The sequence below is a fragment of the Rosa rugosa genome, chromosome 2 (assembly GCF_958449725.1).
Source record: "Rosa rugosa chromosome 2, drRosRugo1.1, whole genome shotgun sequence".
Taxonomy (NCBI): domain Eukaryota; kingdom Viridiplantae; phylum Streptophyta; class Magnoliopsida; order Rosales; family Rosaceae; genus Rosa; species Rosa rugosa.
In genome coordinates, this window is record NC_084821.1 from 19,732,219 (window position 1) to 19,786,048 (window position 53,830).

General features: G+C 39.6%; 5 protein-coding genes and 1 long non-coding RNA gene across 9 annotated transcripts in view; 1 reads left to right on the top strand and 5 right to left on the bottom strand.

Moving 5' to 3' along the window:
- LOC133731877 (4-hydroxy-3-methylbut-2-en-1-yl diphosphate synthase (ferredoxin), chloroplastic) overlaps positions 1–1,168 on the top strand; it is a 6,686-nt gene extending 5,518 nt beyond the window's left edge. For all 4 annotated transcript variants that reach the window (XM_062159317.1, XM_062159318.1, XM_062159315.1 and 1 more), the window contains exons 16-20: positions 1–9; positions 91–250; positions 342–440; positions 547–651; positions 839–1,168. The exon at positions 1–9 is cut by the window's left edge and continues 69 nt beyond it. In XM_062159317.1, the coding sequence (XP_062015301.1) occupies positions 1–9; positions 91–250; positions 342–440; positions 547–651; positions 839–940 (475 nt within the window). In that variant the 3' untranslated portion in view covers positions 941–1,168. The remainder of the gene's footprint in view (positions 10–90; positions 251–341; positions 441–546; positions 652–838) is intronic.
- A 10,719-nt stretch (positions 1,169–11,887) lies between these two features.
- Positions 11,888–12,767, bottom strand: LOC133732257 (proline-rich receptor-like protein kinase PERK1). The gene has a single exon (XM_062159757.1). It carries the CDS (start codon positions 12,666–12,668, stop codon positions 12,171–12,173), a length of 498 nt encoding a protein of 165 aa, XP_062015741.1. The 5' UTR covers positions 12,669–12,767; the 3' UTR covers positions 11,888–12,170.
- A 10,944-nt stretch (positions 12,768–23,711) lies between these two features.
- On the bottom strand, positions 23,712–29,352 carry LOC133731771 (protein disulfide isomerase-like 1-4). The gene is made up of 12 exons (XM_062159178.1): positions 28,749–29,352; positions 28,538–28,667; positions 26,961–27,126; positions 26,732–26,850; positions 26,510–26,590; positions 25,416–25,502; positions 25,222–25,296; positions 24,994–25,062; positions 24,831–24,911; positions 24,612–24,746; positions 24,272–24,328; positions 23,712–24,158 (listed from the first exon to the last, which is right to left on the bottom strand). The coding sequence occupies exons 1-12, from the start codon at positions 29,300–29,302 to the stop codon at positions 23,991–23,993; spliced, it is 1,722 nt and encodes a 573-aa protein (XP_062015162.1). The 5' UTR covers positions 29,303–29,352; the 3' UTR covers positions 23,712–23,990.
- A 2,568-nt stretch (positions 29,353–31,920) lies between these two features.
- LOC133734278 (TATA-box-binding protein 2-like) lies at positions 31,921–32,587 on the bottom strand. Its single transcript, XM_062161903.1, has one exon. The coding sequence runs from the start codon at positions 32,488–32,490 to the stop codon at positions 31,921–31,923; it is 570 nt and encodes a 189-aa protein (XP_062017887.1). The 5' UTR covers positions 32,491–32,587.
- Positions 32,588–36,053: 3,466 nt separating this feature from the next.
- LOC133729173 (uncharacterized) lies at positions 36,054–36,841 on the bottom strand. The gene is made up of 2 exons (XR_009856272.1): positions 36,748–36,841; positions 36,054–36,443 (listed from the first exon to the last, which is right to left on the bottom strand). It is a non-coding gene; the product is annotated as an uncharacterized LOC133729173 (long non-coding RNA).
- A 2,293-nt stretch (positions 36,842–39,134) lies between these two features.
- LOC133730508 (serine carboxypeptidase 3-like) lies at positions 39,135–39,949 on the bottom strand. The gene is made up of 3 exons (XM_062158086.1): positions 39,939–39,949; positions 39,637–39,805; positions 39,135–39,311 (listed from the first exon to the last, which is right to left on the bottom strand). The coding sequence occupies exons 1-3, from the start codon at positions 39,947–39,949 to the stop codon at positions 39,135–39,137; spliced, it is 357 nt and encodes a 118-aa protein (XP_062014070.1).
- Positions 39,950–53,830: the final 13,881 nt, after the last annotated feature.

Sequence of the window (53,830 nt, forward strand, 5' to 3'; positions counted from 1 at the left end):
AATTCATAGGTAATTACAAGGTTCACTCGTTTCCTCTTTTGTCAGATATCTATGGTATTAGTACTTCTATCTTAATTGCAATTAATGCAGGGATGACTTGGTTATTGGTGCTGGTACCAATGCGGGAGCCCTTTTAGTAGATGGGCTTGGAGATGGTCTCCTATTAGAAGCCCCTGACAAGGATTTCGAGTTCATTAGAAACACATCTTTCAATTTACTACAAGGTTGTAGAATGCGGAACACAAAGACGGTAGGAGTTCACTTTATGAATACGATAGAATTGGATGTATCATGAAAAGATGATGGTTTTGAATAATTGTTGTACATGCATGTCATTTCAGGAGTATGTCTCATGCCCATCATGTGGAAGAACTTTGTTTGATCTGCAAGAAATAAGCGCACAAATACGGGAGAAGACATCGCACTTGCCTGGTGTTTCAGTAATTACCTAATTCCTTTCTCTGTAACTTGATAATCCTTACTGCAGACCTTATAATTTTAATAATACAGATGGATTTGTAATTTATTCTCTATTTCCTTTGTTAGATTGCAATCATGGGTTGCATTGTAAATGGACCTGGGGAGATGGCAGATGCAGACTTTGGGTATGTTGGTGGTGCTCCTGGAAAGATTGATCTTTATGTTGGGAAGGTATTTTCTCTTTCCAGCTTGAAATACTTCCTAAGACTTTGCTTGAATCATATTTTGTTACAATTAGCATACAGTAGGCATTATCCATCACATATTCAGCAAAATACCTTATATTAGTCATAATCATTATCATTTGTTGAAATCTTCAAAAGAGGTGAACTTGTTATGAGATTGAATTTTGTTTCAGACCGTGGTGAAGCGTGGAATAGAGATGGAGCATGCAACTGATGCCTTGATCCAGCTAATAAAAGATCATGATCGCTGGGTTGACCCTCCAGCAGAAGAGTGAGTGTGCACAGGGGAATAAGAGGAGGGTTGTCCTCATTATGTTGTATACTAAAGTTCCCATAGTTGAAATCAATACATGGTGATTGGAGCATAGAAAGATTCATGTAAAATGTTCCTCATCTAGTATACAAAACAACAGTGTAATCCTCCCATTAATAATCGAAAAGATTAGGGTTTAGACTGTTTGGTGGATGGTGCAAAATAAAACTCTTAAAGAACAGGCTGTTGACATATCAGTTAAATCCTCACTTTTTTTTTTTTTTTTTATACTTTAATGTTTGTAGTGTTAAATTTTCAAGTTTGGTTGAGATTTAGAAAAAATATAGCAGACCTCTTTGGTGAGACGATTAATCGTTTGAAGTCACAGAAAGTTTTGGTGTCCTAAACGATTGATCACAAGCCCATACCTTAAAAAGAAAAAAAGAAGAAAAAAAATTTGTCTTAAAAAAAATTGTTTTAGTTAAAAAAACATGATCGATCTCTTTTTGTTGGAGATCGATTGTTTGAAGAGGCAAAGAGTTTTAAGAACTAAAAGATGGATCTCTTCATGTAGACCATCGATCGGCTAGAAAAAGAAAAACAGAAAAAAAAAAAAAAAAAGATTTTGGGCCCAGCTTTTTAGAATCCCTCTCTGTTATGATCCCTAGGGTCGTAGCCGTGAAACGACCTAGGTTGCAACAGGAAGGAAAGGAAAACAAAGAGAAATTAAGCAAATGTAAATTTCAATGTTCTTCAATGATGTCTTAGAGCAAGTTCACCCGTAGTCAAGAAAAGTCGAGGTCGAAAAGTCGAGGCGTCGACCAGTCAAATTACTGTTCACTGCCACTGGACATGGGTTTCCACTCGTTTTCTTTCTTGACCAGTCAAGACTGTTCACTTTTTACTGTTCATCCAATTTCACTGGAAATTTTCACAAGGTGTAATCCTCAACTGAAGGATTGGATAATAAAGTACACGACACGACGAGTTTGTAGGAATTTTCAGGGAATTTTTCGGACACCTGAGCTATATGTTATGATTTTCGGAAGTTTTGGACTAAAGAAATTATTGATGGAAAATAGAAAATTACGTGGAGCGATTTGAGCCATCCAATCCTCCACCGCTAAATCCCAGCCCTTGAAGCAAATTAAGCTTTGTGTATAAATAGCCCTTGATCTGATCAAGGCTCCAGATCACTCCAGAAGCAACCTGAAGCCTCGACCTGTGAATGGGGAGACTGCGACCCGACGTCGCGATCCGGCCGGTGCTCCACCGTCAGGCCACCTCCGGCTGGCGCACGGCCACCGATCTTTTCCTATGGTCGTCGCCATCACGTTTCCGATCACTGTTCGCTCAATCGTCGGCTGTGGAGGGAGAATAGACGATGAGAATATTGAAACTTTGCCGGCGGGTTCAGCGAATTCCGGCGACTCTGGCCATCGTTTGGGCTGCATGTGCTATGAAAATCGATCTTCTCGTCATCCTCTACATGTCTGTATGATTAGTTTTCGAATTCGATCAGGTTTTAATGATTTCTGTTTCTGGGTTGGTTTCGGCTCCGCCGTGTTCTTCAACGCCGGCGACTTCTCTAGCCTTTTTGGGCTTCGTTTCTTGCTGGGCTGCACACATAGGCCAACAATTGAAAAGCTTGTTGAGCTTCTAGCCTGAGAATCACCAGTTCATCATCATCCTGGCCTCGGCAAGGAATTCTGGGAAGCAGAATGAGTTGCAGTCGATTCTCGAAGGTAGATTTCTGGGTTGTCTATCGCTGCTTGTCTATCGCTGACATCGACCACGTCCGGCTTTGTCCGAGCTGGCGTCTCCTTCGACTGGTCATAATTTTAGTCAGGGCGTTGCCTTTTTTCTTGGCCTCGGTCAAGGAAAGCCAAACCTTGGCTGGGCAAAACTACACCAGTGGAGGGATGATTTTCCCCTTGCCCGGTCAACACATCATCAATCCTTGCTGGTGCCCGGTCAAAACTACACCGGTGGACTTGCTCTTACAGCAATGGATGCCTACTATTAAAGCAAAGCAAATGAGTGTGGAAACTATCTTGAACCCTCTATATGGACCACGGCCCAAAATGATAACATGTAATACAGCCCAACAAAAGCCCACAAGACAAAATAGCCAATGACAAGTAAAAGAATCCTAACAAATCTGCCCCCTTAAAATAAGGCATGCCCTCATGCCTATAGTAATGGTAGAAAATAGAGAGCACTACCGACTTCTGCATGAGCATTGTCAAGACAAAATTTCTCCATAGAAGTATGGTTGGCAATCTGGCATGTTAGGTCTGAACAGCAGCAAGTGGAGCTGAATATGCAGTCATAGCAATGATATTTTGCACAAGTCGAAACAATAGGTTCATGACATTAATCACCAGCTGTGTCATCAATTTTCTTATGGTGCTCCTCACAAATTTAACAACTTTGAAAGAAGTTATGGGTGCAGCCTGCATCATTTCTAGGCCTTCACCGTGTAGCAAAGCCAAAGCTAGCCTTCATAAGACACCCAAGACTAAGAAGCATGATGTAAACCAAGAGCTTATATAGAGAAATCTGATCACTGGCAATTAATGTTGAAGCAACAACATCAGCTCTCACATCTTCATCGTTTACAATACGTCCACCATCTTCTTCATTGTCTTGTATATTAGGTGCAAAGACAAGTGGAATACCATTTCCTACATCCTCCTGTACCGATTCTTGCAGAGTTGCAGCTTGCAAAAAATAATCAACTCCCACTATAGCATTTGCTACAATCTGGAGTTTGTACCAACCCCATTTGTGCACATTTTCTACACCTCCTTTCTCAAGAAAAATCCTAACACTCTCATATATTTTTCTTCTTCTTCCCGTTTCTTTCCTCTTCCCTACGCACTGTTCATTTTCTTCTCTCATCATCGTACTTTTATCTTTCACTCAATTTCAAGCCAAAAGCTTGGGTTTTTGTGAGATTTTCTGGGTTTCTATTAAGATTCTAGTAGTTTTTGGTTGATTGGTGAACCTTGTGAGCTCTATCCAAGAGGTAGGAAGTTTTACTCTTTTCTTAAATTCTTGTTCTTATTGTGTTGTTAGCTTTGATTTTGCTTAGTTTTTATTCAATTTTAGGTTGTTGGAGTTATGGGTTGTCAAATTTTGGTGTTAATTTTATAAAATTTAATGATTTGTGTGTTGGGCTGCATAGCTAGAACTCTAACTCGAAATTTGCAGATTTTTGTTTTGTGTTGTTTTTGCTTTTAGTTTCTAGGTTGTTTAGTTATGGGTTTATGGATTTTAGCTTCAATTTGATTGTCTTGATGTTGCCATGATTCTATGAACCCTAATTTTTCTCTATTAGATTGATATGTTGTTTTGTTTTTGGCTTAATGTTTCATAGTTTCCTTATTATTTGTTTATGGGATTGTTGGATTCTTGTTTCAAGTTGCTTTAATTCCATAATAATTTGATGGTTGTGGTTAAGAATTTGGTAACCCATAATAAATGTTCCTACCTTGTAGCATCAAGGTGATTCAAAATTCTTCATGTCATTGTTCTTTGTTGCAAGCTTTTAGGATCTTTAATCAGCAATGTAACTTGTATATTTTGTCTAGGACTAACCCTTGTAAATTGAGTTTGCATCTTAGGTTGCTATATTGTTGCTTCACTTGTTTAATAAATTTTTTCTTATTAATTTTGTGTTAGCAATAATCTTCATGACTTTAGTTTGTGCTTTTTTCCACAATGTTGAACTCTAAAAGTGTTTGTGTCGTAATTGTGCTTGTTTTTAGGTATTGTACTTATTGTCGCTCATCTAGCCAACATGTCAAGAGGTAAGACCGAAATAAGTAAGAGTGTTGCATCCAGTTTCTCCCCTCCCCATCCAAAAAGTCTAGGGATGAGTCATCCTCAGGCCCCATGAGAAAGATTCACTCCGAACGAAACGTCGAATTGGTTAGAACCACCTCCTATCCTCATCTTACCATTCTTAGGGGGTATATCACGTCTAGAGGGTTAACTAAATTAGCTTCTGATAATAACGGATATGATGAGAGTTGCGTTAGAGACTTTTATAGAGGTTTTTCTCCGGATAAGCCTAATATTGATGAAGTTGTGGTCAAAATTGGTAAGAAGCTAATCATGATTATTCGAGATTTTCTTAAATTGCCCAATATCTCAAAGAATGAGATAAAGACATATGAGGATCAATGCAATGACTTGACATTACTTTATTTTCAGGAGTATGTGCTAGAAAACAAAGAGGCTTAGAGGAGTAGAATGTGTTAAAATGTTCTTTAAGGTGATTTCCCTCAACCTTATCGAACCTTTTGGCAATTTGTTAGGCGAAATATTAGTCTTCATACCCAGGGTGCGTTTGAGGGAGCTTTTTTGCTCCCCTGCTTATAAGCACCTGACCTGTGTGCGTTTGGTAAACCAGCTTTTGGCCAGCTTTTGGCAGAAGCCACTGCTTCTTTTGGTCGAAAAGCCGAAGCCAGCAACCCCATGCTTTTAGAAGCAGGCACTGGCTTTTCCACTGTAGCGGGAGTTACTGTAGTTTAATGAACATTTCGAAATACCGGGTTGTGTCCTCTCTTCCTTTCAGCAATTACACCACACTGCCATCAAACCCTTCTCTTCCATCAAACACTGCTCTTGCATCTCGCTGACTGCCTCCTCTCATTCGTGTTCGAAGCCTCAATCCAATCCCCAGATTTTCGTACCAGGCTCTGAAAATCGAAAGCTCTGCAGATATTAATAACTCCTCCCTTTTCCATTTCAGTTCCTATTTCATCTTTCATTTCTCAATCTATGATTCCCTATCTGGGTTCTTCTTTGATTCGCTTAATGCTCATCTGGGTCATGCTTCTATATTCAAATCCCTATCTGGGTTCTTCTTTGATTCGCTTAATGCTCAGCTTCCGTTTGTTAATAGTGGTTTTGGGGATTATAGGATTTTAAAGTTTTCGTTTTTCTCTTTCTTGATCTGCTCTTTCTCTCCATCATTATGGTTTGTGAGTTTTGTGGCAAGTTAATTTTATCGTTTCATATGTTTGGATTTAGTTTATTTTTTGTGAGAAACTCCAATCTAGGAGCTCTTGTGTTTGTTCATGATAGTTAATTTTTAATTGCCTTGCTTGGTTTTCTGATTGGGAATGTGATGGCTTGAAAAGCATATGTAATTTAATGGGTTTTGTCTTTGTTGGTTGAGTATTTGTGTGGATTGCAGGTTGCAAATTGTCTGGGATTTGCTGATAATTAAAAATCTGGGTTATGGTCGATTTTGATTTATTATTTCTTTCAAAATCTGGGTTTTTCTTCTTCTTCTTCTTCTTCAAACTTGTCTGCTCAATGGCACCACTAAGTTATCGTGTTTGTCTGCTCAATGTTGTTTCTACTTCTAGCACAGACACAAAAGACTGTTGTGATGCTTTTAAATGTTTGAGATGTTGATATTTTGCAATTGGTATAGACCCATGTAAGTAGATATTTAAGTTGGAACTGTGATTTTGGAACTGAGGAGTGTTAATTTTGGGAACTGTTGCCTTCTGGTTTTGGATACTGATCTCAACATCATGGTTATGCAACAGTTATAGATTGAGATTATACACTCTGTGATGCAAGATTAGATTCAGTTGTATAGATTGGAATTTACTCTCTGTTCTCATTCTCTGTACTGGTTGCTTGTTGTTTTTATTTCACTTGATTAGATAGAGTTATAGATTGATGATACTTTGCACTCTCTGTGCTGCAAGATTAGGATTTGCTCCTGCTATTTACTTTGGTTGTTACTGGTCTTGATGATAATTTACACACTGCTGCAAGATTAGGATTTGCTCCTGCCAGTTGCTTAGTTTGTTATTGGTCATGATTTGCTCAAACCTTAGTTTCTCTGCTACCTTTGCTCCATTTGCAGAACCTGATAGATCAGATGCTCCTAAGTCCTAACTGCTTTCTTACGAGATCATGAAGCCCATTCTGGTCCCATATCTGTTTTTTTTTTTTGGATAGAATTCTGGTCCCATATCTTGTCATGAGCTAGAAGCATATCTTTCCATTCTTTATCCAATTTTTTAGCATGGTCTGTTGGCCGCCAGTAGAATTTTACCTTTTAATATACTAGTCTAACATGTATGTATATGATAATATGAAGAAGCATCTAGAGTATTTTAATAACAATAGTACCCGTAAGGAGTAGACTCCATTTAATAATAATAGTTTTTGTAATATTTGATTCTACAAAAAAATGAATTTTATACTACATATATAAATTCCAGAATGTATATAGCTATGTAACATGTATGGTTATGCTTGTTCCTTCATTCTGTTGGCGCTTATTAATCTCAGTATGGAAGTTCTAGCAAGTATATGTTTTATACTAAAAGTCTCTTGGTTTCTTTTCCTACTAGATAGGTGACCTTGGAGTTCTTGGAACTGGAATACCAATAGGAAAACTTGATATGTATGTTGCTGCAGCTGGTATTAATTCAGAGTCATTGGGAGATCAAGCGGAATACCAAGCAACGCAGCAAGTTATATTATCTTTCATCATGTAAAACTTAGCTAGGAAACTTGAAAATTGAAATGTATGAATGCAATAACAATGTTCCTTAAATCAAATAAATTGATGTTTCACAAGGCTTTTGGTACAAATATTGATCATGGTTTGCATTCAATTTGATTTCCAATTGATTGTTATTGTGCATTAGGTAAAATGAATTAAAAAACTAGAATTCGGTTATCTAATATTAATCATATGGTCACTGTGATTTATAAAAATTAAAAGTTAACAAAAATTTATCACGCCATAATAAAGATTAAAATGATAACAAGAGCATTTGAACAACATTGTATTACCAAACAATCAAGGCAAAATAATCTCTTATGTCCAATTTGGTCATTCCACAAACAAAAAGCACAAGCCAGTTTGAGTTTACCAAACACTTTGACACTGCTTTTGTCACTGACAGCACTTATAAAAAGCCAGTTTACCAAACACTCAGCTACTTTGCTTTTCAGCCACTTATTCTCAGAAATAAGCAGAATCCAGCTTTTCTGAGAAGCACAGCCATACCAAACATAGCCCCAAAAGTTGGAGATTCCAACGGTTGGTGACATCACCCTAAAAATAAATTATTATAAAACTAGGATGTTGCTACCAACCATTGGAATCTCCGACTTTTGGGTATGAGGATCAACATTTCGCCTAACAAATTGCCAAAAGGTTCGATAAGGTTGAGGGAAAACACCTGGATGAACCTTTTAACACATTCTACTCCTATAAGCTTCTTTGTTTTCTAGCGCATGCTCCTGAAAAATAGAGTAATGTCAAGTCATTGCATTGATCCTCATATGTATTTATCTCATTTTTCGAGATATTGGGCAATGTAAGAAAATCTCGAATAATCGTGATTAGTTTCTTACAAATCTTGACCACAACCTCATCAATACTAAGCTTATCCATGGGAAAACCCCTATAAAAGTCTCTATTGCAACTCTCATTATATCCATTATTATCAGAAGCTAATTTGGTTAACCCTCTAGATGTGATATACTTTCTAAGGATGGTAAGATGAAGATGAGGTGGTGCTAACTAATTCGACATTCCGTTCGGAGTGAATCTTTCTCAAGGGGCCCGAGGAGGACTTACCCCTAGGTCTTTTTAATGGGGAGGGGAGGAAGTGGACACTCTTGCTTGTTCCAGCCTCACCTCTTAGTTAGATGAGTGATGATGAATATGATACCTTAAAACATGAGTGTAAGGCGTAATGTGAGCCCTCATACTCAAAGGTCGGAGATTTCCGAGGTTAGTGGTCACATCCTTGTTCTCATGGTGGCAAATGTGATTCCTACCCCATTTGTCAATATTATCTATGATGTCATCGTTTCTTGTGTTTATGGAGTTTGCCTATAAGCAAATTAGTCTTTCGTTGTCTCACTTCACGCATTTGTAAGAATAAGAAGGTTTCACAAATTCAATGTAAAGACAAGTGGCTCAAGGCTTACTATCCATTAGATGATAAAGCGGTCCATAGGAGTGAAGCTCAAAATCCAATGGTCAACATAGTACCTCATCTTCTTCCTCTATCCCCACTCCATCTAGGATTCACACTAACTCTTCCATGAGTTTCTTTTATACTTGATACTTGCATATTGCATGGTGCCAATGCTACATGACAGGATCCGCTCCGAATTTCACCTTGAAATCTGAGGTAGCCATGCGGGGCCCACTTTTCAAGAAAATTCAGTAGAACTTTGCCTAAAAGTGAACAACCTAAACCTGTAAAGGAAACAAAATCTATACTTCTAAGCATGTCCACCCTCATCTCCTTGAGTCAACCTGCTCCTCACAACAACCAATTCCACCACTAGAACAACATATATCAATACAAATCCAGATTATTAATACTACGTACCATATCCAATATTTCAAATCCATAATAACAGTTATAATCTCAAAGAAATTCTAAAGTCGGTTCATAAACTCATACTTTACAAACATCTAATAATTAACATCCCATGACTAGATCCTGAGACTGTGCCTCCCCCACTCTATTGATTAGGATCGATCTCACATGGAAACTAGCTACCAAGGCTGGATCCAATAATAAGCTAACCCCCGTAGCTTGTAACTCATAGAGGAGTGGAACTGAAACTAATCTCAAAAGTAAGGATGATATTGATGGTTTCCGGCTAAGTGCATAAGCTACCACATTAGCTTTTCCTGGATGGTACTCAATGGTTCAATTATAATCCTTAACCAACTCCATTCACCAACACACTACAATCCTTGAAAACTCAATCTTCAGCACCTCTCCAGATGGTAATGACACATGTAACTTGTCTTAAAGAGGCGATGATGGCACATTTGCAAAGCGCGCAAATCTACTAGACATAAATGAATGCGCAGCACCAAAATCAATTAAAGTAAAAGCAGGCTGACCAAAAATTATTAACGTGCCAATGATAACTTCTGGTGAGGCATAGCCCTCCTGCTGAGTCATAGCATGAAGCCTAGCATGAGTCGCAGGATGCCTGTCTGACCTCTGCCCTGCTGGAAACCACCTTTGGCCTCGAAACTGATGCGATTACCACTCCTAGAAGCACCAGCTGATGACTGAACAACGGTCTGAGTAGGAATAGGTACAACTCCCTGAAGCAGTCGAGGGCAATCTCTCCTAAAGTGATCTAGTTGGCCACACTCAAAACATCCCATTGGCTGATATTGTCCCATATGAACTGACTGACTACTAGAGGCCCCACTCTGACTGCTCAAACCACACTTGAACTATCTGCCAAATTACCTCCGGATAGCCCCCCTCCTATGCACTCTATGTTTAAATCGGGGTCTAGAACTACAGCCACTTCTCTGCCCACTACCAACTGAAGATCCAGGACCAAATGTGGAGGCAGCTTTCTTAGATGGATCCTGGCTAGAGCCACCCGCATCCCAAGGTCATACACCAGACGGAAACATGGACTCTACTTTAAGAGCTACATTAACTACCTCATTATAAGTCTGAAATGGTATAGTCGTCAACTGAATCCAGTAATCGTCACCAAGTCCATGAATGAACCTGGAAATCCTGCTTTCCTCAGTGCTTACCAAATCCGGTACATGATAGGACATATTAGTAAAACGTTGCTCAAACTTCAGAATTGACTTCTCCCCCTTCTGCATGTTCAGAAAATCATCCTACATCCTGTCACGGATTGCTTGACCCTAGCACCCATTAAAATGGGCCTTAAATTGGTCACATGTCATATGACTAGCACCCATTAAAATGCCCCGCCTCCCTGCGCCTAGCTTCGTTGACTCGCCGCCTAGCTTCATCGTTGACCCTCACTGCCGAGCTTCGAGAGGCATAGTTTCGCTATCTTTCTTTACCGGAATAGAAGAGAGGTTTGGATTTTGGGAGAAATGGATTTGACAAGTTTTGTTTTGGAAGAAAATGGAAATGAAAATTGTGGCAATTATCATAATTTATTAGAAGTTATTGTGCCCTATTGTTTTTGTTTAGATGGACCGTTCCTGTTTATCACCGCATGGATTACAAATTTTGAATCTTACTTGTGGGAATGAACTATAGCCCATTGTAGTTATTGGTAAAAAGCTCAAAATATAATAGGGTAGAAGTAGCTTAGGGTTATTTTTCTTTTCTTTTCCTTGTTGGGTAAAGTAGATAACAAGACAAACCAAAAGTTACTAACCTTCGCACATCACAAATTGCCAAAAAAAAAATGCCAAGAAAAGACTTTACACATCGCAATAGTGGAGCGGTGCCGTGAATGAACTAGAATTGTCAATACCATGTTAGCTTCTTGAAGAATATGGGAAACTGTTACATTCGCCATCAAGGCTGTCAATGAAGTCTAAAATCTCATTCGGAATGATAATGATGAATAAATAATTGACCCTAACCATGCAAATCCCCACCCTAATCAGAGGCCTCCAAATCCTGGCAGAGAGACCGAGGTTCAATTTTCTCTTTTGAAGAAGGGAAGGAAGAAGAGAAACATCTTTTATCCACTGTTTTTGTCAAAGTTTCACTTTTGAAACGATTGGAATTGACCCAAAACTTTTGACCTCTTACTTTTCTATCCGGAGATCTAGGCCAGAATCACAACCGAAATATCCATATGCATTTCAAAAATTGAGAAACAGAACAGAAAAATTGATACAATCCGGTCTCGACTAACTATTCGATGAGATCAAAGAACCCTGAAGTTTCGAAATATTTGAAGAACTTAAGAAATAAAATGTCACAACTTATGTTCATTCCTTTCACTCAAATTCCTTCCAGTGATCACCTTTTCTTGGCTTCAGAACTTTCTACTTACCAAAAATAATTTCTTCTAGTTAATCACGATTAAATTAAACCCATTTAAAATGAGCCATGAACAGAATCCAATTCGAGCCAAATCACGTAGAATCTACACCATAAACAAATTGTAGCAGAACCGATCAAACGCAGCAAAGAATCAAGAATCGAAATGTAGAAGAGACCCATCATTTATTATACTAATAAAACGAAATACATCATAATCAATGACTAATATTGACTAATTTCAGTATATTAATAAGAGAATCTAACTACCACCACCTCCGACGCGCCAAAGAATCAAGAATCGAATTGAATTGAATTTCACCATATCCCCAAAACCTCAAACCAATCATATACTAAACAAACGCAGTAAATAACAAAAACTACTACACGATTTAATAACCGCAACAGTAAAAAAAATTCACAGGTGACCTTGTAACTGAATCTTCAGAGCATCTCTCTCCTGGCGGCGTAACCGTACTGAGATCTGCGAATGTTATCCTGGCGCCTCTTGTACACCAACGCTCCGAGTCCGACCAACCCAACCCCGACGATGACTCCGAGTCCGATCCCGGCCTTCTTCCCCGCACTCATCCCTCCGTCGGACGACGCCGTTTTAGGTCCTCCGTCAGTGTTGATATCGCTGTGGTTGACGTCGCTGGCACCCGGCGCCGGCGCGGGAGCATCGGCAGCGGAATCCGGGAGCGGCGAGGGAGAATCGGAGGCCGGCGGGGCAGGAGGTGAAGCGGAATTCGGCGAGTTCGCCGGAGCGTCGGAGGGAGAGGGCGGGAGTGAAATCCGCGGGGCATTGGAGGGTGAAGGTGAATCGGAGGAGGGAGATGGTGAATCGGAATCTGGCTGGGGAGATGGAGTTGGTGAAGAGGAAGAAGCAGTGAATTGGAGTAGGAGGAAGGCGAGGAGGAAGAAGTGGAGGAGGCTCGCCATTGCTGAAGAAGAAGAAGGAGAAGAAGGTTCGAGAAAATGTGGATCTGAGGAAATGGAGTTGAAGAAGAAGAAGAAGAAGTAGCGGTTTGGAAAGAAGAGGAGGAGATCTGAATTTGAAAGGAGGAGACCTAGGGAGAAGGGAAAAGTGAACGGCCGGGATTGAAGGGGAAGGGAGAGGGAGGGGGATGGGATCTGGTGACACGTTGGTGGAGTAAGAGAGTGGGATGCGGAGCGGAGTACTGGATCTAGAGAAATGCCGGGGGATGTTAAATGTGTGATGGGTATATGAAATCTGAGGTGTTTTAGTTGAATAGGGGGTCGCTTACGTGTGAAGGACATTTTCAGGTTTTATTTGTAAAGCAATAAACGCCGGAGGAGGAAGTTTCCTTTTCTGTGTTTCTACTTTCTGGTTATAGTTTTATAACGTTTAATTTGAATTTGAAAAAAAAAAAATTGGAGGCTCATTAGTTGTATTAGGCCTTTAAAAAACTACCAAAAGGAAAACGATATTCTAAATCATTAGTCGTACAATGCATGGTTTTCGAGTCGAACTAGTATTGGTCATCTGGTTTGTTTGTCATGATTGTTTGGTTATGCATATAAATGCAATTGATTATTAGTGCAAGTGTATAATTTTTCGAAGAGTTCGTTTATAGTAGTAAATTAGGGAAAGGGAAAATTTCAAGAAGAGTACATCAAGTATTGGCCGTTCTAACCTTTCGTAAATCAAGTTTTGTTAAAATCAAAACGGTACATCAAGTTCAAATTTCTACATAATTTGGATACATGTCGTTACGGGTTCCGTTTTAATGGCTGCCATTGTCAAATAATTGAAGGGTAAAATAGGATTTTTACAGTTTCCTCTCTCTCTCTCTCTCTCTCTCTCTCTCTCTCTCTCTCTCTCTCTCTCTCTCTCTCTCTCTCTCTCTCTCTCTCTCTCTCGGCCCTCTCAGACATTCTCAGTCTCTTAGACTAGCTCCTCTCCTCTCTCTCTCTCTCCTCCCCCTCCTTCTCTCTATCTAAAGACTCAGATGCTCAGTCTCTCACTCTCTCCTAGTCTCTTCGACAGTCGACGACACCAGTACGGCAGGCCAGTAGCACCTCCTAGTCTCCTCCAATCTGGATCCGATCTGGCCCTGTCCTCGAATCCATTCCGGCACCACCAAGAATATAAAGCCTCAAAACCCTTCCCCTCAATCTCAAGCTCCTCTTATTCGAGGTTCAAACCACTTTTAACAAATACACACAGTTCTCCAACTCTCTCTCTCTCCCCCTACTCTCTATGACTCTATCTTTGATAGTCGAGCTATATACTTGAAAAAGGTATGCAAAAGCTTCTGGATTTGATTGTTTGGGATTGCAGTTTCCGATTCCGGTCACCTCAGGTGATCGGACTGGTGGCGATTAAACCGTCTTGGCGGCATGGCGCGAACCATGGCCTCAGTTTTCCCGTGCGATGACGGACGGCGACGGAACGAAGCCCGCAAGTTTTGGTCTTCAACTGGTTTCTGGGAAAATTCCGGCAACGTTTTGAGATGCATGTGGTGAGAATCCTTCTACTCTTCATGCCTTATCTTCTGGTGTGATCAATTTCAAGTTTTGATTGGGTTTTGAATAATTGGTGTTTTTGGGTAGCGTCGGTTGTCACTGTATTCGTGGTTTCCGGCGACTTTTCTAGAGCTCCTTGATTCGTTTTTGGCAGTTGTTCTAGTCCTAGACCTCAAATTGATACTTGGCTGGACATGATTCGTGAATGATTTGAGTTGGAGAGCTCGCTGATGTTCACTGTTGGAAATTCCAATGAATGATAAGATGAGCTGATTCTTCATGAGGAATTGAAATCAGCCTTGTGAATCGTGGAGTAAACGCCGCCTTTGTCTCTGGAATAGCTCCACCACAGCAACCCAGAAGCCCGTCAAAGTCGCCGTCGTCTCCACCACATGTGGGAGATGATCCTCTAATATTTGTTTTTATTTTATTTTATTTTTTTATCAATCCTTGAGGAGATGGATTTGCCCCTACAAATTTGACCAAAATCACATTAACTAACGGAACCCGTAACGGCATGTACCCAAATTGGGTAGAAATTTGAACTTGATGTACCGTTTTGATTTTAACAAAACTTGATTCACGAAAGATTAGAACGGCCAATACTTGATGTACTATTCTTGAAATTTTCCCTAGTAAATTAATGTATAGATACATCAAGTAGCTAGTTCAATTAAAAAGTATATTAGATCCATGTATTGGTAGACTAGATTAAGACTACTCTACTTATATATCAAACTGATGCAAAATTGATACATGTCCATTAAATAAAAAAACAAATTGATATATGTAATCACCAAATTATCCCTAATTTTATCACAAATTGTTAATTTCTTCTACATTATTCAGATCAATGTTTGTAAATCGGTCATTGATTTTTTTTTTTTTTCCCTCGCCTTACGATTTAAGTAAGTCTTCAAATCTCTAGTCTTAAACATAACGCTAGAGAAAAAGCTATTTTTTTTTTTTTTTTGATGAAGCTAGAGAAAAAGCTATTGATAGCGTGGATCTTTTTTTTTTTTTTTTGATGAAAGGGCGGTGCAATGCCCTCGAGCCTGGGTGGCTTAGATTGAAGAAACTGTCGAATACAAGGGGGGGACATTTGGCCTGAACCCCTGATTACAATAGATCACTAGAGAACCTCCTGACATATTATCCAGAGTCTCTACTAAACACATGTACTCAACAATGTACCAGTTAGCGAAGATCGCACTGTTGGCGAATCTATTCGCTTTAATTGCTATAAAGCAACGGTGACACAACGGAAAGATTACTTGATCTGTAACATGACTACAGCAAAGCATGACTACCATACGCACAGCTTTCCCATTATGATGCCCCTGAACAAAACATCCAGTGACACATAGTTTCTCCCTACCACTAGGAGGCAGCGACCATTTGACGAAGCAAGGAACTCGCCGCCTACCTAGGGCAGACTCATTACCGCCACTGGAAGGCAGCGACCATTTGCAGAAGCAAGGAACTCGCCGCCAAACCAGGGCAGACCAGGCACACAGAGTGCATAAACAGGCATCAAGCCCAACAACCCCGACTAAGCTATAATATGGACATAACTCTCGTGAAAAACACAAGCAAACTAAACTAAGCAGAAGCAAAAACAACCAACTGTGAAAAAAACAACTAAACCACAACAACAACCAGCAAGGCCCAACAACAAAGGACCGGCCCAACCACCATCTCACCCAAGGACCCAACCCAACCTCCCACCACGCCTGCAGCCAGCAACCATCTCCGGCATCAGACCGCCGCCGACGACCAGAACCCAAAAGCCCAAGACCCGCTAGGACAGGCCGCCGGAAAGAGCCACCCCAACGCTGCACCATGGCCGCCAAACGCCCCGAGCCCAGAAGAGGAGATCGAAATCGATCCGCCCGCTTCGAGGTCGAGCCACCACCACCAGCCCTGGAACGCACCACTGCCGCCTCCCAGATCGCCGAATCGGTGCCGCCAGAACCCACCGCCGCCGTCGACCGCAGCTCGAGAATCCCAGATCTAGATCTGTCCTCCCCACCCGAGATCGAAGGCCTCCCCTCCTTCCCTGGACCGCTCCTCTGCCATGAAGGCCCGCCCCTAGTAACCATCAGACTCCCCTCCCGGGCCAGAACACAGCGGCGAAACGCCGTCCGCGTTCGGCCGGGAGAGAACCGCACTCTCGAAGCTTTTCTTTTTCTTTCCGCGCGTGGGGCGCGTTCTATGCTGAAGTTTTCAACCTAAGCCAGTAAAAGCAACCTTTGATCTAATATAATAGAAACGAACTATTCCAAGTTTCCAACCATATGAATGTAGGCCAGCACACGACCTTGTGTAATAAATGTCTCTCTCTTCGTAGGCACGTGTAGGAGCAAATAAAGTAAACAAATTGACAAAACTAGAAACGGAGCAGAGGGTATAATGATTGGTAGAATGGTTAACTTATTTTAGTGTATGGTCCAATTTCACGTTATTTATTTGTGTACAAAGGCATAGATGGTTAGGGTCACATTTGTCATTTTCATGCCTGTCCGACTATATCAAAATTTTAGACTATAGGGATTAGAGACGTCCTCAAGTGTTTAGGAAAACAAATTACAGTAGATTCTAAATCATAATTGCACATGATCTCACATGCTTAATCGTATTAATTAACAATCACAATTCCAATCATCACATGCTTTTTTGTACCATTATGTGTAATGACTACTGCAAATTTCAAATAGATATAGGGTCAAAAAATTAAACTGGGTTTAGTGGCTCTTCCAAATTACAGAGGGCAAAGTTGACGCAGAAAACCCGTCTTGATTTGTTGAATTCATATATAGCAGTTCATGTGGAAGTGTAGTCGGTAACACGTCGCCGCTAAAGCTTTAGCAGGCCAGCAACTTTCAATATTATGCGTGCTAATCACTCACTAAATATGGTAATTTCATTTTCTGCATGTCATTTTCCTCCTCGAGACCAAGAAACTAAAAGCAGTTCGTCCGCTCTTAATTTAAAGTTTTTAAATGTAATGTAAAAGAAAAATGTACTTTCATTTAAGAGAAGATTTTTTAGGAAATGTTGAGAGACAAATGAATTTTAACCACACGTTTTAAATTTAGAAGAAAAGTTATAACATTTTGAAACTGTGCATACAGATTTGCTCACCTAAGGGACAGTTTTAAGGGACTGTGAGAGACAAATGCATCTCAACCACATGTATTAAATATAAAAGCAGAAATTATAACAACTTAAAACTGTGCATTTATTTTCAGCCATCAGATTCACTTGTCCCTCACAGTCCCTTAAAAACTGTCCCTTAGGTGAGTAGACCTTACTGTGCATATATTCTCAACCATCAGTTTCACTTTTCTTTTATAGTCGCTTAAGTGAGCAGCTATGAGGAAATAGGTATGTAAATGTAGATGCATTTCATGCAATACATGACTAGTGACAGTAGACCAACGACAATGTAACATACTAGTCTACCACTACATATGTGATGTCCACGCAAATACTCATTATTGATGTTCTTATGCTGCAAACTCTAACATCTACATATATATAAAGAGGTCTAATGAGAATGAATGACAAACTTCTACCTCCATCATACTTTCTGTATCTCTATTCTTTCTCTATTATTCTCTAGCTTATAACACAAACAAACCATTATCTTTAAAATAAAAAATTAGTCATACAAACGATTTAATTACTCTATAAATGTTAATTCATTATTCACATGTCTATTCCTTAATTAGACAATATAAAATCTCTTATACAACAAAAAAAAAAAAAAATCAAATAACACAAGATATAGAGTTTCAAAAATTAAATCCTAATTAGCATGAACTATTTTGTGCTTCTTTTTTTTTTAACTTCTCGTTTTCCTCTTTTAGCTGTGCAAAACAAGAATGATCTCTCTGTTTAAGGAAAACTGAAATTGGGAGAGAATTGAGTCGTGCTTTCATTGATAATAGGGGCCTCTTTATATATAGGATTACAAGCATAGAGATAGAGTTGTATATGGAAACATAATCGTACATTGATTGAATATTTACGAATATCTCTGAGAATATCTCTCACATAAACCCTATTACAACTAGAGCAAATAACCTAGAGTTTGGGTCAGACACATAATTTGGATTTACTTGAACACTCCCCCTTGTGTCGCCCAAATGTGGTGCTCATCTCGTTGCCTCGTCAAAAACCTAGTGGGACAAAAATAACATCGGTCGAATGAGAAAAAGAGTATAACACACCCTTCACGTTTTGAGACTAAACATGTAGACATCTCCCCCTGATGACTACGGTCATGGGATTTCGAATAACTTCTGCAAACGATGCTACCAACATGTTTCTCGAAAGTAGATTTAGGTAATGACTTAGTGAGCAAGTCTGCCACACTTTCCTCTGATCGAACCTAGTTTACTTTAATCTTGAGGAGAGTTTGTTGTTGCTGATTATGCTTGGTGTTGTCGCTTTTGATGTAGCTTTGCTTCATTTGTTCAAAACAAGCAGCATTATCCTTATAAATGCTTGTAGGCTCATCTGTGGTAGACTTCAAACCACAATTGCTTCGAACATGCGTAATTATGGATCCAATCCATCTACATTCACTAACCGCTTCGTAAAGAGCAATAATCTCTGCATGGTTCGAAGATATAGCGAATAGGGTCTGTCCTGTAGACATCCAAGATATCGCGGTCTTATCCATGGTGAACACTTAATCAGTTTGGGAATGACCTTTGTGTGGGTCAGAGAGGTACACAGTATCAGCAAAACCTTCCAAAATACTAATGTCATTTTGGGATGGGGATAGAGGACACAAGCCATTGTTGGCGGTGTTCCTGGGATGTGATGGGTCTGAATCCATCATCTCTCTGTAGGGATAAAACAAGCCCATATCACTAGTCCAATGGCGTCGCGTTTGGCGCAGAGCTATACCTAGCTAACAAGTTCACTGCAAATGAGATGTTCGGTCTTGTGCATTGAGCTAAGTACAATAATACGCCTATTGTACTTAAGTAGGGCATTTCTACCTCTAGCATGTCTTCGACATCATCCTTTGGAGATCAAGACTACGGACGATCATGAGTGTGCTTGAAGGCTTAACCTTGTCAAAATGCCTAAGCATCTACCAACATAATGCTCAAGTTCCAAACTGAGACATAATCGTGTTCTCCCAAGATCTTTCATCTCAAACTCGGATTTCAAGTGTTCAACGGTTTCCCTTCACTCTTTAAAGGCTTCTAATGAAGATCATGTCTAACATGAACCACGATAAAATCTTAAACTTGTTATGAAAACGCGTGGGCATATCCCTTCCGAATCAAGTAGTCACTTTAATGAGCGTTTCAACCTCTTTATAAACGTGCTCTGTGGTCTAAAGCCACTTGACTTGGATAAATGAAGTTCACCATGAATCTTCATTTATATTCCTTATCTAGATACCCATAGAGATACGTAGTGACCACATCTGTAAGCTGCATTTTCAGTTATTTGAAAACTACCAAACTAACAATGTAGTGGAGTGCAATGACATCCATTACGAGAGAATATGTCTCATCGTAGTCGATTCTAGGGCGTTTTGTGAGAAGTCTTGGGCCATAAGGCGAGATTGTCATCTCTTTTTCTCATCATGCTTTCTAACGAAGACCCATTAGCCAACATGTTTTATGTTAGAAGGTGTTGGCATCAATGGCTCCAAAAATCTTCCTCTTCGTTAGAGAATCCAACTTAACCTGGATCGCATCTTTCCATATGCCAAATCTCTCTACGTTGGCATTCATTCATCAACGGAGCGTGGTTCGATATCATAGGACTCAACAAACTCACGCGCAATGAAATGCGCAAATACATCATCAATCATGATGGAGTGTCTATCCCACGTCTCATGTACACTAGTGTAATTTTCATAGAACTCTATATTCTGAGGAATTGGTTCTGACGTTGAGGCATCCCCCAACAATAACCATAATAAAAAATTCTCATGAGACGGATTCTGAGTGTCGATGATCAAAGGATTGAATTGTACCAAAGTATTCTTCGAACCCACGGGCCTCCCACGCATCCTAGCTGGGGCCGTGGCTTGTAACACCAGAGTGCCATTGAGAATGGCGTTGGTGCCATGCCTACTTCCGTGTAGGGTGACTCTACGTCCTCTCGTAGGGACGTTCATCCTTGTAGGTATATTTGCAGCAGATATGTGTGATCTAGTCATTTTAGCGAGGATTGTGATGAGACATAGTGAGGACAGACCACTCTGGGCAAGACATACGGTAAAGAGATTGCCTAGCAAGGATATTAAATGGCGGATGATTGTTGGAGTCTCATATCCAACGTATTTTCCCATTCGTTTGTGAGAACCCATCTTAGTGCGCTGTGGCAGTACAATAGGCACATAAATGACTCACACAAATATGCGTAAATACACGATACTAGATGCAACGTAGAGATAGATTGAGTGATGATGGATCATCAACGAATTAACATAGCTGCATGCGATATTGCATTACCCCAAGCAGATATAAGAATATTGGTGCGCATTACCAAATTCCAGACTATTATCGTAGTCGTTTCAGCAAGACCATTTGGGTGTGTACATGAGAATATGATGTCCAACATCTGTCCCAATGATATGCAATAATCATCGAAACTCTTCGATGTAAACTCTCTAGCATTATCTACTCCAATTGACTAGATAGGATGATCCAGATAGTGAGCCCGTTGTCATATGATATGTGCTAGGAGTATAGCATAAGCAGCATTACAAGTGGACAATGGCACAACACGTGACCATCGTGTTTACTTGTCAACCAACATCATGAGATATTTAAACGTCCACAAGTTGGTTGAACCAGTCAATAGAATCCCCACGGACTCTATGTAAAAACAGAATGAGTATTTTCATATCATTTGTATAGGACGGTCTCGGTCCTAATTTTCATAAGGAACAGGCTTTGTAGAAAGAGCTAGAGGCCTTAGAAGCAACCAATGAGGATTTTGGTTGGGCCTGAGCGTCTGAAACGCTATTCGAAGCACATGGCGTCATGACCATGAGAATTATCATCCATGGCGTCATAGCCATGGGAATTGGCACCATGGCGTCATGGCCATAGGAGACGCCTACCATGGCGTCAGGAGGAGGGACGTTGGTGGCCCTAGGTCGGCGGTGTCAGGCGGCAGCGGTGGCGATCACACTTAGTCCAGGAATCAATATTTAATTCGCGCTTCATTTCGCTCGAAAGAATGGATATCCGTGTGAAGTCTTTAGTAGACGGATCATCATATCATGACTAGGATTACCTATCTTATCATGACAAAGCCAATATGGGTCTAAATCCAAGAGATCTTCTCTCATAACTTTATTGGATTTAATAGCTCGAATAGTGACGGAAGCACCTTATTGATGTGGTTTTGGAAGTTCAGGTACCTATTTGATCACTTTGAAAGTTCAGGTACCATTCTGTCCTGTCTGAAAAAGTTTAGACCTCACCTGTGATAAAAATTCTTATCTTAATAGGTCCTGTAAGCTACATAAAGTATCACATTATTTCATAGGGCTCTTGACCATTTACCCAATTTGGGCCCAATAAATGCTCACTTACTCTACTAAAAGATTTGTGTGCCCACTTACCCAATTTAAATGTAAAAAGACAAGTTTGCCCTTTAAATAATTAAAAAGTCATTGGAGACCTCGCCGGACTCTGGAATCAGGTCACCGGTCGCCGGAATCCGGCCGCGGGAATCCGATCACCGGTTGCCAGAGGTTTCTAAAGAGGTCGCCGGAGACTTTTATTACCCCCCCCCCCCAATAAATTTTTATAAAGTTTATTGGGGGCAATAGAATGTTTATTGGGTATTATTGGGGGCAATAAAACTTATTAGGGGGCAATAAAATATGTATTTGGTATTATTAGGGGGAAATAAAATAGAACGCGGGACTCTGGTCACCGGTTCAGAGGTTGTCGGAAGTTCACCAAGACGTCGCCAAAAACTTTTATTAACCCCCAATAAATTTTTATTAGGGGGCAATAAAAAGTTTATTAGAGGCAATAAAAAATTTATTATGGGGCAATAAAAAGTTTATTGGGGGGCAATAAAACCGGACACCGGTTGCCGGACACCTTTTTAGGGGTAATAAAAAGATCAGGAACTGAAACGATGAAACCCTATAAGTATAGGGAGTAAACAGTATTTAATCCTTCATAATATGAAACAATTCTCTGTTGCATTTCACCGAATAAGTGTAGTCTGAAGATCAATTACAAGCAATTTGTCTAGCTAGCTTAGTTTCATCATGTTCTAATGATGTGCGGGCTGATTTATTTGAACACCATTATTCATACTGGAGGGGTTGTGACCCGTTGCACTGAGTTTTTTCCCCAGTTGCAATAAGTAGAGTATGATTGTAACAAATATGGAGCAGTCTTGGGGCTATTCTTTTAGAATTCTCAGAAGTTAAGTTGGTTCTTACCCTCAGTGTCAATCAAAAGGACCCTTTACTGTCAATATTGAGCAGGTAAATATTTTACATACTTACATGCGTGATTCTTTTTGGCTGGATAATCGTGCAGAGAAGAAAAGGAGTTAATATTGAATTTTACAATTCCTCTTTTCCATTTACATGCATTTGTCTTAAAAACAGCTCTGTAACACCAATTTAATAAGACATCCATCATTCTTGTTTCAGACTATACAAAGTTGACATATAATTCCTCAAAAACATTTCCACAATGTTGAGTTGACATATTCCATCATCTCCCCTTTTGACATCCTTCGTGATGTGAAGGTCAGAAATTCGCAAACTCTATCCTTCTTTTCCACTTTTTTGTGTTGGCCGGTTGTGAACATTCATTTTAACAGAGGAAGGAATTTGGTAACATGTAATTTGTAGTTGATAGTCATTTCAAGTTGCAACCCAAGGGAGCTAACATGGATGATATATAACCGTATATAGACGAGCGTCAACAAGATATCCAAGCCTCCACCAGTGAAGTAGATCCTTATTTATATCCCATTTCGTATTTAATCTCTCAATTTTGTTGCTTTCATGCTTGTATGAACTGAAGTTGTTTTCTGACTCTCATTGGGTTTTCCTTCTTTTCAGATACTTCCCCAAGACTTGCTAAAGCTTGTAACAATGCTTGAAATGAATCAGATTATACTGAATGATATTTGGTATGCACTTGGCCATAATCAAGACTTGGTTTTGCGGTTTTCATTTCCTTTTGTGCTATTTCTTACTCAATTTTGTTTATGTTTTGTTGATTGTCAATATGGCTCTATTACTTTCAGAAATCCATGGTCAGCAACTCAGCATTGATCTACCAATAAATATGACTGGAGCCCCAGATGGTACGTTGCAATTTTATTAATCATTTTCTAAAATCAAAAATCAAAGCAGTTTATTTTGAACTTTAGTTTCTCGCAGCGGCTAAACCAAGTGAGAACAGCTTGAGAAGCACCATTGCCCATTTTTCTCATCATATCAATCATAAGACCACAAAAAACCAGATACATCCCTAAAACAAGAAAAGCATATCTTATTAAATTTTCATCGTGAGTTCTTTAAATTATAGAATACAAAAACTTGCTTAGCTGAAACACCGAATCTCTCTTGTTCCAATGTTTTTCAGGCACGGGATGGGGTTTAAACTGCAGTTTGAGATTCTCTCTTCCCCCTGGTCAGGTCTCTCTATATTTCTTCTATCTGATAAACTATCTCTTTTTCTACCACACTGATGATGATGATGGCACATATTAGACAGACATTTTAGCATACAAAAATCTAAATCATCACAATTCATCCTTCACATCGTTTTTGCTGCTCTCCTGGCTCTCTTTAGCATCAGATGCCTCGGATTTTGTAGTTAAAGTTGGCTTTTGGAGCTTGAAAGGGATTGATGCATGTTTCTTGAGGAACTTGTAGAATGCCACCACTGTACGGTCAGCATCTACTGTAATCTGTCAACACCAAAGAAGCCAGAAATTCTACATAAGATACGAAATGAAGAAAAAACGCGCGGAAGCCCATTAGAAAGAATAATTTCAACAATTCCCAATTTTAAATGCCTTACAGGATCAAAGCTCTTGTTTCCAGCTGGGAAGAATAGAAGTGTGGGGAACCCATCAGCCTGCAATATGACGAGCAGTTTATAGCATTAAACATTCAATTGTTTCCCAAGATGTCCAGAGACTTAAGGTACTGAACAGAAAATGCATTGATAAGTTGCATATTTAAAAGAGGAAAGTAAGTTTTCATACTCATTTCCAATTCATTTGAGGACAGTGGACCTCAACATTTTCTATGAAATATGGGAAAAAAAAAAAATAATAATAATAATAATAATAATAAATAAAAACATAAAAGAAGACAAACAATTCTTTAACCACAGCATATTTTGAATGTGAAATTACCTTTGCCCTGGGATGCTCATTTGTGGTTCCGTCCATCTTGGCTATGACAATAGACTCAATGCCTCGTAGATGTTTGGCAAGCTTGTTGTAGGTTGGTTCCAGAGATTGGCAATGCCCGCACCAGGGTGCATAAATCTGAGATTATATAGGACTCAAAATGAGAACATACAAACATAAAATTCAATCAATTTGTTGCTTGTTACTTTGTTGATTCATTACCTCGAGAAGAACATCCTTTGACTCATCCAAAACAATATCATCAAAGTTATTTCCAACCACTATTTTCACATCTCCATCATTCTATGCCAATCACAAGATACATAAGTTAGAATAGTGAACCAAGAAGACAGAATTAGGTGGAGAAATGAAACTCAGAACTTACAGTCTCCGGGATCGGGTCTGACTTATAGAAAGCTTTAAGTTTATCCTCAAGGAAGTCCTCCCCAAAAGCCTATGATAAATTCACTATGTTAGAGTACCCTTCAAACTCACCAACAGGTGCAATTAATCACCATAGGTAAATCCCAGTACTTTTCAATGAATAGAAATATATACATACGTACTAAAGTTTACATATATGTAGAGAGAGAGAGAGAGAGAGAGTTTAAACCTTTATGTTAGCCAAGGTTGCTTCTTTATCAAGAATAAACTTCCTAGCATCATCATTTCCGGTGTATGCGAGAACCTATGATGAAAAAATTTAATTCCACCACAAACAACTACATATTAGAACTGTAAACACTATCTCTTAAAGGAAAGTAATGGAAAAAAAAATATATATCAGAGGTTAGGAGGAAAGGTTACCGTTGGAGCATCACCAGTGATACCAAAATAATCTGAAACTGGCTTTCCGACATCTTCATTATCCGTTTCCACAAATACAAAGATAAGCTGCAAGTAATCAACGTACAAATAAGAAACATATAGAGATAAGTAGCCTCAAAAAGTTTATATTTTTCTTCAATTTCTATTAAGCAATATGATTTGTTTTCTGTCTTAGAATACTGTATATGATATCCTAGCAACTATAAGGTATCACATGATCATATGTATTCAGCTCATATTTAGACATCATAGAGAATACATGACACAACATCTTAATAGTTAATGAAATATGACCAACCTACATCAACTACATTTCTTTCAGATCTCCATAAGAAATGGTAGCTCATCAGCAAAAAGAGACGAGTACAAACTGAAATCACAGAAAGTTGCAGAGCACATGGGGTCCACTGCCAAAAACAGAATTTCCTGGATTCTAAAGAAACTGAAGCCCACGAGGATAGCCAAGACCAACTTTTTACCGACAAACACCCTCTCCGCAAGGGGTGAAAAATTCCTTCTATTTCATTCTAGCCACTCCGCGTCTGGATGGCACTACACCCTCTTTTCTTCCCTCAATGCCTTGTGCCTTTATAAATAATGCTATACAATATGCTAAAACTACCAAGCTTCCCCCACACAGTTTGCAACATTAACTTTGGGTGTAAGGAATAGGGCAGTGAAGAAACAAGTGAACAGCACTTTCAGCACCAATGGAAACAAGTAAAGGGTATTTCAAGTGTATACCGGTTCAGCACAAAACAGAAACCAGATGCATCTATGAATACTTTTGACCGGACCCCCTGTTTTTCTCTAGATTTTCTGGTCCAAGGTCGACTGAATACATCCTTGATAATAGAAACCAAAATAACCTCCACACTAGATCTGAGTACAAACTGAAATTACAAAAAGTTGCAAAGCTAGATTGTGATTAAAAAAGAAAGCAAAAGAACATACTTGTGTATACATTACTACTGTTCTTTATATAAGGTTGTATAATTGTTATCTTAGATAGTCTACGAAAACAATAAAAAGTGTAGAACATATAATAGGGTACTTGCTGCTAATAACTATACCTTTCCTTTGAATAACTTTGCTGCCTCTACAAACTCTGGGAGAACCTTCTTTGAGTCGGTTAAAGTGGCAAAGAGCAACAGCTGAGTATACAAATACTCATATATGTCAATCACCATTAAATTAATGAAGTTTATAATTTTTACTTTTACTTATTTACGCAAAGAGAAAGTTCATGATTCTGAAGTCACATCTATAACAGAATGAAACATACACCAAACTACCTGTTTCTTTATTTCACTTTCAAAAATGGAAGGGGCATTCTCCCTAGTAAATGTGACAACCAAAGGAAGCTTGTTTGCAAAGACAAACTCCGCAATTGCAGACTTGTCGAATTTACCGGCTGCAGAAATTAGAAGCAGAGCATATAAGTAATGCAACCCAAAAATCATATGTCAGATCTTACTACGAAAACAATAAATAAAAAAATTTAAAAAATAAAATAAAACTAACCGAAATAGCTCAGCTTCTCATCCTCTTTCTTTATCAGGACCAGCGCTGGGCGTTTGGCCTCAGAGTCAATATGGAAAAGTTTTGCCACCTTTGGATCCACTGTTTGGTAGAAGTTGACATCATCCTCAAGTCTTGAAGCAGCAGCAAGCTCATCACTCTCAGGACCCTGTTATCAAGGCATAGTGACATGAGTAACAATCTCATGGAGGCAGACAATGACACTCGTATTGCTTTATTTAGCTCAGCCTCTGTAGATATCCATTTCATTATATGATGCGAACATTTTATTTTCTTGGGTTTTTATCACCCATAGGGTAAACTTTTGAGCACCAGACAAAATGGTACCCAACTTTTAAAAGTGATCAAAAAGATACCTTGACTTTCAAAAACACATCAACAGAATACCTCCGTCAACTTTCCGTTAGTCATCCGTTACTATTGATCACGGGCCATGCATGTCTGGTGACTTTCAGGGATAAGATTGTCTTTTCACCCCAACTTGATTTTTAAAAAAAATGGTTTTTATCACCCACAGAGTCTAAACTTTTAAGCACCGGACAGAATGGTTCCCAATTTTTAAAAAGTAATCAAAAAGGTAACTGAAATTTCAAAAACACATCAAAAGAATACCTATGTCAACTTTCCGTCAGTCATCAGTTAATATTGATCACGTGCCATGCATGTGTAGCGACTTTCAAGGATAACATATGTTAGCTTATGTTAGCGAAAAAAACATAAGTGTAATAATGAAGATTTCGGAAAAATGGTGTTAACATAAGTGTAAGCAAAAAAAAAAAAACAGAACCGAAATCTTCATTATTATTTCCAGCAACATTTATGTTAGCAAAAAAACATAAGTGTTAACATGAGAAAGAATGATCATTTAGGTTGTAAATGCATAATTCCATAATGAGCTAAGGAAAAGATAGATTAATAATGCACAAGAAGAAATTATAGTTTCAAACCTTTCAAGGGTAAACAAGTAATTTTAAATCAAAATTGGGTTAAATGACTTATATACCCTTATATTTAATGGCTTATTGACGGAAAGTTATCAGAGGTAGTCTGTTGATGTGTTTTTGAAAGTCCAGGTACCTTTTTGATCACTTTTAAAAGTTGAGTACCATTCTTTCCGGTGCTCAAAAGTTTAGACCCTGTGGGTGATAAAAACTCTATTTTCTTTTGTCTATTAAACTATACCTAGTCTTAAATTCCTACTGTAGATCATTTCTGTGTGCAATCAAATAGCAAGCAAAACTCAGTTTCCATTTGACAACAAGCATACTGTAATAAAATGGACTACTTTCATCTGAATGTACAAATACTGGACACAGATCTAGGGGGGTGGGAGGTCAACTAAATCTTTCACAAAATTTGAATTTCAGATCGATTCCCTTCCTAGACCAAAGAGGATTAAATCAAAGCTCCAAGATATTTCATTATTCTCCTCACTATTGCCATCAAATCAAATGGTCAACCATTTTAAATGACTAAATGTTATTAATCATAGGCTAATAAATTATCATATATATTACAGTAGCAAAATTTTCCATAGTATAACGAGAAACGAAACATACCACCAAAGAGTTGAGGAATCCCAAAACGAATTTAGTTTCAGAAGTCAAAATGCGCTCTGCATCCTCAACTGTGGTCACGTTAGAGATACCAGGTCCTGTCTTCTTCTTGATCCAGGTAACAATAGCCTCTCTGAGTTGACATTTTGCAAATATCAGACAATTTGAAAACCTCATGCTCTAAAAGAAAATTGGAAAGCAGAACGAGACTCACTTGGTCCTTTGCCCCGTATACGGCTTGTGAACACCGTCGCTGAAGAAGAAGATAGTCGGAAAACCCTGCACATCATACTCCTGAGACAACTCGTTCTCCTCCGTCGCATCGATTTTGGCTAAAACTACATCTCCGCCCTTGAGCTCCGTCGCGGCCGCCGCGTACTCCGGAGCCAAGGCCTGGCAGTGTCCGCACCACGGCGCGTAGAACTCAACCAGCACGAACCTGTTCTTCTTAATCGTCTCGCTGAAGTTCGCCCCCTTCAAAACGACGACGTCCTTCTCGTCGACCTCGGGCTCCTTGTACGCCTCCTGATCGCCCTCGTCGAAATCGGAGAAGTCGTCGGCGTCGTCGTAGCTCTCGCTGTCGAATTCGTCCGGATCTGGATAGTGCGGCGCGGCGTCGTGGCCGTGGCCCTGCTGCTCGGTCGGCTCTTCGAGGAAGCTGAGATCCTCGTCGTCGTCGTCGACGGCGGCGTCCTTGCAGAGAGCTGAACGCGAGGAGAGGAGGAGCAGGGCGCTGAGTGTGAACACGAGAACGAGTCGACTCGCCATTTTGGAGTGAGTGAGGAGAAGAATGAGCAGAGAGACTTGAGAGACTGAGATCTGGTTTTAGTCGGGGTTTAATAGAAATGGAGGACGAGGAGTCAATGCCTCTAGCCGACGTCGTTTCTTGGAGTTGCGGAAAAGCTAACCGTTAAAAGCATACCCTTTTAGTCAGAAGCGTCTGACGTTAACCATCAAAGGATCCACAATATTTTCTTGAGATTTTCTTATTTTGTAAAGTTAACCATCAAGGATCCACTACTACATAAAATTATTCTATATTTTTTAGTAAACTTGCTTTTTTTTTTTTTTGTCAGAGAACTAAACTTACAGTTTGATTGTAACCAAAAAAAAAACTTACAGTTTGATTGCCCAAACTCTCTCTCTCTCTCTCTCTCTCTCATCTTTTCATGAAATGAATTAGCACTGTTTTGTGAAAAAAAAAAAAATGAGAGTATTTGGAAGTTTGCCTAAAAAAATTTAGTTTATTGGTTGAAGTTTAGGCTCTAACTTAATTTTGTTCAAGAAATTTTAAATACTCGTACGTAATACTGACTTTTGATCTATTGGTTTTATGTCTTCTCTAACTTAATTGTGTAACAAAACGTGTGCATATTCCAATGCATAGGGCTCTGTGTGTAGAATGTCTTTTTACAAAATCAGCTTGTAAGGAAATGATGCCTTAGAGGCTAGAGCTCATAAACTAGCATGACATATTCTACTCTTCCAATAGACATATCAGAACATAAACAGGGAGATCGGTTCACGAAAATTTGATCCATGTGAAATTCTAATTTGTGAAGTAAAAATTTAACTAAGTATTTATTAATTTTAATAGTACGTTTGTTATGAGTGCTTAAATGTCTGGTTAAATACAAAATAAATAAATAAATAAATAAATAAGAAATGACTCCTTTTCTTGAAACCTGCTAGATAAATAAAATAAGTGAAATTTGCTTTCCTTATGTTGGAGGTTTGGTCTACATTGCATGTTCTAATAGTTGCTTGGTTAGAAAACGGTTACTTGTAGCGCGGGTTTTGCGACACAGCAAAGCCCCAACTTTTGTTGACCATTCATTCATTTCGTGGGGTTAACTTATGAGGGTTTAATCTCAAAGTGCTTTCCATGAGGCACATGCACATCCTTCGCGACTCTTCCTAGTGCTTCTTGCATTCGCATATGTTTTTCGGGCATGCATCGGCATGACATTCATGCACTGATACAAAGAAAATTATGTCAGAATTGTCAATTAGTTTAGATGGTCGAGTTTTATTGGAACATTGGTTAACTAGGACTGTGAAAGAGTTTTATATCTTTACAAACAAATGGTTAGGTAGGGTGGTTCTAGTTAGAAAAAACTTGAAAACAGAGAAGCAAAGCAAAAGGAAACAAAGAAACCCTAAAGGAGAGAGTTTGGAAAACAAAAGGTCACTAGCTAGCTATATTCTTGCCTGAACACAACCTTGCAAAGATTTACGATATATAGATAAGGTCTTGATTTTACAATTATAGTTTTACTGGTGTTATTTCTATATTGTGAAGCCTATGTAATTGAAGTTGTCTTATGGTATAGTTAATTAAATGGGTTTAATTGATTCTAGCTATCAGAGATACGCCTCGAGTGAAAGACAAGAAAAATAAAGGGACTATGAAACTGGTAGGGATGGAAGAGTATTTAGTTAATGACGATATGATCTAAGTCATTGCATGACCTTATCTAACTTATGTTATTGAGAGGTCTGAATAGAACTACCCATTGATGAATCAAAATAAATGTTGCCAACGAGAATTTAAACTGAAGATGTTATATATTGAAACCTAGTCAACTGCAATTACAAAAAAACTTTATATCTTTACAAACAAATGTTGATGAATCAAAATAAATGTTGCCAATTTCTTCGGACCACAAGAAGTGGATTTGGGGTATTGAAATAGAACGAAAGAATTTGAGATGATTTATTTTTATTTTTTTTCCTGTCCTTGTCCACCTTGGTGATATCAACTTCAAATTGAAATTCCTTCCTTTGGTATTATCAACTTGGACTGTACTCTTCTTTCATAGCATGGTCAAGACTAAAGTCAGTTTTGTACTTTTTCTAGCCCAGGAGTAACAATAACTTCATAGCCTAATGTTAATTGCCGAATTTTTAAATTAGGTATAAAGGGATAAAAAACTTAAGTACTTAACAACATCATCTTATGAAGTGCAGAAGCAAGTGCAGCATGTATTCATGGTTACAACAGATATTGATGAATCAAATTAAACGTTTCTAATATCAATTTCAAAATTTAATTTGAACTCGATTTTTTGTTCACAATACAACTTTGGCTTCTGAATCTTTCAAAGCGTTGCGCTTTACCAATCAAACGTATAAAAAGACTGAAAAGATTTGTGTGAAACAGAGGGTACTCATTTGAAAGTTCGAGTAGTCCCAAGAGTCACAGCACTAATCTCGTTGCCACTTATGCAGAATCTAAGAATGAAGACAGGTTGCTCAAAATAATAATAATAATATGCATCTGGGCCAACAAATAATCTGAGAGTTTAATGAGATTCTTAGATATTGATCGGTATTCAAAAACATCATTACAAGATTATAAAATTGCATTATGGAACAATCAGTTGCTAGTGTACTTTCCTAAACTCTCTAAGGGCAGGGTATATGAGCTCAAAGGCCTTATGCAAGTCTTCTCTGCACTTTGCACCTGTGATAACAACTTTTCCCGACGCGAATACAAGAAGAGTAATCTTGGGCTCCTTCATGTGGTACATCAGCCCTGGAAAAAACTCCGGCTCATAACTTGTAACCTCTGGGTTTGCATAAGCAAGACCTTCGAGCCTGATCGGGAATCTAACATCACACTTGGCAACAATGTTCTGGATCTTGAAGTCCTTAAACATAGCATTGAAACCCATCTTCAGGATGGTACGTGCACACTTCCTAGCTGCGAGTTGAGACAGCTCTTCGTTTTTGGCACCGGTGCACACAATTTTCCCGGAGGCGAAAATCAAAACTGTGGCTTTTGGGTCTCTCACTCTCATTATCACGGAATGCAAACGTCTGGGATTGAATTCTGAGTTTCGAGCTAGCGCAGTGATTCGATGAAGGTCTAACTTGCAGTCCAAGTTAACCGTAGATATCACATTCTGAACAGTGGGAACAATATCGCCAGAGGGGTGCTGGGATTCCATCATATTCACAGTTTATAAGCTCTGGATTGGAAAGATTGGAAGTTGGGATGCTTAACTACTGAAACAGGTTGTGGGTTTCGTTTGGTTTTAAGAAAAGACGAAATAGCCAAAATGGGAGAAGAAACATACCAGCCGGTGCCGTATTTATAGACATAATGCTAGCTAGTGTTGCTCTTTCTGATCGGTGTGGGATACTGGGTTTCTCTTTCTGATTGGTGTGGGATTCTAATGCCGACTTAATTATCAAAACAATTGTTTCCTCTTTGTATTGGGACTACTCGGTTTCCGTCTTATATTTGGACTACTATTCTGTTTCCTTTTTACATTGGGAATATTAGCCTGTTTCCTTTTCACATTGGGAATAGCTAGCTTTAATTTGCTCATATTCAATGTGGAATTCTTGGTGCCCAACTGCTTAATTACTCACAATCAACTGAATTTATAAGTGTATCATTTACCACTGTTTTTGTTAACCTTTGACAAGATAATCATATAGACCAAACTTGATGAAAAATCAGGTAGAACTACAGGATGTATAATCAAACTAAAAATAGGAATCTTAATTTCTGTTTTGTCAACGGAAACTTAAATTTCTTTCCATCTGTATTCTGTTTCAACCAAATACTTATCTGTATAATTTTGCTGGAGATACAACGTACTCTTCAAAATGCTTGGGTCATATAGAATGATATTTTCTGTGATATTGCACACAAAAGTTCTCATGAATCAACAAGTAAAAGCTTGTCTCAATGTACCTGCATACATGTAGTTGTCAATATCAAGTTTGGAGGCAACTGCCGCACGACCCAGACACAGCACATAGCATCTATATTACATCTTTCGCAAGCAATGAGGAACTATCTTCGGCGCAATCCAACATCTCTTTTGTGTTTCTTCTCAGGGAATCAGCTTTGATATGAACCTTCGAACAATCCAGTGTTCAATTTGAAATAAAAGAGAAGCAAATAAGTCAGCAATTTAATAAGTGTCTCAAAATTTTGTTAACTTCTTCATCTAAATGAAAATAATCCGCTAGCAAAGCAAAAACTATAGCAAATGCAATAATGCCATTTATTTATACTACTGTGGTCCTCGTGAATGTACACTACATTATATTATTGTTATTATTATGGTCTTTCACCCATAAGGATAATTTTGGAGATTTTTGATTTGTTTAAGGACATATAATTTATGTGTTTGGCCCAAACTCGATCTAGTTACTTGTCCAAGTTGTAAGAGGGTTAGTTTTACAGATATCCTCGGAGATATCTTATTCAATGTATGATTCAGTTTCCATGTAAGACACATATTCTCTATTTGTAATCTTCTATATAAAGATGCCCCTATTATCAATGAAATACACAGATTATTCTCTCACAATTTCAGATTTCCTGAAACACGTTATCAGCACGAAGCTCTAACCCTGAAACCCTAAAATCGTAACCATCAAGCCCTAGCTACCTTTTTTGTACACCTTGAATCCCTCAATCTCAAGAGTCCAGAACTGGCTGCAAACCCATCAGAACCTTCCGGAATAGCCCCGAACCGGCCATCGAAAAACCTGAACTGGATTGGTTAGCCTCGTTTCAGATTCGTTAGCCTCGCTTCAGATTGGTTAGCCTTGCTTCAGATTAGTTAGCCTCGCTTCGTCAGGCTCTACACAGCCCATGCACAGGCCCCGCACAGGCTCCACACAACCCCTGCACAAGCCCCGCACAGGTTCTACACAGCTTCGCGCACTCCTGTGCCTACATATTAGCCTCGCCAGCGACATCCCTCGCAGCAGCCCCACACAGGCCTTGCACAGTCCTTGCTCAGCCCCCACTTAACCCCTACAGACCAACACCGCCCACCACCGGCGACCTTTGGTGTCTTTTTCCGGCGACCCTATTTAGAGATAAATTTTTATAAAAGTTCCCACTTTCAAGTACTTTTCTCGGGGACTTTCAACCTCTATTCTCCTACCCTCCACTTCTTCTTTTGTAGGGAGACCTAAGCAGAACTGTGAGGGTTCGTGCTACCTCCAAGCTTGGAGCTTGTTGAGGTCTCCAAACTTAGAGTTTGTTGAGAATATACGATCGACCATATACGCATCATTGTTTCGATCTAATCCAATACCTCTTGGAAACAAATTTCTTGGGAGCAATTACGCTAAGAAATTCTTAATTTCTTGGGAGTAACTACGCTCAGAAATTTTTATTGTTTTCGTGGTAGCCTTTTTTCGCTCCGAAACTAACTATTTTTCTTGTTCCTTTTCAGGATGAGTAGCCTGAACAAACTAGACTTTGCTCTATTGGGACAACTGGCACTTGATATCACAAGTGGGTTCGTGATGTCCAGCAGCATCTCAAGGCCCAAGGAATCCTGTAAATGATTATTGCGCCTAGCTAGGACGTGCTAACTATTGAGCAAGCTCAAAGCTCAAGCTTTGGAAGCAAATAGAGCACCCTTGGATTCAAATAAGGCGAAAGCCGTCATCCTAATGACTCGTCATATGGATGATTCGCTCTAGTACGAGTATTTGAATGAAGAAGACCCTAAAAGGCTGTAGGTCTCACTCGAAGAAGGCTTTAGCAATGTCTGTGACTCTCTGTTTTCTGACCTAGAAGTGAGATGACATAATCTCTCACTATGCCAAAAAATGCTTCAGACGACAGACCATATCTGTCGTCTGATGAAGTAAAAATCTGTTGTCTAAGTGGCTGCCGTCTCTAAGCCATTCAGACGACAGATATTCTCCGTCGTTTATAAGCTACTCAGACGACAGATTCAGTTTAAGTTCTGTCGTCTGAAGTACCTAATATTGAAGAATCGGAGTCTATTTGTCGTCTGAAACACCATACCACTACATATTAATGTTGTTGGAAATTCACTTCATCAACGGATTCAAAAAATAACTGTCGATGTAGTTAATGTAAGATGACGGAGTTTTTGATGTTTCTGTCGTTTGATTGAACCAATATTAAGCTTAGTTGATGCTTCTGTTGTCTGATTTGAAGAACAATGACAGTTATATGTTGACTGATTTCGTACGCAACAACATTTATACCATGAGTTATGTTGTTTGAGATTTGTTTGGACTACAGATAATTTTGATTCTTGTGGTTAGATTTGGTTTCCAACTACAGTTTTAGTTGTTTTATGTTGTTTGAATGTCACTTAGAGTATAGTCTTACTCAAATTTCTGTTGTCTGAAGTAGTATTCAATCTCATTTTTCTGTTGTTTGTTTGCACTTTCAACCATTGTTTTAGTTATGTTCTGTTGTTTGAAGTTGGTAGAAACAACATATCAACACCTACTTCTGTTGTCTGAGAGCTATTTGACCTCTACTTTTCTGTTGTTTGAACGTGATAGAAACAACATATCAACACCTACTTCTGTTGTCTGAGAGCTATTTGAACTCTACTTTTCTGTTGTTTGAACTTGATAGAAACAACAGATGATCATTTGTTTCTGTTGTTTCTATTTTCTTGATACAACATAAACCTGCATATATTTGTTGCCTTTCAACCATTTCAACATCAGTCATTTACAATCATCAAAACCATAAAATTGGACTAAAATCTGCATTGAAAATGATGGCTACGTTTCATTAATTGCATCAACATCATCCAAAATACAATCCATAGTTCCAACTCTAAACCTAGCCAACAGTTACATAATGATCAAGAGAACCAAAAAACCATCTCATCGATCTCGATCATTTACCTAATATTGCACTAAGTCAAAAACCTATAAGGTAAAGAAAGAGTAGCTAAGCAAAGCAACTGCATGCATAATTTAGGTTCATCAACACTTTCCATCAGTTATATATAAATGCACAAAAGCAGTTCCTGGTGCTACTCATCTACCTTAAACAGAACCAAAGTTAGAGCTTCATAACATGATTTGCCCATTCAGCTCGAACCACATCAATATCCTTCTGTGTGTAAGCAAGATTTGATTTCCTTTCCCACTGAAACAAGCAAATGCAGCAAGTTATTATGATGCAAATGCAGCAAGTCCATTATAACTTGGTAGCAAACCTGAAATATGCCTATAATATGAACCTTATCATGTTGCATTTGCTTCTCAAAGTTACTTGCAGCAAGTCCAGTACCTTATTATGTTGCATTTGCTTCTCAAAGTTACTTGCAGCAAGTCCAGTAAATCAACCTTATTATGCCTATATTGGACTTGCTGCATTTGCTTCTCAAATTTACTGGACATAATAAGGTTCAGTAACTGAAATATGCCTATATGCAGTTGATCATTCTTACCTTGGTAGCAAACTCCAAGTTCTTGTCCTCCACATTTTCTTTCATATAACGCATGACGAAATAACCACAAGTCTTAGAATCAGTTTGCTAAATGACACACCTGTAAGAAGTCATAGAGGTTGTTACCAACACCATCTGTCAAATTTCAAAGTGGCAAATATCACGTCTGTCAGAACTATAACTGAATCCCATACGAATAGGCTGGTCAACATACAACAGATTAGATGCCTGCAAAAGAAAGGAAAGAGCATTGTTACAGCTCTTGCAAAGGAACATAAAACCAATAGACACAGAGTCACATATCTTCAATTCAAATATTCAGAAAGTATTATACTTTGGATGGCCTTAAGACATGCAGTACTTCTCATATTTGGCATATAGATAAAACTAGGCAAAATGCCCGCGCGGTGCTGCGGGTATACTATTGATATGGTTGAATTTACATTGAAATTACGTTATAGTAGATATAGTAAAACTACATATACATTGTTCTAGTTGTCTGAAAAATCTTGTGCCTTTGCCATACGAATCTGGATTAGCAGCGACATCATAAAAGGAATGGATGCTGCCACTATCTTGGTTTCCAGCCCAAAATTGGTTTTGGAAGTTGTCATTTGCTCCAACAGACATATCCTAGCATGAAATTGGAAAACCATTACCCAAAAAAAAAAAAAAAAAATTCAAAGGCACTCAATGAAACACTTTTCTCCTCTCAAGCAAATGCATTTCTTTTGGTTACTTTGTCTAAGCTGGTAGAATGCTTTCTCAGTACGTGCATTGGAGAAAACGGTTTCTGATATTGACATTAATATTTTCAAGGGTTTAGGATCTAGGAATCAAGACTCATAGTTTACAATTTATTAACCAAATTGAAAAAGTAGGAAAAATTAAAAGAGGCAAAACAGCACTTTGCTGATGTACACACCCAAATTCAAAAGTAAGTGAAAGTGAAAGACTGCTCAGAGTATTACATATAGCACAGAAAGTGTTATAAACAAAGACAGATTATATAAATGAAGACCTAAAGTGCACAGAAAAATTTGTACTACACAGATTGAATAGGATCATGAAAATCTAAACATAATACTTTGCTGGAATGGGATAATCCCAAAAATGCTATGTTTTTTTTAATTTTTTTTTATAACCAAAACAGTGGACTTAAACATATCTGACAACATAAGAAAGAAAAAATAGTCACCAATAAGTAAAAAGAACTACTTGCTTTCAAGGCTCTGGAGCAAAACACAAAAGTTTCTAGATTCATAGTGAACTTTAAACTTAGAAACACACTAAACAGACTTGGACCTGGGTTAATTATTCAGCAGCAGATGCAAAAATTGATCTGTCCAGGTTATCTCAACTCTTAACAACATTACCTCTATCACAGATCATCTTGACCCACATATCACACTATTAAAAAATTGCCATTGTATGATTTAGACACCTAAGAAACTTAACAACAATTAGATACATATCTACATCAAATCCATGATTATCAAGCTCAAAAATCTGATCAAATCCATTGATAAACTCATATTATGCAAACCTCTTTTAACATAAAACTCATATTAGATGTCTATGAAATTAAAATTTCAACAGATAATCATCTTTTTTTTTTTTTTTTTTTTTTTTTTTTTTTTTTTTTTATCAAACACAGACATACCTATTAAACAATCATGTTTCACATTCATACCGGACAAATAAATCTCCAAGAAAAAAATTTCAATATTTCTAGTTATGCTAGACTTGAACTGGCAAAAACACTCGCCCGTACTTATCTTAAAGCCCCGGTTCCACTATCAGAAGTAGTCACTGCAAAACAAAATCCAATGTTTCCTTTAGTGACTCATTCATAGACTTTATTCTGACTCTATTTAGGTTGCCCAAGTCTACATCGGATATGCAACTAAATGTGCTTGGTGGTCAGCCATTCACTATGGACATAGTAAGAAACTATTCTGAAACTCCTACATTCCTAATCTTACTACAATTTTATTATCATCTACATTTTGATCTTGTTTTCTCTAACAGAATGCAGCTTATTATTTTTATTTTTCTCTTTGGCAATAACATTTCCCGTTTATAACCATCTACTGTGCAGGAGCTTCTGGTTGCAAAATCAGCCACATTTGCTGCTACACTCGAAGAGAATCTGCAGGAAGATCTTGCCAACTTCCTCCAAAGTGTCCCTGCTACTGCAGACACTCTTGAGCTTGTTGCGAGATTCTATCATGGCTTTGATATTCAAATTTGCAGTCAAAATGTTATACAGCTCATTTGTGTTGTTGACTACTTGGACATGACTCAAAGCCACAGCAAAGATAATTTATTAAACAAAGCTATTTCATATTTTCAACAAAGAATCCTCCCTAGCTGGCCTGAAACTATTAAGGCTTTCCGATCCACAAAAAAGGTATTTCAACAATCCTGGAAGCTTGGATTAGTACACGAATGTTTGGACTATCATTAGACAGGCAAAAGCTACCCTTAGAGTAAGAAATATTATATAGCTTTTCATTGACCTTCCTATGTATGATGCTATCATCCACAGCCAGAATATGGAACTAAAAAAGCATGGGAACTAAAACATCAATTAACAAATGATTCAACCATCCTGCAATTTCAAGTAGGCATTCTATAGTTTGAGGTTTGTGCACCATATGCATCAACTGTCTAATTTATTCTCAGCTCAAACATGCACCATATGCATATAAGACAAATCCCTTATGCAAATAACCAAACTCAAAAGGATTTGAACAAAAAATATGCAAATAACCAAACTCCTCTAACAACATATACCAAAGTTGTATCAATCCTTTAACAACAAAGGAAATACACAATCATGTCCAACCATAACACGGAAGAAATGCATTAACAGAGACCAATTACCTTATCCCAACCATACTCATTCCATACAAGAGACAAGTTATTCACAATCGTGAAAGGACCATTTTCATAGAACACAGCCAATTCACTACTGCAACCTGGGCCTCCAGTCAGCCATGTCACAACAGGGTCCTTCTTATTGGTGCAAGACTCGAAGAACAGGTAGAACACCCTACATGATCATACAAATTGAACAGTAAGCCCACCAAAGCAAAATCTAAACTTGATCAAAATCACTAATTTCCCAAAATTGAACAAATTTCAAACTCATTTACATAGAACTTCAACTCAGCTCGCTATCAAACCTAAACTTCATATAAAATCCAACAAAAAAAAAAAATCAAACCACAACAGATTAATTGACGAGACGACGATTTAAACAAACCTAACCACAACAGATTAATTCCACTAATCAACAAATCCACCTCAACAAATATCTCAAAATTCGATAACCTGAATTGTTCAAAAAAAAAAAGAAGAGAACTTAGTGTTGATAAAGGAATGTATTGGGTGAAGCTAGCTCGATAGAAATTCTATACCTTTGGCTTGTACATGACGGGTTAGTTCGAGACCCATATCTATCCTCCAGCTACAAGAGGATTCAAAGAAGCAATTACTCTTCAAGCCGAGAGTATCCATGAAATGAAAATAAACAATGTAATCCCTAACCGGGCCAAGGCTCAAGGAATTGCTTTCCTCGGCGTCTCCGTCACACGATTTCGTGGGTTCCGCCGCCTTCATCACCTCCTCAAACACCTCCACCAGCTCCTTCTCCATCGCCCCCAATTCTTTCAATCTTTCCTCCCTGAAATCCCTAAGTCAAATTCACACCCACGCACAAAACAAAACTTTGAATCACTGAATTGAAGGGAGACACTGGAACCTAACAGAGAGAGATCGACGTTGTTAAAATCAACGAGAGAGGAAAGAGACACTGTCATTCTTTCTCCAATAAATTTTCCAGATTTTCTGTTTGGGATGGAGCAATAATGAAAAAGCAATCGACAGATCAAGAAAGAGAGAGAATTACCCATCCGTGGGGAGCGGATTTATTTTGCTTAGAGCTAAAGAATCTGAGCTCCAATTTGGTTTCGACGAGGAAGAAATGGCAGACGAGAGAGAGAGAGAGAGAGAGAGGGACGGAGTCAGTGTGAGAACTGAGAAGAATACCATTACCTTAGTTCAAATTGACCATACGGTCCATCCGTCCATACCATTACCTTAGTTCAAAACCAACAAGAATACAATATCAAATCGAACGCCACAAATGACAAATCGAACACAATTTACATATCACGAAACCAATCAGAATCAGAAGCTCAGATTAATAAGAAGTCAACAAGAAGAGAAGAAGAGGAGCTGAGGAGGAGTGGACTGTCCAGGAGGAGAAGAAGAAGGAGAGGGAGAGAGAGATACCTGGAGGCTGGAGGGCTGGAGGCGGAGATCGGAGACCGGAGACAGGTTTGCTAGTTGCAGAGTTGAAAGGAGAAAAGCTAGATAGGGAGTCTGGAGGGCTGGAGGTGGAGATCGGAGACCGGAGACCGGGAGACGGGTTTGCTAGTTGCAGGTTGCTGGGCAAGGAGCTCGGCAGTGGGGGCTGGGTGGGGCTTGAAAGACCGGAGAGGCAGAGATGCCTCACGCCAAGACGGGTTGGAAGTTCCAAGGAGAGAGAGAAGCTGGATCGGGAGTGTGGAGTTCCGCGGAGCTCCGGCGTCAGAGCCGGAGAAGGAGGATGGGAGTGGAGGCGGAGGATGAGGGTGATGAAGAGGAGGTCGGCTGTCGTGTGGTTAGGGTTGAGAAAGAAACTTTATGTTTTTTTGACCAAGTGTTGAGAAAACTCGGGTATAGGCTAGGCATCTGCTGTTTTTTTTTTTTTTTTTTTTTTTGCAAATAGTTCACATTAAGTTTTAGTACGTTCAACCAAAAAAAAAATTTGACCCGATAAACTTTTCCCTTTACTCAGACAACAGAATCTGTTGTCTGAATTCTCTAAATTATAACAAACTTGAAAAAGTTGAATTGGTGTTGATTTTGATACCATTTAGACGACATAAATAGTTAAATCTGTTGTCTGAAGACGTTCAAAAAAATCAGACAATAGAAAAAACGTCTTCTGTCGTCTGAGGGGTATGGTATGAAGCATTTTTTGACATAGTGTCTGTTTCTGTGATTTCAAGTCAATTCTTGACTACAACTCTGAAGTACTTCGCATTAAATCCTTAACGGAACTCTATGGAAAAGATATCTTAGATGCGATGTTGATTGAGAGGACTTCCTCTAGCTTCCCTTTCTCTGCTTTGATGGTTGCTAGGAGCTATCGAATCTATGTTACTGCAAGATGGATCACAAGGTTTCATGAGCTCATTGGAGCCATGAATGTGGCTGAAAAGCATGACAACATCCCTGTGAAGAACTATAATTCGAGACCCGTAGGAACTGAGACTATTCCGGAGTCCAATTATAGTCCCCTCCCAAAGGGAGGGCGCCAAGATCTAATCCCTAACCTTAGGGATACCTCTAGACATTTTGATCCATATAGTCGCTGTACTTAAGAAGTTAACCCCCAAAATAGGCGGACACGGAACTGAAGAGGTCAATGTGGAAAGAGAGAGGGAGGCGACGCCTCTTGCCATGTTGGTAGCCCCACCACACTAAGAGCCATCCTTATGATGCTTTTAAAGCACCTCAATCAAGGAAGTCTGAGCACAGAGATGTATGTTCTCGATGTGGAGCATCCGGTCATTGGGAACACATTTTTAGAGCTCGTGAGAATATTGCCACCGCCTACAAAGCATATTGTGAAGCTAGAGAAACTCACTATGTGGAACAAGAAGATCAAGAAGGTGATCTCGAGTTAAGGGTTGAAGACTTCAAATTTGGCTGGAATCAATAGATCGCCGATTTTGTTTAAGTCTTTATTTTTCCAAGAGATGTAATATGACAATTGCCACAGTATTATTAGTGGATGCTATTGGTTAAGTTTTTCTTCAACTAGGCTCATCCAAAGGGAGTATGATGTCTGGGAAAGTTTTGAGATAAGTGGTACTTAAGCGAGCTTTGCTCCACCGACATCTCTCTACTTACTTGGTCATATGTATTTTAGAATTACCGAAAGAAGTCAAACGACTACCTTTGTTTTGCATTAGCTAGTTTTGGATTAGATTTTCTTAATGGTTAAGAAACAATGATGTACACCGTTGGCTTGTGAATAAAATTTCGAGTTCTTTTCATTATGACTCCATTTTAATTCTGAGCATATTCTTCTGTGACTACCATGGCTGGGCCATTAGATTTAGTTCAAGGACATAGAATGACCCAAATTTCACTTGTCAAATGGTGTCTTAATTACTGTCACAGAAAACTCTCTACGCTCCTAGGCAAATCGAACCCTATTGAGCTATTTGAACCGACGGATTCCATGCGGGAACTCATATAGAGAATGGAAAAGAGTTCCTTTGCACACCTCTAATGATTGCGAATGAAGGCGCATGTTAGAAAAACTTATGTGTCTCTCTAGTGGACTTTATGTCACCACTATTCGCGCTATTAAATCCAATAAAGTTATGAGAGAAGATCTCTTAGATTTAGAAACATATTGGGTTTGTCACGACAGGATAGGTCATCCTAGTCATGATACGATGATCCGTTTACTAAAGACTTCACACGGAAATCATTTCTTTCGAGCAAAGCGAAGCAAGAACCAAAGGTTGATTCCTGGACTAAGTGCGACCGCCGCCGCTGCCTCTAGCGCCGGCGCCGTCCACTGCCAGCCTAGGGCCAGCGCCGTCCATATCCATGACACCATGGATGGCGTCCATCATGGTGATGGTGCCCTAGGTGATGTTGCAATCACCAATTTTGCTTCCAGTAGTGTTTCAGACGCTTAGGCTTAACCAAAATTCTCATTGGTTGCTTCTAAGGCCCCCTCGCTCGTTCTACAAAGCCTGTTCCTTATGAAAATTAGAACTGAGACCATCTTACACAAAGGATACGAAATTGCTCATTCTGTTCTTACATAGAATCCGAGGGGATTCAATGGACTGATTCAACGAACTTGCGGATGTTTAAATATTTCATGATGTTGGTTGACGCACAAGCACGCTAGTCACGTGTTGTGCTATTTTCCACTTGTAATGCTGCTTATGCTATACTTCTAGCACAAATTATATAGTGACGAGCTCACTCTCCAGATCATCCTACTCAGTCAATTCGACTTGATAATGCTAGAGAGATTACATCGAAGACTTTCGATGATTATTGCATATCACTTGGATTGATGATGTTGGACATTATATTACCCATGTACACACCTAAATGGTCTCGCGGAAACGACTATGATGGTATCCTGGATATTGGTAATGCGCACCAATCTCCCTATATCCGCTTAGGGTGGTGCAATATCACATGCAGCTATGCTAATTCGTCTACGACCCACCGCAACTCAATCTATCTCTGCGTTATAGCTAGTGACTGGGTACAATATCTCGTACTTACGTATATTTGAGTATGCCATTTATGTGCTAATTGTGCCGCCACAGCGCACCATGATGGGTCCTCACAGATGAATGAGCACATATGTTGGATTTGATACTCCAACAATCGTCCGCCACTTAATGCCCTTGCTAGGCAATCTCTTTACTGTATGTCTTGCAGATTCATTTTGATGAGACAGTTTTCCAATCGTGAGGGAGAGATAAGAACACAGATGTTCAGCATAAACGATAGGAATTGTCATGGTCTATCCCCACTATGTCTCATCTCAATCCCCGCTAAAATGACGAGATCACACATATATGTTGCAAATATGTCTGCAAGGATGGACGTCCCTACGAGAGGACGTAACGCCACCATACATAGAGGTAGGCATGGCACCAACGCCATATAGAGAGAGTGACACTCTGGTATTACAGGTCATGGCCCCAGCTAGGATGTGTGGAAGTCCCGTGGGTTTGAAGGATACATTGGCATAACTCAATCCTTTGATCATCGACACTCAAAATCCGTTTCATGACAATGTTCCGGATTAAGGTTATTGTTGGGGGATGCCTCGACGTCAAAACTTATTCCTGAGAATATAGAGCTCTCTAAAAAATTACACTAGTGTACATGAGACGTGGGATAAAAACTCCATCATGATTGATGATGTACTTGGGCATTTCGTTGCGCATGAGTTTGTTGAGTCTGATAATATCGAACCACATTTAGTTGATGAATGAATGCCAATGTAAAGAAAATTGGCCTACATGAAAAGATATGATCCAGATTAAGTTGGATTCTCTAACGAAGAGGAAGGTTTTTTGAGTCAGTGATGTCAATACCTCCTAACATAAAACCTGTTGTTTAATGGGTCTTCGTTAGAAAGAGTGATGAGAAAAGAGATGGTGATCTTGCCTGATGGAAAGGCTTCTCACAAAACGTCCTAGAATCGACTACGAAGAGACATACTCTCATGTAATGGATGTTGTTGCACTCCACTACCTTTTCAGTTTGGTAGTTTCTGAATAACTGAACATACAACTTACAAATGTGGTCACTACGTATTTTCACAGGGATCTAGATACGGAATATACATGAAGGTTCCTTGTGAACCTCATTCATCCAAGTCAAGTGGCTCTAGATCACGGAATGCGTTTGCAATAAGGATGAAACGCTCACTAAAGTGACTACTTGATTGGGAAGGGATATGTCAATGCCCTCACGTTTCTATGACAAGTTTCAGATTCTATCGCGGTTCATGTTGGTGACATGATCTTCATTGGAAGCCCTTAAGGAGTTAAGGGAAACCACTGAACACTTGAAATCCAAGTTTAAGAAGAAGGATCTTGAGAGAACACGGTTTTGTCTCAGTTTGGAACTTGAGCACCGTGTTAATGTTTAGGCGTTTTAACAAGGTCAAGCCTTCAAGCACGCCCATGATCATCCGTAGTCTTGATCCTAAAAATGATCCTATTCGTCCAAAGGATGATGATGAAGATGTGCGAGAGGCAAACGTGCCCTACTTAAGTACAATAGGCAAATTATTGTACTTTGCTCAATGCACAAGACCGGACATCTCATTTGCAGTGAACTTGTTAGCTATACATAGATAGCTTCACACCAACGTGACGTCATTAGACTAGTGTAAAAGATATCTTTTGATACTTGAGATGTACAATTGATATGGGCTTGTTCTATCCCTACAGAGCGATGATGGATTTGAACCCATCATACACCAGGAATGCCGCCAACACTGGCCTGCGTCCTTTGTCCTCATCCCAATATGACATTAGTGTTTTGGAAGGTTTTGCTAATCATGGTTATCTCTCTGACCCACACAAAGGTCATTCCCAAACTGGTTATGTGTTCACCATGGGTATAACCGCGATATGTTGGAGGTCTACAGAACAGACCCTGGTCGCTATATCTTCGAACCATGCAGATATTATTGATCTTCACGAAGCGATTCATGAATGTATATGGATTGGATCTATAATTACGTAAGTTCGAAGCAATGGTGGTTTGAAGTCTACTATAGATGAGCCTACGAGCATTTATGAGAATAATGCTGCTTGCTTTGATCGAATGAAGCAAGGCTACATTAAAGGCAACAACACCAAGCATAATTAGCAACAACACTCTTCTCAAGATCAAAGCAAACTAGGCTCGATCTGAGGACAATGTTGCAGACTTGTGTTCACTAAGTCATTGCCTAAATCCATTTTCGAGAAATATGTTGGTAGCATCGTTTGCAAAAATTATTCGAACTCCCATAACTGTAGTCATCAGGGGGAGATGTCTACATGTTTGGTCTCAAAACTTGACGAGTATGTTGTACTCTTTTTCTCCTTCGACCAAGGTTATTTTTGTCCCACTGGATTTTTATTACTTGGCAAGTTTTTGACGAGGCAACGAGAGGAGCATCACGTCTGGGAGACACAAAGGGGAGTGTATAAGAACATCTAATTTATGTATCTGGCCCAAACGCTAGTTACTTATCTAAGTTGTAATAGAGTTAATCTTACAAATATCCTCGGAGATATCTTTTTCAATGTATGATTCAGTTTCCATGTAAGACGCATATTCTCTAGTTGTAATCATCTATATAAAGAGACCCCTATTATCAATGAAAGACACAGATCATTCTCTCCCAATTTCTGATTTCCTGAAACATTCATAAGACTAATGTCAAAAATCAACAAGCAGTTAATTATCAAAGTTGAAAAGAAAGAATGATTGATCATATCAATGATAATAAAAGATTGCGAAAGCAAATGGATCATATATAGATACTAATTATCAGAAACTACATGCCAAACATGCATTTTTAAGAAGAATAACATTTTGTATTCATGTAGTAGCAGACAATCAATAGCCCAATGTGCTAACTTAATTACCAAATATATTGTGGAAACATATTTACGGCATGGAAAGAATTTTACAAGACCATTTGACGAAAAGAAAAGGAAAGAAAGGAAGTTTATGAAACAGCTTCGACCCACCTTAACCATAGAGACACGTATAGTTGCTCATCATTCACTTGGACTTGGTTCCTGCTGTGGAAGTCAGAAGCAGAGGTTGAAAATGGAAACTGTGGCAATTCATTACATACAAGTGTTCCAATAAAGGACACTCAATAAGTAGCAATTCTGTACAAAACAGGAAGTTCTTTCAAAACTAAGTTTCTCAATTTTGGAAGAACAATATTCTTGTTTGCCGTTTCCTTGCTTCCTTCAAGTACTTCTCCCAAGAAAGAGCATCTCTCTACAAAAAGGGTTTCCAATTGTAAAAGACACCGAGCTATATCAGCTGTGAAGAGACTTCCCAAAGATTTGCAATGGTAAATGAACAAATTTTTAAGAGTATGGAACCTTGCATATGCTTCTTATTGCATCTAGATTCAACAACTTCATCTCTCTCAATTTTGATTTTTCTGGTTCAAAACTTTCATATCCAAACATGTATTCCATTCTACGCATATATTCACAAACTAGCATTTCCAGATTTTGCAATCTTAGTATCAATTTTGATGGTAAATGTACATTCTCCAAGTTATCGCATCCTGAGAAAGTGACCCAGGTGGTAATTCACCAACACATAACTCCTTCAGGCAGTCCACACTCTCCAAACGCAACTCTTCCAAGTTCTCAAACACAAGTGTATTTAAATCCTGTGTTGTTGCATACTTGCATTCATCAATTCCTTCATGTTCTCTTTTCAATGAGATATTGTTGTGAAATTTTAATTAAAACTCGCAAGCGCACAAATCGTCGTTAGTACAGTGTGCAAGTACGAGTTCGTTCCAACTGAGGATTGATAATCAATTTAAATCCTAACCTAATTAATCCAAACACAAAAACACATAAACAATCAAACTAAAGAAGATAGGGATTTTTGGGTTTTCGACTAAACAAATAATGTGAAAATTAAAGAAACAAATAAACAAACAAATAATGATAAAACAGAGGGTTTCGAAATCAACCACTAACAATCCTATTTATGTTTCAATGCAATTAACAGATTCTTTTGTTTCTCTAGATGATAATTCCCGTATCTAAGTCATTCTCAGATACTCTAGACCATAGTTTTCCTTAAGTGTATGATGCTCTCCCTCTCGGGTAAAGATCGTATATCCTAACTATGCAGTTTATCCTTCTCAGGTATAAATTTAACATGCAAGACGCATTACGCTTTAGAAATCAAGGGAATCAAGCAAACCATTAGTCTTTTTCAAGTAATAATGTAATTTACCACACTTAATCACAAGAAGCTAATCAAATTATATTGCATCTCTGCTTCAAACTTGTCTTCCAATTACTATATGCAAAGCCCTAAGGTGATCAATCAAAGAACTTAAACATAAAGCATCAATTCAAATAGTGATTAAGCATTCATCATAAAGAAACTATAAATCCATCAATAAAACATCAAAGTACATAAACAATCATGATAGAGCATCATCCTAACCCTAGAAAAAGTTTAACAAAATATAACTACGTAAAACATAAGAAAAACATAAAAAGAATGGAAAGGGAAAAGAAGGGGAAGGTGGATGAGTCGTCTCCGCTCCTTAGGCATCTACATTGTGCTCCCGAGACTCCCTTCTCATGTAAATTCATGCTCCCTTATATAGGGAAGATTTCTGCTCATCTTTGGCCTCATGTTTCCTTGTAAAACTTGGATTTAGATTCCTTTCTTCATTTGGAATGGGAAAAGCTTGAAATATCTCTTGTAAAAGTAGGAATACATGTTCTCTTTGAATCGTCATCTGAATTAACTTCCTTGAAACATTAGGATTGATGATCTTATGCCACGGAACTTGAGTTCTCCACGAATGGTTGTAAATTCCCGAGCAGATTTCCTGTCCGACCTATCTTCACACAAATAATCATAACTTTCTCTAGAAGAATCGAAATCGATATCTGTAACATTCTACAGAAAGTAGACATCTGTAGCTTTCCAATGATGTAAGGCTCATTGTCTGATTCGATCTGAGTAACTCCCAGTAATTCAGCGAAATTGGATGTTCTGCACAGACAGATTCTGGGACCTGGGTGTCTTTCAATCCTAGTTAGCTCATTTTGGCTTCTTTTCTTCTCTTTATGAGACAAACCTACAAAAACACTATAACAACATAAATGACTCGAAATAAGGAGGACTAAGCATAAATACTAAGATTAAGAGGCAAAGAAATATAGGAAAATATGAGCACATCAGATATACTGAGATGCTTTAGCACATTTAATCTCCCATGGTTATATTCCACGAGAATGTTATTTAAGCCCTTGCAGATCCAATACTGTAGTTTCTCAGTCTTCATTGTCACTACGTTGACAAACCAACCTGGTAGGGTACTAATGGTAATGTCAAGCATGGAGGACATTGAATGATTGTGACCAGATTGAAACCGTAGCCAGCTTCTGTTACTTTCTCTGCTGATACGTATATCAAAGTAAACCCATTTTGGTAGAACTCGATATGTTTAGGGATGCATCTTGCATCAGATATGAAAACCTTCAAAATGTTCAAATATGATAAGCCAATTATCTCATTAAAGCCAATATTAATTTCTTCTCCTTTTTCTTCAACTTTACTCCCTCACTCCCAAAATTCACATTGCATGTACAGTTCTTCTAATCTATGCAATTTCAATATCACTTTAGTGTTTGAGCCCAAAAGTAATTTTGGCAAGATCCTTTAGTGGATTTAGCACAGCCGGCCGATACATGCGGCCCAAAAATAAGCCTACTCGGGTTTGGGTTATAGCTTCACCCATTCCGTGATCCATGAGGAAAACGAAACCTTATTGGAGTCGGGTAGCGGGGATTGAATAGGAAACTTCAATCAATATTCCTTCTATGACAAGGAACAGTCGAAACCCTAGGTATATATACCAGGTTTCAAGGACGAATAGAGGACCTCTCTCGAATCAATCAATCCTAGCGATTACAAAGCCTCCCCGAAGCAAACCTTCAACCTCGTTGAAACCCGGTGACCGCGCGCCAGTCCCAATCTCTCCAAGAGCCTACTGTCAGCATCACCAGATCAACCCAGCGACCGCACTTCCAGTCGCAGTCTCCTCAGGAGCCGACTGCGAGCGCAACCGCCACCGTTACTACCAGCGAAGCAAGGGTAGCGCCCTCGCAACCCAGCGAAGCTAAAGTCACGCTTTAGCGCAACCCGTGCTTTCTCCAAACTTCCCAGTGATTGCTCTGCTCAGTCTACAATACTAAGTATCGATTCGGTGACGCGAAGAGATCACACCCAAAGTCTTTATCCGTAAGGCAGAAAGTCCTTTCTCGGAAGGCTAGAGAAGAACCTTGTGGCGAGGTTGGTGCTCTCCTCGTCCACAGACGCTTGAAGAAGAAGTCAGGTCAAGGGACTCCCGCGACGACTGCACCCCACGGTGCTGGCACGCCCGCGCAATCACAGCAGCAAAAGAGACAGTTTGCAGGCCAACTGGTTTCCGCGTCAAACATTTTGGTACGCCCAGTGGAACCAACTAGTGTCTCTTCGTCAGCATTAGCCATTGGGAAGTCAAGCGAAAATCCTTATCAGAAGGTTTACGCTAACTGCTCAAAGCATAAGACCTCCCGTCACAAGCCGCATTCTCGCGCTGATTGTCGTGGTCTTTCTGAAGAACAAGTGACTCAAAGATTCTCTCTTCATTCCCAATCCTCCGATATGTCAACCGAACAGGGAGAGGATCACCTGACCGCTATTGAGGGTCAAACTGTCACTACTAACCAGGCCAGCGAGCCTGTTAACACTACCGCTGTCTCCAATACAATACAGTGGGAAGTGAAGAAAGAGAGGCTTTCGTTGCGAAGCCTATTCCAGAGGGAGCGACCTCCGAGGTCAGTTTCGTGATCATCCTGGAGAATATTGAAAATCATCGCAAGAAGATAGCCGCTGATCTTGAAAGGGAAACCGTGAAGACAAACCGGATCATACGTGAAATAAACCGGCATATTTCCCGACAGGCTGAGGATACTAAGCAACAGATTGCACAAACAGAGAATGCATTATGGGCTCATGCTACAGGTATCGCAGATGAGCAGAGTCAGCAGCAGAAAGTAATCATAGAGGCTATTGCGAACCATACCAAGCAGACGGTATCAGATATGGCAGGTCTTCGCAGGGATGGAGCGAATCTCGCAACCGAGGTGGCCATGCAAAGAGCTGAGTTGAACCAAACTAGAGAAGTGTTGAATAAAACATTAGGAGATCCTAACGCTATCCTTGGCTCCGTTGGTTCCCTTGGCCAACCGTCTGGTTCGGGCAAGTACGTGCCGCCGAATCAGCGAGAGAAGGTTAGCGGCAATACCGCTACACCTTCCGCAACCGTTGCTGCTACGCCACTGAAAAATAAAGAACAAGCACTGGTTATCGGCGGCAGCAAAGAAAAGGGCACGTCGTCAGGCGGACAGTCCACCAGACAGAAGCAGCAGGCATCGAAAGGTGGTGAAACTTCGTCCGATTCCACCGTGTTCGTTCAATACGAAAGCGATGGGGCAGAAAACGTATATCAAGAGCTGCCAGGAAGCTATTATGGGATTGACCAAGCTGGTAACCCGGTCAAAATAACAGCTTTGGCAAAAGAGATGCCTATGCCAGCAGTGACTCTTCAACAACTAGCTACAACTCGCGTTGTACAGATAATTGAAGGGACAGCAACTGTAAACCAAGCAATACCCTTGCAGGCTGCTCGCCATACGGTGGCGACACCTCCTCCTCCTCCTCATCCGGGCCCAGAATATGTGAGACGATATGAGGTGGAGGAAATGATCTGGCTGGCTAATCCAAGGGCCCAAATGGATGGGGTTTATGAGGGGCCTTTCCCACCGCATATAATGCTCGCGCCTTTCCCCAGGGGTTATAAAAATATCATATTTTCTACTTTTTCAGGGGAAGACACCGAGAATGCAATAACTCACCTAGCCAGGTTCAAGGTGCAATGCGGCCAGTATCAGAATAATGACATCCTCAAGTGCAGGATCTTTGGCACTTCTCTTTCGGGAGCTGCCTTTAGATGGTTTTCCAAACTCCGACCAGGAACAGTGGCAGATTGGCCCGCAATGGAAAAGCTTTTTCGAGAAACTTTTGGAGCTATTGAGCCTGAGGTTGATTTGGCTTCTCTCACTCAGATGGCCCAACAGCCTACTGAGTCCGCTGTTGCATACCTCCAACGCTTCCATATTCAGAAGGCCAAACTGAACGTGATCCTGCCTGAGAAAGAGTTGATCAAATTGGCAATCAAGGGCTTAGAGCCTCGCCAGCGAAAGAAGCAACATGGCAGCATGATCCAGTCAATGGGAGAGCTTATCACAAAAGTGGACAGCTTTGAACATCTTCTCAGAGAAACTGACGAGAGAAAGAATGCGTCCAAAGGGACATATGTGCCAGGAAAACATCGCACTGTTGCAGCCCTGCACTATCAGCCAACTACTTATGACCCTTATTACCATCATCAGGAAGAAGAGATGGTTCAGGAGGAGGATGAGGAAGAAGAAAATGATATTGCTGCTTATGAGCTAACAGGGAGAAAGAATCCGGCCTTGAAACAACTGAAAATTGCCAAGGAACCTGTCAAGCTCAAATCAATGGCTTTCACCAAACCTGAGTTCGTGACATATACATATGATGCTAACAAGGCACACGAGATTCTAGATGAGATTATCGCCGCGAAGATGGTAAACACCGACTTTGGACCATTTCCTCGACCAGATCAGCTGAAAGGGAAGAAGTACTGCAAATTCCACAACCTGTGGAATCATAATACAGCTGACTGTGTGAAACTCAAAGACCAGATTCAGGTATGGCTTAACAATGGTAGTTTGCAGGTAGAAGCCCCAGTAACAGCGGCAGCGCTCGTAGACCTGAACCCTTTTCCTGACATTGGGATCAATATGGTTGACGTGAACTGGTCAAAGCAGAACCGGAGGAAACCAAGTCTGGATTTGAATACAAAGGGGCAAGGAGACCAATCTGACAAAGATGAGGCCCCTGCAAAGAAGAAGGCTGAACCAGTAAGTCAAGCATCATCCGTGGTCCTCTGCTCGCGATGTAAGGAAGAGTGTGGCATCCAGGTGTCACATGAAGAGGTGGAGCAGACATTTCGTTTTGGCTCTCTCCTGCCCATCAAGTGGGCCTCGCCATCGAGACACTATCAACCTTCTAGTCCTAGAGAAAAAGATAAACTGGAGTCAACATCATCCCCAAAGGACTCCAATCTGTTCAAAAAGCTGAGAGCGGCCGCTGTTGATTGGAAACAAGAGGAGAAGGCTACTACCAAGCACAAAGACATTCTGAACAAGCCCTATATCCCACCTGCTTCAACCGCCACCATCAAGGAAGGCAAGTGGTACACTAGGGAAAAAGGGAAGGCAGTGGAAATAAGTCATTCCAAGAAGAGGAAACTGCAGCGCAGGTTTGGGGAAGCCAAGCGCGCGCTAGAGGATCTGGACCAGGGCCTGATCAAACCTTCGCAGTTGGTCAAATCACTTGAGCAGTATCAAAAGGAGATGGAGGCACTAGCTGCTAAGCCATTAATGACTCCTCGCAGCTTCCAAAAGCAAGCGAGCTCAGCATCAGGGGCATCTAAGCCCATTGTTTTTTGCAGGATCACCGACGAAAGGAAACCTCCACCAGCTCGAAAGGAGAGTTCGCCGACTAGGCAACCACATATCAGGCGCAAGTTGTTTCGTGAAGACCCAGAGGC

What these genes read in the sequence shown, in the direction of transcription:
- LOC133732257 (XM_062159757.1), bottom strand. Translation starts at nt 12,668, where the DNA reads ATGGCGAGCCTCCTCCACTTCTTCCTCCTCGCCTTCCTCCTACTCCAA.
- LOC133731771 (XM_062159178.1), bottom strand. Translation starts at nt 29,302, where the DNA reads ATGGCGAGTCGACTCGTTCTCGTGTTCACACTCAGCGCCCTGCTCCTC. An exon ending in CAAAGGATGTTCTTCTCGAG is followed by an intron (nt 24,747 to 24,830) that starts GTAATGAATCAA and finishes ATATAATCTCAG; the next exon opens with ATTTATGCACCCTGGTGCGG. An exon ending in GAAACAAGAGCTTTGATCCT is followed by an intron (nt 24,159 to 24,271) that starts GTAAGGCATTTA and finishes TGGTGTTGACAG; the next exon opens with ATTACAGTAGATGCTGACCG.
- LOC133734278 (XM_062161903.1), bottom strand. Translation starts at nt 32,490, where the DNA reads ATGATGGAATCCCAGCACCCCTCTGGCGATATTGTTCCCACTGTTCAG.
- LOC133730508 (XM_062158086.1), bottom strand. An exon ending in ATGAGTATGGTTGGGATAAG is followed by an intron (nt 39,312 to 39,636) that starts GTAATTGGTCTC and finishes ATGCTTTTTTAG; the next exon opens with TTCCATATTCTGGCTGTGGA.